Source organism: Diabrotica undecimpunctata, chromosome 8, assembly GCF_040954645.1.
Source record: "Diabrotica undecimpunctata isolate CICGRU chromosome 8, icDiaUnde3, whole genome shotgun sequence".
Taxonomy (NCBI): Eukaryota; Metazoa; Arthropoda; class Insecta; order Coleoptera; family Chrysomelidae; genus Diabrotica; species Diabrotica undecimpunctata.
The window spans coordinates 8453471-8525559 of NC_092810.1; the positions used below are offsets into that span (position 1 = coordinate 8453471).

Consider the following 72089-nt stretch of genomic DNA (forward strand, 5'->3'; position numbering starts at 1 on the left):
AGTGTTTAAGCAAACGAGTACAAGTTGTGATGCTCCAAAAATAGATATTTCTAATAATGTTAATTGTAAAATTTCAGTGGTTTCTAATCCTTAATGTGTTTGAATTTTTAAATTTTATTGAATAAAAAAAAGTTTAAACATTTTATCTACTCTTGCTGGTAAAGAGTCACTTTATCTACCCTTGCGGTTAAAGTGATACTTTATGTACTCAAAACAGTTGTTATTGCTACACTTTAACATTAGCTATGGAAAAAAGAATATTCATTTCTAAAAGAGCATCATAACCTGACAACTTCTGTTAAAATGTATAGGGTCAAGTGGTGCAAAAACGAGACGATTTTTAAATCTTTTAATTTTTTGTAACCAAAGACCCGATTTTAAGGCTTTGTCATATTGCTCTGTATAGAGAAAGCCGTGTAGTATGTTTATAATAAAGAGCGTAATTTTTTAAAAACGGTCTCTCATTTTTAACCAATATTGAGTCTAAATATGAGACAGTGAGAGGTTAAAAATAAGACATTGCATTTTCTGCGCTTTTAGTTATTTTATATGAGTGTGCAAATAATGAGCCATTGGGGAATAAAAACGATACACATGCAAAGGTTTTAAGCGTTTACTAAATCAAAAAGTTTTAAATTGTAAGAATATTCTTAGAGAAAACTCACATAACTAAATACAAACATATGTTGCTATTATACTAAAAAGAAAACAATTTAAAAAACAAGTTAAATAAACCATACCTAATTCAAAAACGAGGTAAAAAAGATTTTTATTAGGATTTAAAGAACTAAAGTAAAAAAAATTATTATTCAAGGTACTTTGTACTACATATTATTGAACAACGCCCTTTTCAAAGTCGATAGGAAACCAATATTGCTGAGAGAACGACAGGTCGTACTTTCTATTTCTGGCAGGGGCAGTTTCGTTTCTATGTCACTTTTGTCGATGAAGTACTTTTCCTCAATGGCTGGAAAAATATATTTAAATACTTTGCGCCTCAGATATTTCACTTCTACATCGCTCTTAAAAATTTTAAGAATTTGTGCCACAGATGTAGTAAACTTGCATCTTCTTAGTATTAAATTAAGTTAGGATAAAATAATTTTCCCTAAGTTCATATGCTTCCGTAATTTAAAGGTTTGTTTCCATTTTCTGAAGGCTCGTCATCATAGTCATCTTCAATAATATCTTCTAGAGTCAAATTCTCTACATCGCTTTCATCTTGGTAAACTTGCTGTTCGTCAATGCTGCTTTTACTGTCACTTTTAACTACTGTTTTATTCGCCTTTTGTTTCTTTCGTGATTTTGTAGATTTCTCACCTTTACTTTTCTTATTTTGTTCTTTCTCCTGTATTTCCTTTAAATACTCTTCTGCTGTTAGGACTTTTGCCATAGAGACTATCTTTTTTCTTCTTGCTGTTATGTTTGGGGTTCTTCGAATTTTCTCCAGTAGTAATTATTCAAAGGAGCAAGATGGCTTGGGTGAAGCAGTGTTAGATTGATCTGAAACAGACTCAATAAACTGTTCGGTCTGCGGCAGTGGAGTTTCTTCATCGCAATCTTCAAAAATATCAAGAGGATTTTTAAACACCCCATGTTCTTTATATCTAAGTAGCTTTGCGGGATCTAATCGTTCTGCTATATATCTGCTCTTATCCCATGGAAATATCCCAACCTTTTCAAAAAAAGATATTTCTGCAGATTAACCTTCATTCCAAATGCTACAAATCAAATTGCTAAATTCGCTTTTAGATAGTTTTTTCTGATTAAGTCTTTGCCAGTTAATCAAAGCCTCATTCCATTTCAATTTCAATGGGCCAAAGCAACATCTGTCAAGCGGTTGCAGCAAGTCAGTTGTATGAGCAGTGAGTTTCAATAAAGTTATATTTTCTTGCACAATTCTATTCTATAGCCAATTCTATCGTCGATTTATCCAAATGAGTAACATGTCCATCCAGTATGATAAGAAGTGGACGTTCATGAACCAGTGCACAAAACTTTTTTAACCACTCTTGAAAAATCTGACAAGTCATTCATCCCTTTTCAGAGGCTGCGTAGCATGTATTCGGTAAATCGGCCTTACTTTAAAAACATATTTTTATTACTAACTAAAACTACTACTTAACAAAGGGTTGACATCTTACCTTTCCAACTGCTCCATAAATTGTGTTCTTGGAAAATTATTAGAGGAGACAACAAAGTACTACTTCCTGAAATGCAGGCCATTACGGTGGTATTTTTCTTTCCTGATCTCTCTATGTTCGGGTGAACTTTCTGACCAATACCCTCAACGCCTTTTATTCTGGTCGGATCGGAAGAAAAACTGGTCTAGTCTAAATTCCAGATATGACCGGGCTTGTCTTGCAATTTCAAATCAGAAATGCAAGTATTCAGGCGACCGTAAAAGCCAAAGATGATGAATGGATCACTTGTAGTTGACCTTCTACATCTTTCTAGTTGCTCAAGCTTTTTTTGACTTAGTGTATTACGCTTGCAAAAATTTTTAAACCACTCTTTGCCAGGCTTTCCTTCCTTAAACTGGGTAGTAAGGTTTTTTTCTTGTACATAGGTTTGAACTATTGCTTGTATCTCCTGTTTAGTGAGAGCAAACCCCCATTTTGCCATAATTTTTATCTTATCACTTAAGTTTTTTTCAATTTCTTTGGTTAGAGAAGTTTTTCTTCCCTGTTTACCAAGTACATCTTCTCGAAAGAGCAGATTTGTCAATTTTAAACTGTGTACCTGCACTTCTAAGAGATAAAGTACCATCCTCTATTAGCTTTAGGGCTGTTTTCATGTCCTTTTTGTCGTAGGGGCGCTTTTTGGGAACGTAAACCTTAGGCATTATTCTTAAAGGTATAAAAACTCTGTCTTGTTTTTCAACTGGTACGTGTCTCGTTTTTAAACTTGGTGGTGTCTCGTTTTTGCACCTGTTATTTACGACGTGCTAGCTTCCAACGAGTGAAGATAGACTAAACTCGTAATGGAATATCATAGCCGCCTGTGCTATTTTAGAAATTCAATACTTGCCGAGTCTTTAGAATCTCGTCCAGCAGCTCAACAGGAAAAGTTCGTATATACAATTTAAAAGTTTTTTTTAAGCAAAATGCACAGTCAGATGCGATAGTTTTTTCTCATGTTTGTGTTTACGTTTATTTATTATTCATTACATATTTCAATTGTATATGTGTGGAAGTAATTTGTAACGTATGTTTTATAAGGCTATTGTTTTTTTGCATTAGGAAAAATTTAATGTCTTGTTTTTGACCGAAATTTCGGCTGTTTCATTTTTGCACCACTTAACCCTACGTACATCGCAACAGTTCGTTATTTCTTGTTAGTCCGTCATGTAATCTAAAAAAAGATATTTAAATAACATTAATAATTGGTTTTTCATTTTTAATTTTTCTTTTTATTATTGTATTTATGCCCATAAACAGTTTAAATACTTTTTATTATACTTACGGTAACTATACTTCAAATTTGTCCTACACAACATAATTTATTGTATTTTAAAGTTAGGAAAAACAAACTGGAAACTCCATTAACGTCAAATAACTAAAACTTACGAACATTTTTCACTGTAAAGAAGACATGCTTTCCTAAGATTACTGCTCCCAAATTACGCCATTACGTGTTGAAAATGGATGATAACACATTTTGCGCTGTACACAATCTCCCTAACACACTGCAATTTGGGGCAGATGTTAACACTCAACGATGTGTTGTTTTTGATTGAGGCGTCGCTGATACGGCTCATTTGTTTAGATTTTTTTTTAAATGTGCAAATAAAGAATAAATCCTCAGACATATTAAAGTTAAACGCATTAATATATTAGAGTGTATTAAAAACTAAATGTAATATTTTTCCAAGGTTATTTTTGTATAACATATTAAGATTGAAAAAAAATTTTGATAAAGAATTACGGACTGCAAAATAAGTACTTCTTTATTCTTTAGGACCTAAGTTATTCCTTTATAGACCAGACAAAGTAGATTATTTCCATGACACTGACCCGGCCAGGCAAACAACAGTTGTTTTGAGTAGTATGGGCTTTTGTTATAAGGACCTATGTGTTTCCTGCATTGCTAAAGTTGCGTGCCCTCCAAGTGTAAAAACCTGGCAGGACCCTGGGCTACCCATCTCTCGACATACGCCCGTAGTGAAACCTCTGCCCCTACGAGTCCGACACCAAAGTGAAGGTGCACGCCACGCATACCAAAAACGCCCCGTGGGGTTAATACGACGCGTTTACTATACACGTCCCGTGGGGCTCCACCTTCCCCATAGTACCTGTGTTGTGAGTACCTTGCCTACCCGTTATTCCCACACCACGGGCGGATAGGTTCGGCAGGCGGAGGAATTTCCACCTCAAGCGTTGACAGGTCGCCTCCGAGGATCTCTCCTCTACCACTCTTGGATCTCCCGGTGGGTGCACCTACACCACGCCTGACCGAGGTCAAGAGAGGTATGTACGGGCCCAGCTCGTTCAACCTCACCGGGATCTTTTGGAATAAGAGTAGAGTGGTCCCACGAGAGTCTCGTCTCGAATACTAGGAATGTAGACCGGTGACCGTGTCGCCGAAGCGACCGTGTGCGTTTCTACCAACCCGACACCTCAAACGACGGCTCTCCACCTCCCGATTCCTACCCATTAGTCGCCTCTTACGACAGGCAGGGCTTTCTGACCCCGGCCGTATTCTTATCTCCGCGAGCCGGACGGAGATGTGTTTCCTGCAGTTTTTTGAACTTATATAGTTATTAACAAATTAATGTTAAAAAAGGTGTATGTTTGCTTTTTTCGTCTGTCAGCAGCAAGCGAAGCATTTATAAACAAAAATCATTGTTCTAATGATGCTTTTGGGACATTGGCGAAATCCCATCGAGTATCTGCCGTTTTCTGTACTCGGAACTCTACAGGAATCAACCAACGGTCCTCAGCTACTTGTATGAATAAATATTATTACTCACCAACATGCAAAGCAAGCACGGTGTTTAAATGTCTAAATTCCAACCACTGTAAACCAACCCTACTCAAAGTGCGTCAAAAAGATAACCTCAAAATCGCCACATATAATGTTAGATCACTCTCTACCGAGGAAAGATTCGAAGAAATAGAGAAAGAGTTCTCAAAAGTGAATTGGGATATAGTGGGTATAAGTGAAGTTAGAAAAAAGGGAGAAGGTTTTATCACACTCTCATTAGGAGAGTGGTACTACAAAGGAGAAGATCGATCGTGGAAGGCGTCGGTTTATTCACAAAAGAATTGCCAATAGAATTTTGTTACTAAACCAAATCTTAACAAGGGTGGTCTACTTAAACATCAAAATAAGCCCAATATATATCCTAAAAATTATTAGTATAGGTTTATTTTCTAACTCAGAGGACGGGATCGGTAAATACACATCAGAGGTTGAATTTCTGGTGGAGTCGTCACGATTAGGTCTTGCTCGAAAAACATGTAGGTGTTTACGAATTAAGCAAACATTTTCTAAAATATATAAAGAGGGATGAGTTAAAATCTTGTGATTTTTGAAGTAGATTCTGCAATGTGTTATTCTACTGAGGCCAAAAAGATACCGTATTGCTCTTTTTTGTTATTTACAAATAATATCAGATTGGGCAGCTGTACTAAAACCCCAAAGAGGAAGGCCAGATCCAAGACGAGAGTTGAACAAAAAAAATATGTTATTTTGGTAGATGCTAAATTGATTTCCTTCGGAACAGATCTTATTGCGTAGCAGGCTGAGGCTAGTTTCTTACTTAACAAGTCGATATAAAGGGATCATTTATGGTTGCTGTCTATAAAAATACGAAGAAATTTTACAGAATCAACGATACTGATCTGTCTGTTATTAAGTAGCAAGGATTGAAGAGCTCCTTAATGGGATAATGCTACTGTCTTATCCACGTTAAAAACGAGTAAATTAGGGTCGAACCAGGTTTTTATTTTAAGTAGATCAGAAATTAGAGTTGCATGAACAGTTGCAATATTAGAGTTCCTTCAGTTAATAATGGTATCATCAGCAAAAAGAAAAATGTTTCCATCAATTTTTAAGTTAGTGATGTCATTTATATAGATAAGGAAAAGTAGAGAAACCAAATAATAAAACTTGTGGTACTCCACATACAATGCTTTTGTGACTAGAGTTAGTATCATTTGCTCTAACTAGTTGTTTCCTATTCCTCAAGTAAGATTGGAAAAAGTTCAAAGAAATACCTCGAATTCCGTAGAAATTTAGTTTTTTTATCATAATGTCGTGATTTACATAATCAAAAGCTTTGACATAGTCACAAAAACAGTGTAGGTGTAAAGATTTTTGTTCAGTACTTGATAGACCTTATGTAGTACAGAAAACATAGCATCAATGGTACATTTTCAAGCTACTACTTTTAGCCACTGGCCTACTGCAGGCCATCCATACGAAGAAGTCCAAATATTCTACGATCAAATATCCTGTACAATCAAGAAAAATCCTTGCCACTTCCCAATATAAAGTAGGGATTTTAATGCCAGAATAGACACTAAGGAAATAGAAATAGACCTCTGAAATAATATTGAGAAATATTGGAAGTGAGGGCAGAAATGAAATAGTCAAACAACTGTTAACATTCCGTTTGGAAAAAGTATCTATCAAATAAACAGTTTCTTTAAAAAGAAAAAACACAGAAAATAGATATGGGAAAGCACTAATGGAAACACAAGGAACGAAATTGACTATTTCTGAACAAATCAATAAGAAATATTTAAAGACGTAAATGTGAACCAGTAAACCAGTTTCGTACCAGCAGTGATCAACGGTTATTAGCGTATCGACTGAAAAAGAAAGACTCTCAAAATTATAAATAAAACACAACCAAGGGAATATTTTTCTCCTCTGGTTATGTGACCCAAATACTCTAGTTTTCTCCTTTTTATGCTGTTCATAATTTCTAACTCCTTATTTAGACGTCGTAGTACCTCAACATTGGTAATCCTTTGAACTCACTGAATTTTTAATATTCTTCTGTAACACCACATTTCGAACGCTTCTATTTTTCTTATGTGTTGTTTCTTCAATGTCCAAGCTTCCATTTCGTATAGTAAGATAGAACATATGTTACATCTTAGAGCCCTCAATCTGAGATGCAACTGAAGGTCTCTGTTGGTAAGCATTGTCTTCATTTTCACAAATGCTTGCCTTGCAGTTTCAATTCGGACTTTGATTTCTCTGCTTTGGTCATTTTTGTCATCAACCCAGGTTCTCAGATATTTGTATGTCTCTACTTTTTCTATTTGGGTTTGCTCTATCATTAATCTTTCATTTCCATGTTGCGTTTTTGAGACAATCATAAATTTAGTTTTTCTCTTATTTATTTTTAGTCCGTATCTAATGCAATAATCGTTAATTCTATTTACCAATTCTTGTAGCGATTCCAGGGTGTCTGCCATTATAACGGTGTCATCAGCGAATCTTATGTTATTTACTATTCTTCCGTTTACATAGATTCCATCACCCAGATCCGCTATCGCTTCCTGGAATATGGCTTCACTGTACACGTTAAACAGTAATGGTGACAGAACACAGCCCTGTCTTACTCCTCTCTTTATATCTATATTTTCGGACTTTTGTTCTTCTATCTTTATATTGGCCTTTTGATTCCAATACAGATTGATAATGATTCATAAGTCTCGTCTGTCTATATCTTTGTTTCTCAGTACTTCTATTAGATTTTCATGTCGGACCCTGTCGAATGCCTTCTCGAAGTCGATGAAACAGGAATAAATATCTAGGTTCATATCTAAGCATCTTTGAGAGAGGATATTAAAAGCAAACAATGCCTCTCTCGTTCCCAGTCCCTTGCGGAACCCAAACTGAGTATCATCCATATCATCTTCTAGTTTTCCATATAATCTTCCATGAATCAGCTTTAGAAATATTTTTTTATAGACAAGACAATTTTTTTTATTTTTATAGACAACAGACAGTATTTGTTAATTATTTATAATAATGTATCTAATACTTAAAAAGATAGATTTTTTTTTTATAATTATAGCTTGAATATTCGTTTTTATCGTTATGCCATTTTATCGACTAAAATATTTCCATTATTTAAATGAGATTCATTAGATTATGACTATTATATCGTATAAATATTTTACGTTTATGGTTCTATTCAAATCAATAGTAAAATCTCTTTAAATGCATTTTGAAATCATTTATATAAAACTCATATTTATATTCTCCATCAAGTCCCAATCGGATACTTTGACCCACTTTTGTTGATTGTTTCTAATTATTTTTTTAAAACAACTCTCATTTGTATGTAGAAGCTGAAATTGTGTGGCTTGAGTTTTCTCCATGACATTATAATTGTTGAAGACATAACATAATGACGGTATTAGATTTTTGTTTTGATACAGGGCAGCGACAACCGCTGATACGTATTTCGACCTCTTTAGGTCTCGTCAGAACGGTATAGAGATAGAACGGTCAGAGCAGTGGTTATACCCTTCTGACGAGACCTAAAGAGGTCGAAATACGTATCAGCGGTTGTCGCTGCCCTGTATCAAAGCAAAAAATCTAACACCGTCATTATGTTTTATTACTTACTTCGTTTGGAGTACAAGAAACTGAATTTACTACGAATTTTGACCAGGATGAACGGCATGTGGAATGCAATTTTAGATTCCCTTGCCGATTAATTTATCCAGCTGTTTGTTTCGCAAATTTTAGGAAACACAGTGGTAAAAATTTAAATTTGGTTTCGCTAAGCAGAAATCGTTTGATTTCTCTTTTTGTTTTTTTTTTTTAATTGTTGAAGACTTTACAGACTCTCACGCAGATGTGATTTATAGTGAATGACTTCCTAAACTTTTTTAGTCAAATCGTTCTTTAGTTTTTGTGTGAAGTAACTTTGTTCTGTAGTTTCTCTTTATAGATGCAATAAAGCCTTGGTCTTTCCGTCAGCAGACTTAAGCATACACGTTTCAGGACGTGAGGGGACGTTACCAATTAACAACACAGCTTTTTGCGGCAAATTCTTTGCTTTTCAAGGTTTGTCCAATCCCTTATGTTTTTAAGCCATGAGTATTTCTTTCTTCCGATGCCCCGTTTTCCTTCTATCTGCCCTTCCATTATAAGCTTTAAGAACTGGTACTTGGAATTTCAAAATATATGACCCAGATAAGCAGTTTTTCTTCTTTTTATTATTGGCAGAAATTCTCGTTCTCTGCCCATTCGATTAAATACTTCGACATTTGTTGTGTGATCTGTTCAGGGAATTTTAAGTAGTCTTATAAATACCCACATTTCAAAGGCCTCCAATCTGTTCATCACATTGGTCTTTATGGTCCAGGTTTCTACACCATATAGCAGTATGGAGTAAGGAGTATGGAGCAGACGTGCGAGAACCGAGCGAAGACACTGCCTAGGAGCTGCAGCGATCGGGCTAAAGCCAGACTTTTCAGGCTCACCGTGAATGTAAGCACGGTTAAGCGGAGACACGGCGCCTACAGCGGCCGAAGCCAGATAAGAGGCAAAAGCCTACGCTGAAACGAGGTTAAACTGGGGAGATTTGTTGTTTTAATCAAGCGTTCACAGAGGCCAAAATTAAGGCGTAGGAAAGCGAAGAAGCATACGGGCTTTTAGCCTGTCGGGATACTCCCTGTGCCACCGTTTGGGATGACACTGTGGGATATAGTTTTTTAGAATTCTATATCTGGCAGACACGGCCCTAAGGTCAGGGAGGTGAGAATAGCAAGTGGATACCGCTTTAGTGTTGCCTAGAGCGTGAACAACCGCGAACGAGGTCACTGGGTGGTACCCAGAAACCGTGCTGGCAACGGGCCAGACTTACAACAAAAAAGCCTTCTTCCAAATTAAGGCACTAGTCCCAAAAACATGGATCGCTTACGATCCCCAACTGACCGAAAGGCATCCCCTAGCCCCTATGGTGGTAGTGAGAAAAAATTCCACTGCAGCATTGCCACGCGCTGCCCCCCATAGACGACGGAAACGGCAATTACGAGATATTTAAGGAGCTGCCAATGGACGACGATATCACCAATGATGGGGACTTCAAACGCCTCAAAAACAAGAAAAAAAGGACGAAAGACCGAGCGGAGGGAAACTGCCAAATAGAACCGACGACACCCCAAAAAGACAAACGAGTAAAGGCTAAGACAAAGGAGTAGCGAGGACGAAAATTCTGAACTACAAGCCCTAACAACGTTGCTCAAGGAGAAGAACGCCGAAATAGCATCTCTACGAAAAAAGATTGAAGAACTGCAAGACACAATGGTTGCCTCACAGAGGTCTATCATTGAACATATGGATAAAAATTTCAATCAATTGAACCCAAAGAAATCTGAAGATAACCTGGAAAACCAGGCACAAAAGAAGAAAAACGAAGATGACCTGGAAAAACAGGCCGAGAAAAAGAAAGCAGAGGATAACCTGAAAACTCAGGAAAACAAGAAAACAAAAGCCACGGGTGCAATCCCCAACAAGTCTCAACCAAAAGAGAAAATAAAAGCCACGGGAACAATTCCAAAAAAACCATAAGCAGAAGACAAACCAAAATCAAGAAAAGAAGATTTCCCCCCACTCACTCCCCCTAAACAGCGACAGGAAGGTGATGCGCAGGTCTACCCACGCGGTAATTGAATGTTTAAACTGGTAATTTAAATAACCTATTTTATAACAATTTCATAATAATAAATATTTTTGTAACCAAATGTTTTATATATGTCCCCGTTTATATCCAAATGAATTTATAAAACAATTTTTAAAATGTTAAAAAAATATTTAAAAAATAATAATATATTCTTGTAATATCGATGTGATCGTAGAGATATATAATTTTATGCAATTAACGAGTTAAAAATAAAAATAATGCTTAGAAACAGTTTTTTCAAGTTTTGAGTATTGAAGAAAACAAAAAGACAAAAATTGAAGGGTGCGACCAAAAATGCGCGGAAATTCGATCATTTAGCTACTAGATTTTAAAGTTATGAGCCAATAAAGTGGGAAAATATTAGTTATATATATATATATTAGAATTTGCTAACAATGATGATTCATAGCCCGTAAGAAAATAGATGGAAAAGCATACATCTAACTATTTCATTTTGAGGTAACGTAAAAAAGTGCGAAAAGGATAAAAAATGTGGTATTTTCGAATTTTATCTTTATGAAAGACTTAAATAGGGACTTTTACAAAAGAAGGTGATAATGTGGAAGAAAAAATGTTGAATTATCAACTTAGTTTTGAGGTTATGTGCAAATAAATGAGTAAAAAAACGGTTTTTTTTTTTATTTTTCGATGCTTTCCGCTTAGAAATTGAAAATTCTGCCTTGACCTTTTAAAAGAACGAAAAAAAATACATAAAAAATTACTATTTAAAAGTTATTCAAAAATTATAAACATAACCTAAGAAATTATTAAAAACTTCAATAATTTTTTCTGAGCTCAATTTTCAGTATAAAAATTTTATAAAAATCAGGCTATTTTGTATTCAAAATATAGATCTTCATAAATTTTTTCAGATTTTTTAAAGCAAAATTGCGTCCAGAAAAAAACAAAGTCGAAAAAAGCTTCCTTTTTAGATTTAAGAGGTTCTATGGGCTCGGGGAAGCTAAAAATTTGCATGAAGTCATGGTTTTATATGCTTTATTAAAAACATTAGTCGTGGTGCTAATCGGTGTAGGGACACTTTTGACCATCTTATCCCGCTATAGCCTTTAGTGCTATAGCATGATATAGTGCTATAGATTTCCATAAACTTGTGATTTATTACTCCATCTCGATTGCAAAGAGATTATAATGCATGGAGTATCCTTAATAAGATTTTTTTTCACTAATCTTCTATTTATTTTAGTATTATTAATACTTCGCTTGTTAAAATTTATTCTTAAGATAACATTTGTGCTAAAAAGCCGCAAATTCCATAAAAAAACCTCACTAAAGACTTTTCCAATATAATGTCCTATAAAATATGTAACATTTTATCCCATAAACAAAACAAAACGTATAATTGATGTGTAAAGGTAGAAATCAGCAAAGTTTATCCATTTTTCGTTTCCGTGTTTCTCCAAAACCCATTGGCATTGCCACACGAGCCTAACACCAAACGTGACCTTACGATGTTACGTAATCAATAACTCACCTTCTCTCTTCTGCTATCCTGTTACTACCGGAAATGCCCCGACCCTAGCCAAGGTATTCGCCCTTCGGCCTGACTCACGGAAGACCGTAGATGATTTTGTTTTGTGCGCGAAAGTAAGGCGCAGATTCCTTACAACTTACAAGTAAAAATACAACTCCAAATAAATATATATGTTTTAAAGATGTAGTATAGTTAGAATGTGTAGAATTCGTTAAAAAACATCAGAATATTTTTATGAAAAGGATTTTAATTTGCTGAGTTTCACTAAGTATAAAAAATAAGTATAATATTTGATGACTATTTTAAGTATAACAATTAAAAATAAATTCCGTAAAGAATATTAAATGTATTGATTATACAGAATTGGTTAAAAAATACTGGTAGAAAGTTTTTTTAAATAATATCGAAGTATGTAAATTCATTAATCCATTATATTTAGATTATATCGTCAGCTGTATCCAATAGTGGCACAACACAAAAACTGGTAATTTTTCAAAACAGGGCTTTAAAGTTTGTGTACCAATAATTGTGTCTTATTTGTTTTACTATATGGATTGGGATTAAAAAAATGGTGTATTTGGGAGAACGTTAGCTAGCCTTTAATGAATTGTAACACAGACTTTTAAATTCAACCCTTATTTTGGGTTGTGCCACTATTGCACATCAACATTTTATCTTTCAAGACTAATTAAGGCAAAGACAAAATTGGCATTTTTCTTTTGTTATTCCTATTGACTAAACTAAAGGTTCAATAAATAATACTACAAGTTACTTGAATAAGAAAATGTGTTTCTTAATAACTATAAAAAAACAAAATAAAAAAAGTATATTTTGATAATAATAGGAAAAGTTATGATTAACAATTCTTTAAATGTCGGTGATCAGCGTGATTTCTACAGTTGTTGGTGAAACACTCTTGTCCTTATAAAGACTAGTAAGGTCTTTTTTCTATTTTTCAGTTATTGGCAGGCTACCAGTGTAAGCTTTTTTTAGTTCTATATTATTCATACTTTCTAAACCTTTTTTTGTTTTTTTTTTCTTAGTGGTATCAACTGATCTGTACTCCTGTTGTTCAAATAAAGTTTTAACATAGTAGTGAGCACCTTGGATCTTCATTGAAAATTGTCGCTTTTTCAGGTCAAAAAAATTAATATGACATAATTTTTGTACTTTGCATGGTTGTTTGCACGAGCAGTTTTGTTCAGCATAGCTTAATGAGTAGGTAGATATATAGGCCCTCCTTTTAAAGCTTTAGTGATATTTCTGTCTATTAAAGAAAGGCAGCTGTCATCCTTATTTTGAGTATGATCGACAACTAAATAGCGATGAGGTATAAAAAAAACTGAAATGAGTTACAGTGTACTGATACATTGAAATTAGGTATTTGTTTTTTCCTTGACCACCACAATTGTCTGAGTAAAATCTGAATTTCAAATCGTCAGAGTCGGTTTTTATAGATGTTTGTTCTAAATACATCAGCAGGCACGAACCAATTTCCATAGCACCCTTACTGCCTTCTCGTTCGTGCGAAATATAGTTGTGTACATTTCCCAGTCCCTTTTCTGAAGTTCACATATAGAGAAATGATATGTTAACAGCTTAGGTTAATAATATTTAGTGGAAAGTTTGTAAGTTACATTCTTTTTGTCAAGTATTTTTAGCTCCAGGCTTAAGTTTTTCTACTTATGATGGTTATTATAAGCGTCTTCTAGGGCTATTTTTTCTTCACTGTCCGAATTTCAGTAGCTTTTGCGTTGTGGCTGTATCAGGTCTTGTTTCTGAGGCATATGTCAATATTGGTCTTGCACTAACTTTATAAATTTTTGACTTCATCTCAATGTTAATGTGTCTGTTTCGCCGTATAGTGTTATTAAGGCATCTTGTCAGTCTATTTGCTTTTTGTACTTGATCTCTGACTTCTTTATCTAGTTCTCCATAGCTAGACAGTGTAATTCCAAGGTATATATACCTGGGATATTAGATTGCTTAAAGAAAATCTAGGACGAGTAAAAGAATTTAAATACCTTAGCTCAGAAAAAAACGAAAATTGGGACACTAAATCGAAAAATTGTCACAGAATACAGGCTAGTTGGTTTAACTAAGAGCGAATGTGGGGGGTACTTTGTGATGTAAAAAGTCGACGAAGGACTGAAATGAAAAATGCACAAACAAGAGTATGGTGAGTTCTGAGTCGGTATACGACGGTAAAGTGTGGCATGTAAAGCAGATTCAGAAAAAGAAGATGAAGATAGCTGAAATAAAAATGTTACGGTAGATGTTGGACCGTCCCGCTTTTAAGTCTGCCTATTCTTCAGATTTCTGCTACATTTTTTATGGTTGGTTAAGAATATACAGAGTTTCCAGTGTTCGGGCACTTTTGATCTGGTAATACAGATTTGAAGCAATTAATCGAGAAGATGGGATAAAAAAAGAGACATATACATATAATTAAACATAAAAGGTTAAGATACTGGAGAGGGAAGTAAGAAAGAGAGAGGTAATAATCCATGGAATACAACATTTATAAAATAAAGATAAAACAACTGCGGTTTGTTTGTAGTCTTTCTCTATTGAGCGTTTTCTCGTATTTCGGTCGTCTGTTACAATTTTTCTTTTTAATTTTAAATATAGACTTGGAATTGCAAACAAGGAAAAGGTTCTAAAATTACTTTTTGTGACATGTTTAAGGTAAATATTATATTATGGAAGTCACTACTGATTGTAATGAGAATGACGGTTTACATTTATTTTAATGTTTCGATTTTCTAGTCGAAAATCGTTTTCAAAAAAAATTTGAGATAAAGAATATACATTAGAAGGCAGATAAAATAATTTATAGAAAATATTTAGATGGAAATATTTAGGTAGAACATGGTTTTTTATTTACTGCTCTGAACTAATTGATTTCACAAAATTTGCTAGCTAACATTACATAAAAACTACATTATTAAAAAGTCGCACCATAATATATATTTTAATGTAAATAAAAGTTTATATACAGACGTATATTGTGATGCTACATAGAGAAAATCCAATTAATTTGAACCTGTCAACGAGATATAATAATTTTCACTTTATTGTCAATTTAGTGACCACACACAACCTGATTTACATATACTGGACAATTAACCAGATTACTAGAATAACTACAAGTGCTAGCGGTAAATCCGTTCGAACAGGCTAAAACTGTTATGACATTGTTGAACATGGGCCAATTTAAAATAATTTGTATAACCAGAGTATAATCAGCTATAAACCGCTTTGGGCGAAAAGATTATCAAGATTAGAAAACTAAGATTACAGTGGAATTTATAGTATTACATGATGTATTTAAATAAAGTAAAATGCTGAAATAATACTAAAGACTAGCTTTGGTCTATTTTTATGTAGAAAACTAGAAAAATAGGTACTCTTAAACAAACCAGATTGTACCTATGTAAAAAATAGTTAGTAGTTTTAGAAAAAGAAGGCAAAATGAAATGTATTTAATACAAACTGGTCTTAAATTTCTATTTCTTACTTAAATCCTATTAAAACACTTATATTTCTTTTACAAAAGAGTGAAATTACGCCATTCTAGTAACTTTTAATGTTCAGCTATACAGCAAACTCCTTATGCATGGATTCTGATATAATCTAGCGTTTTTTAGTGAATTATAAGTGTGCAAAATATTGCGGAATTGCCAGTTCATTTCTCGCAGCTTTTTGTTATTGTGTTTGTAAATTGAGGCTTGTGTTAGAAAATGTGTTTGAAAAAAAAGTGAAAATTAGCAGATCCACTATAACCTTGTTTAAGAATATGTTTCTGTTTGAATAAATGGAAGTATGTTAGATATGTTAGGTATTTATTTGATAAATTTGATCAAAATTTTTGGATAAACACCTGTATTCAATTTTTTAATGTGGGTTGGTCCATTTTTCATTTAAAATATTTTTAATTAGCGAATGCGTTATCCCACAAAACAATACACTCGATATTACGTCAAAGATTTTATTACCACATAATGTGTATAAAAACATCAGAAGTTAGAATGCCTACTCTTAGTCGTCAAATGTGGCAATTACTTCACCTCCGGCAGCTTGAGCTGAAGATCTTAGGTTTTTATGGTTTATAAGAGGTATCAATTCCATTAACTAAATAAGGTCTTTTTCTAGCTTCATTAATGGTATTACCTTTTGGATACAGAAGAGGCAATTACATTGTATTCTTGGAAACAGATGTCCTTTTATTAAGATCCACTGCTTCAAAATAAACATCTTCATTGTTCGAATACCTATATTGAAGAGCATTGGGAAAGTTTTTTCTAAACCTTAATCATTGAATTTTAAGCCACTCTACCTTGGTTTTTGATTAGGAATTTTTTCTGTTGGTTATATTACTTTCAAGCGATTTCGCAGAAAAATTACATATTTTTTGACGTGACAACGTCTTAAATTAGGTTGTGACTCGGAGCCATTTAAGAAAAAGTGTAACGCCCGCTCACGTCTGTTACAGTGAGTCACCGAACGAGAGAGAGGCCCGCCGGACCGGCGAATGCCTTGCGTCTCTCTCCCACTCAAACATGATCGGTCCGCTGCGCGCGCAGCACTAGAGAATTAGGCGCGTTGAATCGCTAAAGTTGAAAATCGTTGAAAGTATCGTCAGCTGTGTCTGTAGTGAAAATGTGGAGTGCTTACAGTGTCCTATTTTAGGGGGAACCACCAGTATCAGATATAATTTTAGGAAATTACCTAGGGACCTATATTCTTTTATAATATTGCTATGGATTTATCCATTTAATATTGAGCAATGATTGTAAACATTCTTTATAGTTTAAACTTCAATGAAAATTATTAACTGTGTCTAAAGACATATATGATATGAGGTATTTTACCCAAGAGTATTAAGTATAATGAATATACATAAAAACATAATTTTGTTTTCTTAGGATTTAACATTTTGTCAGCACATTATCTCAAATTCACACTTAAATCAATATGTTTTTACTATTAGGTCTGTTGAATGTTTGTTCTTTACACAAAATTTAGTCTATACTTCATATTTATTATAGGCGGTAAAATATACATTACAATTCAGTTGTTTATAAACCACTTTCAAAGCATAAAGAACCTTTTAAGCTTTGTTTATATTATTTTGTGTATATTAATTGAGTTAATTGGAGTAGCCCACTTTGATACAAAAATACAGTCAATTTATGGATATTTCAAGGTGACAATCTAAAAAAAGCTGATTTCCTCCCATGCATTTTATTAGAAACACTTGAAATTAAAAAAAAAATTAAAAATCATAAGATGTAAGACCTTAATCGTGAGATCGTGAGATTTGTCTTCAATTCGTGAGTAGATTCGTCATTTACAACAACTACAACAATAAAGGTAAATAATTGTACACTAATATTTCATTATCGTAAACTATGATTGATTGATTAATTGTTAGATTGACACAAAAGTTGAGAAACTGAGTTTATAGCGGCAATTCCTTGTTCCTATTGTGCAATTTAATAATATTCATATCAATAAATATTCTACCGAGAAAAAGACGTTGTCACGTAAAATCTTCGCCTGTAAAACCGACTTTACAGGCAACCGATTTTTTTTTTAGATTTAAAATTTTAAAATAAAAAATGGGAGAGTTAGAATGATAAATATGTGCTGTAATGGTTAATTTTGTCATTATTAATATTAGACTAAAACTCATAAATTTAAAAATCTCATAACAGCATCTACCAGGCTTGTAAAAATAGATTTTTTGTCAGAGTTGCTTAGCGATTCTCGATGCCAATATTCACTTCGCTTATTTGTAGTGATAATCCGCTTCCTTTCGAGTTCTACGAGATCGCACCATTCTTTGATGCATTCCACGGACATGTTTGGAATAACATATAGCTGTTTCCAGAGGCGGATCAAATGACCTGGAAAAACGTATTAAATATGTCGGTGGTAAGATTTTTCGTTTTACGTTGCATAAATTTCAAAGGTCCTGTATTCAGTAGTTGTTTGATTCGGTGGTTTTGATAAAAAGTGTTTTCTAAAGGTGAAATTTAACCCTCCAGTACACGCGCGGATTACATACGTAATCCATTGAATTTTATAATATTGCTATTCGAACTATACTGTATATAAAGTTGCCTATCTCCTTATACCTTCAGGGCATAGTATAAGGAACTGTTTTAGTATGCGAATGTCGCTAAAAATTATATTTTGTATTCGGCGGTTAAGGTAAGTTTTCTGCGTGAAAAAGAGTAACAAATATTTATTTTTTATTTTTGTTTTAGTTGTCAGCAATGTCCAGACCAAAAAAATAAGATTCAGCGACTCTAAGTTTGAAAAATGCTCATGGAATGGAATAATGAAATAGAGAACGAACAGGAGCCAAATATAGATGTTATAGTGACGACGACAGCTGCTCAGATGACTCTAATGTTGAGCAATATGTATCTGATGATGTTCTAGAACAATAATAAATAATAAAAATAATTTCAAAATACTATCTTAGCAAAGACAAAAAAAGTGGAGTAAGATGTATCTTGCGTCTACTTTAAGAACTCGGACGACAAATATTAAAGTTTTGAAGTTACGAGGACCGATAAGACAAGCTGGAAACGCAAAAACTCAGGTTGAGTGCTTCAAACGAATGCTAGATGATAATATCTTCTTCTTCATGTACCATGTCTTTTCAGAACGTTGGTTACGATTATAGCTATCTTAATTTTATTCACTGCCACTCTAAATAGCATGCTTGTACCAACACCATACCAATCTCGCAAGTTCTTTAACGTTCTAGTATTGTGTAGAAAGCCTCATGGCGATTTAGATCGTTTTTATTCACAGTCCAGGACTCGACATTATAAAGTAAGACCGAGAACACGTAGCAGCGAAGTAGGCGGATCCTCAATGCCAATTTTAGGTCTCTGTTACATAACACCCTGGACATCCTTCTAAAAGCCGCTCTAGCCTGCTCTATCCTATATCTAATTTCGCCGTGACTTTCTGCGTTACAATTTAATTGCTGTCCAAGGTAAACGATTTTATCAACTTGCTCAAGTTTGGTATTATTTACATACATAGACGGTTTTATATGCTGTTGTTTACTTATTACGAGTATTTTGGTTTTCCGTATGTTCAGATCCAGACCTGCCTCCCTACAACTCTTAACGACACTATCAAGTAGTGTTTGCAGATCTTCTTGACTAGAAGCTAGGAATACCGTATTATCCGCATATCGCAAATTACTGATGTTTTCGCCATTCACAAGTATTCCTTTTTGTTTTTCAGAAAGTGCTTTTCTGAAAATTCTTTCGAAGTAAACGTTGAAAGGCAGGGGTGACAAGATGCATCCCAGCCGTACTCCTCTTTTAATATTAAGAGCCCGTGATTCCACACCATCTACTAAAACTAATGTTGTTTGATTCCAATATAAATTTGCAATATATTCGAACATCTCTGCCGTCCAAGCCAATGTCTTTTAGAGCTAAGCCAAAAATGTTTTATCTGGGACGTATAGTAAGGAGAAGTAGATATAAAATATTACAACTGATCCTTAAAGACAAAATAGAGGGTCGCAGAGGTGTAGGAAGACAACAAGGTTGTCTTGTTCTTGGTTAAAAAACATTCGTGAATTGACTCAGATATCAAATGCAGGACAATTATTCCATATTGCAGAAGATCGAGAAGCCTTCGCAATGGTGATCGCCAAAGTCGGATAATTCTGATATGGCACGCGAAGAAGAAGACTATCGATGAACAGCTCGTATAATTCAGGGGGGAGGAAATGATAATTTAAAGTTTATATAAGTAGTAAGTAAAAATAAAAATTTTCCATGGGTAATGCTTCTTTATATAATGGAAAAGTCCAAACAACAAATAATGAGTCAGTGCCAGCTTTATACGTTCGAAAATTATCAGAATTAATACATGGAACCAACCGAACTATAGCAGTAGATAACTGGTTTACCTCAGCTAACAACGAGGATGGCAGAAAAATGGCGGTATTCCCAAAAATGTTGTATTTTTCTAACACATTTTTACAAAGTTGCTTATCATAATTGACTTCTAAGATTGTAACTTTTTTTGTTGTTTCGAAATCAGTATGACCAAAACAAAATAGAACTTTGCTTCAACGAAAAAATACATCTGTAGTTGCACTTTTGCTGTCACTTAATTTGCTGATTTTTCTTTCCATAACTTTTTTGGATGTTAGGCATTGTATTTTGATACTGTACAAACTACTGTTCCATCTGGAGAAGCTTCCATGATGAGATATACGAATATACCATTTAACTTTAATCCACATTTATTTAATTCTGTGCCATTTAAAATTTCTCATCATCATCATCTTTGGCTAGGCAATTCTCTGTGGATCTTGGCCTGCTCTAAGATTCGTCGCCATTCTGTTCGGTTTCTGGCAACATGTTGCCATCCTCTGATTTTTAATATCCGTAAGTCGGTTTCAACTCCATCTAACCACCTAATTCGCGGTCGGCCTTTGCTTCTTCTTCCTACAGGTGTTCCCGTGGTTACCTTTTTAGCAATCGTATTTTCTGGCATTCGTATTATGTGTCAAGTCGCTGTGTTTTAATGAACGTTATGACATCTGGTTCATCAAAGAGCTGATACAATTCAAAATTATATCTTCTGCGCCACTGCCCTTGGTCGTTTATAGCTCCAAATATTTTGCGGAGTATTTTACGCTCAAATATTTAAAATTTCTACTTCCTTTAAAATCTGACTTTCTAAGGATCTACACTTTATCTATTTTTCAAGAACATCTAATTACTATTTTAATGAGAATAAGCCACAATTAAAGGTTAAAATAAGTTTATTTACGTTTCAATTTTCACTTCGGAAATTTTTCTCAAAATACAAACATGTTTGAAATTGAAACGCCTGTTCAATTTTTCACATCCGAAAAAACATGTCATTTTTCACTGTATTACATCCTATCATTCTTTACCTCAATTAGAAAATCATTACCCTACTCCAACCCTTTCTACTCCCACTTAAATCCCACCCCCTTAGAAAAATAGACAGTTTGAAAATAGCAAACGGAAAGGACTCTCTCTATTTGCTGTTGATTATGGCTACCCACAGACTTCCTATCTCTTTCCTGTTGACTATCGTTAACAACAGACGTATATTCTCTCGCCAGCTGAGTTTCGCTAGCAGCAGGCGTACCCTCTCTTGGCTGTTGACTATCGCTAGCGACAGACGTCCTCTCTCTTGCCTGTTGACCATCGCTAGCAACAGACGTATTATCTCTACTGTTGACTGTCGCTAGCAACAGACATTCTTTCTTTCCACCTTATAGTTATGCGAAAAATAATACTGCGAATCCTCTTTCAAGTCGTATACAGACGTAAATGTGCTCTCAGTGTTAGTACCTCAAGACACGTGTTGAAAAACGGGTACAGACAGCTTCCTCGTGCAAAGAACAACCACAAGTGAAAACCTGTAAATACTGAGCGAGTGTGTGCAGTAGCAGTATTGGTAAGACTTTTTATAAACTTCATTTGCTATTATCTGTATAACCCTTTACTACTTATCCTAATTTATTTGAACCAGCCCTATGTAATACAGTCCCCATGCACTGAAATTATATTCATAATTTCACATAAATATACACCCCTTTTTGTACAACGCCAATAAACTTACTTTAATCTTTAATTGTGGCTTATTCCCATTAAAATAGTAATTACTTTAAAATGCCACAAGAAAATAGCTTCAGAACAATATTAAAGACATCTACACCATGGTACCGAATGGTCCCCTTCAAGTCATCCAACTTGATTGTTTGTGGATCAACGAAAGCAATTAACTGATTTACAATTTAGTTTTACAAACAACAAAAATATTTTTCTCTATATATTCCGAGATACAGTTTTCTCGTGCTTTCAAATGCAGCGAACAAATCTAAAAATAGAGTTTTGCCTTTTACGCTCAAAAGAAAAAGTAAAATTCCCAAAAGTAACGAATAACATATATGTTACTGAAAAGATTAATTGCCTGCTGAACGCTTAATAAATTATTTATGGATATTTTACTGCCATGATAATAAAAGTTCTACAACCCAGCGAATAGAAAGGCGAAACCTTTTTATCGATTGGCCACCCTGAGTTATTACCTACAGGAAGTATGTAACGGCTATAAGCTAAGAAAGGAAAGAAGACGATTTTATTGGATGTGATTGGTCACAGATGGAGAGTTTGTATTAAACAATTTACACAATAGAACTATTAGCGGTAGCTAATAGTCCTGATATTAGACTATTTATAGTTTGTATTGTAAATGGTTCTTAAAAAACTAAGTATAAAAGCGATAAAATAGGTCGTTAATACTTGTATAGTAGACCAGTCTGGTTAAAAAATGGTCGAAAAATTTTTCGCAGATATGTGAACCTTTTAAGACATAGGTGGGGGTTACTAGATGACGAATAGATGAAAAAGTACTCGTATTTTTACTATGCGTTTTTTTTTAACAATAATTTATGATTTGATTTTTTGTCTTACAAGTTTTTTCACTTATATTTTACATAAACAATATTTATATCATCTTTTTATATCAAGAATATCTTTATTTTCCCGTTTTTTAAATTAAAATTAATAAATTATTTACGGAGATATTTGCAAAAAAGCAGTTTTTTTGCACTAATTTATAAATTTTATTAATTTTTTAATTAACAAAATAAAATGTTATTAATAGATTTGAACATCGAGGAATTACCGTCTTTTAAATTTGTGCGAAATTTTCCTCCGATATGTCAAATAGTTTAAAAGTTATTTAATTTATTTATCTCTGAGTCTAAATATTTGAACTATTGAACTTGCTCTATTAATGATGCTAGAGACACTTGACAAATTTCATAGGGTTCTTTAAAACTTTGGGGATAGCTGGTAAAAAACTCGCGTTTAAAAAAAACCTTCTAGGAAAACCAATAGGATCGAAGTTAGGGACTATTTAAAAAAAAACATATCTTTATTGTTTATATAACCATTAAGAAATAAAATTTGCACAAATTTTTAATGAAAATCTTAACCTTATATTGAAACTTATAGCTATAAAATTCATCAAATTTTTCGAAACTTACAGCCCTTCGATACGAAGGTACTTTCGAAAGATCGACATAGGAAAGTGGAGGGAATAAAGGTTTTAGCTCCGTTTGTTTTTAAAATAGGAACTTCAAATTAAACACGTAGAAAAAAATTTACATTATCTCGGCCTCTATTGCAGCTAGTAGGCTCTTTTTTTTTAACCTGGGGTAGCTCGTCGAAATATGAATAACTACATAGTTTTCCCTGGCCGAGAAATATGGAAAACCTCGGAAAAATTGAGTCCGTTTGAAATTTACCGTAAAAACTTACTTTTTTTTTTTAAATTTGGTGGAATAGTCTGTTGCAGTATTAATAATGATGACATAATTTTCACTCCCCCGGACGATCTACCCCAGATTAAAAAAAAAGAGGCTTCTAGCTGCAATGGAAGCCGAGCTAATGTAAATTTTTCCGACGTGTTTCAATTTAAAGTTCCGATCCTAAAAAAAAAAAACGGAACTGAAACAGTTATCTCTTCCACTTTCCTATGTCGATCTTTTTTGAAGTACCTTCGCTTCGAAGGGCTGTAAGTTTCTAAAAATTGGATGAATTTTATAGCTATAGGTTTCAATATAAAGTTTAGATTTTCATTTGAAATTTGTGCAAATTTTGCTTCTTAATGTTTATAAACAATGGAGATATGATTTGATAAAAAATAGTCCCTAACTTCATTTCTATTTGTCATAGAAGTTTTTTTTAAATGTGAGTTCATTTACCAGCTACCCAATGGTTGTACGTAAGTCTTTAGCTTGAAAAATATAGAAGTTATTACAATTGTTTATAAGTAAAAAACATACACCTTTTTCAAACGTTTATTTTGTAAATAATTTCGATAAAAACGCAATATGCATTTCACTTCGGAGATAGTTTAAGCCTTAAAGAATTCTATGAAATTTGCTAAATGTGTCTAGCATCATTAATAGAGCAAGTTCAATAGTTTAAATATTTAGCCTCAGGGATAAATAAATTAAATAACTATTAAACTATTTGACCGATCGGGGGAAAATTTCGCACAAATTTAAAAGACGGTAATTCCTCGAAGTTTAAATGTATATATTAATAACATTTTATGTTGTTAATAAAAAAAATTTATAAAATTGATAAATTAGTGCAAAAAAACTAATTGTTTGCAAATATCTCCTTAAGTTATTTATCAATTTTAATTAAAATAACGGGAAAATAAAGATATTCTTGATATAAAAAAATGTTATAAATATTGTTTATGTAAAATATAAGGATAAAAATTTTTACAGATACCGTCTGTGGGAGTCCACGACTCAACTCCGTACAACAGTATAGGAAAGATATAACACCGTAGTAATCTGATTTTTATGGATACTGATAAATCGTAGCATTTAAATTGCTTAGCCATTTTTTAAAATGTAAATCTTGCTTTCTCTATTCTAGATTTTATTTCTAGGCAATGGTCCCAATTTTAACGTTCGTACCAAGCTAGGTGTACGTTTTAACTCTTTCTATTGGTTGACCATTCACACTGATTCTTTTAGTTTGTTGTTTCTTCTTAAAGATCATCATACATTTTGTTTTCTTAATGATCAATGAAAGTCCATACCTCTGAATCACTTCTGTAATTTTATTCATTAACTCCTAAATGTCAAATCACATTATATTTATTTTTGTTTGTTATTTTAGGGCACCAAATTAAAACTCCGTTTCAATTTGGCCGACAGAACAATCTTGTTATAGTTGGGTGAAGTATCAACCTCTATAAAGAAATATATATGAAATTACTGTAATCAAGCCTTTGTTTGCCGAATATCTATATTATGTTCGGCAAACAAATTATACATTTATCTCCCTTTGCGACTTAAATCTACAACTTCTTTCCTTAAGTTTGGTAAATTACCAAAAGCCTATCTATCTTAAAGACCGTATTATTTAGTGGAAAAGTTTCTTAACGACTAACTAAGAAATTACAGTACGTTTAGGTACAAGCAACTAAAGTCATCATCATCATCATTGGTGCTACAGCCCTATAAAAGAGCCTCGACCTTCCCAACTCTATTGCGCCAGTCAGCCTATCCATTGCCAACTGTTGCCAGTTTGCTGCGCCTATTTTTCTACCATCCTCATCTACACCATCCCTCCATCTGAGTTTTGGCCTACCCCTACTTCTACTTCTCACAGGTTGTGACATAAGGATTCTTCTAGGTGGGTTGTTCTGCTGTGATCTTGTCAGATGTTCTGCCCATCTTAGTCTTCCTATTTTTATAAGAGACACTACGTCTTTACCACCAAATATATGTTTATATCTATGATATATCTCGTAGTTGTACCTCTTTCTCCAAACACTATTTTCACAGATGCCACCGAATATTCTTCTCAGGATCCTTCGTTCAAATATAAGCAGGAGGTTTTCATCTGCCTTGGAAATGGTCCATGTCTCCGATCCATATGTCAACACTGGTTGTATAAGGGTTTGGTATATGGTTATTTTTGTTTTTTGACTTAAGTTTCTGCTTTTCATATGTCTACTCAGTTCAAAATAGCATTTGTTTGCTAGGATTATTCTTCGCTTGATTTCTTCCGTCATGACCTTCTCCTTGGTGATCAGGGATCACAGCCTAAGTATGTGAATTTGTCCACCACTTCAAAGGTAGAGTTATCAACTGTGAATTGGTGGCCGATGTTTCTGGCTCTATTATCCATTATTATGCCATTATCTTAGTTTTCTCCTCATTTACTTGAAGGCCCATATTTTTTGAGGTATTTGACAAGGTAGTATACATTTCTTCTAGCTTGCGTGTTGTGCGGGCAACTAGGTTAACTTCATCTACATATGCAAAAATTTGGGATGATTAGTGACGCTGACCGCCCAACTATGCCCGCTAGTTCGTAAATTGCATATTCATCATGCAATCTGCAATTTAGTTAAATTTTGCAATGAATTGTATATGTAATTTTCTTTTATTTTGTTATATTGACGATTCATGTAATTTTAGTAAATTTTAAGTGTTACCGTTATTTTTTTTGACTTTTGTAAGCTTTCTCCATAAAATTGTACCATTTTCAGTGACAATAAAGCATATTTCTATAAAGGTTTATTGTTTTATTTCAACAAGAAGAATGTTCAATTGCAAAAAAGTTAAAAAAAACAGGACCCTGCAGTGGTACGATCATGTAGGATCGTACAAGATGCAAAACGTACATAGGAAATGCTATGATAGATAGGTCTCAGAAAAAGTGACTGGGAGAATAAAGTGCTGTAAAGGACAAAAACGGCGAACTCGTAATGGAAAAAAGCCCAAGAAGAAGAGAAAACTTGTAAGATCAATATACACAAATAAAACGATAAGCTTTCTCTATTTTATTAACTAGGTATATCCTCCTGAGACCTGATGTCCACTTAAATGGACATTTACGTTTTATATATTTTTTTGGAAAGAACTAAATTTACAGCGCCGAGTCCCACGGTCCATCGTAGTGTATATACAAGTGACCCTGACAACAGCGCGCCGTATTACTGTGACCACATTATAACTTAGTTAACCTGTTAATCTCAAGTGACAAAAATGGCGGGCAGTTATAGAAAAACAATTGATGGTAAGTAGCTAATTTTATTAGATTATTAACCTAAATGTTGCTTAGTCTAATAACTTAGGATATTATAAATGCATTCATGCGATGTAGTTGTCTTATCAAACCATTTTTAAATTGTTTTTTATCTAAAACGGGGATGTCCTTTTTTATGGACGTCAGGTCCTTAGGCATACATAAAATATTATATTAGACTTTTTTGTTTCAGCTGTGTTTGGTAATAAAAAATATTTAAGACCCGAAGTTGACATTGAAAGACTTCTTGAATGCCTGGAAAATTCAGATATAGACGTTTCAGATTCTGAAAACTCTGATGACGGCTTTGATCCAAATGAGGAATCGTATCAGCCTCAGCAATCAGATTCGGCCCAACATACAGATGATGAACAAGATACAGAAATGCCACCCGAAGATGAATTAGATAACGTGCCACTCAGTGAACGAAAAAAAAAAGGAGAACCGAAATACATGGAAAAAAATGGGTGTTTTTGTCCCTCAGCATATAGACTTTACTGGAATTGTCGATACAGTCTACGAGAGGCAAAATTGGAAAGTTGAAAACTATGTCGGTATGTATTTTGATGATTCAGATTTTGAGAATATTTGTAATTGTACAAATATTAAATTTTTGCAAGAAAACGGAAAACCTTTGAACGTTACTCTAACGGAGGTGAAAAAATTTTTTGGAATATCTATTCTAATGTCCTGTCTGAATTATCCACAAATTAGAATGTTTTGGGCTAAGACAACAAAAGTCAACAGCATTGCACAAGCCATGACTCGTGATAGATATTTTCAAATCAGGAGCAACTTAAAAGTAGTTATTGACGCTGATGTGCCTCAAGATCAAAGAAATGCTGACAAATTATTTAAGATCCGGCCTTTAGTTGACAGAATACGAAGAGGTTGCTTGACACTTCCAAGATACAATGAGGTTGCTGTGGACGAACAAATGATACCTTTTACGGGCGTGTGTAACATGAAACAATTTGTTCGAGGTAAACCTAACCCAGAAGGATTAAAAAATTTTGTCTGTGCCACTCCCAAAGGATTAATATTAGACTTCGATATTTATCAAGGGAAAAATACATTTCTGCAGAATGATGATGATGTTAAGAAGTTAGGTGTTGTTCCATCCGCAGTTATTAAGTTATCTACAACGTTATTAGAAGGAACACATGTGTTCATCGATAGATATTTCACCACCTTACCTTTACTTGAGTACATGTTAAACAAAAATCTTTTTTTAACTGGTACAATAATGAGATCCAGAATACCCAAAGCAGTTCATGTAACATCGGATAAGGTGATGACTCGATTGGGTCGTGGTTCATCTGAGCAGGATGTAAGAGCTGATGGAAAAATTAACATAGTCCAATGGTATGATATGAAATCAGTTATGCTAGCGTCAACTGCATTGCAAATAGAACCTTTAGATGAATGTAAGCGGTGGTCAAAAAAGGACTCGAGGTACCTAGACCAAACATTGTTAAAAAGTATAATGAATGCATGGGGGGAATAGATTTAATTGACAGGAAGATAAGTTATTATAGAATGGGAGCTAGAAGTAAAAAATGGACAGTCAAAACCATTTTTCACTTATTTGATCTTGCGATTGCCAATTCTTGGATTCTATACAGAGATGACCATAAGCAACTTGGTGATGCTAATAAAACCGTTATGAAGTTCCTGGAATTTAAAATAGCTGTTTCCGAGTTGCTCCTTAAAGACAACATTTCTGAAAATTCTGATTTTGGGAACACTTCAACATTAATAACTAGAAACAGTTCCAATCCTAGACCATCACTTCAAACTTCTACTAAAAGAAAGATACAACACATTCCTGCAATGGCATCCGAGTTAAAAAATTCTGTTAGATGCAAGCTTCCAGGTTGCAAGGGTAAAACAAAAGTTTGTTGTGAATCATGTGACATATTTTTATGTTTAACGGGAAATAACAATTGCTTTAAACAGTTTCATTTATAATAATTTTGTATTGATGCGATCCTGATGTCCTTTTGAATGGACATAATTTTTTTCATATTTAACAACAAAATAAAAATTTAGAAAAATTTACATGTGTTTTTATAATCAACATCATACGAATTTTACTATTTAATCAAAAAAAAAAACAAAAAGAATCAGCTCAGGTCTCAGGAGGATATATAAAATTGAATCCCGATAAACTACAGATGCACATTGTTCCTTTGATTATAGCCGTAAATTTTATTTATAGTTTATACGCTTATATATTACAAACTACATCTAAGACAAATCCTCGTAATTGTGCATATCAATCTCTTTGATCTCATTCACGTTGCATTGGAATCGTATAATCGTATTTCATCATTGACCTAATAGCACACATATCAACACTGTGTTCTTGATTTTTTTATTAAATACCGCCACCACTAATCCTACGAAAAGCTTCCCCAACGTCTCCGAACAACCACCGACGAAAACCGCCCCGACGCATGTCGTCCTGCGCCTCGTCCAACTCTCGGCGCAACGGCAGTGCAGAAAAATTGCTCTGTAGTTGTTCCTGCAAAACACATAATTGTGTACAGACCGCGAAACACACTGTGTACAGACTGCTTGCTTTCGTTTGTTAGTGCTAATTTGTGACAATTTCATGGTGTCTATGGTGATTGGATGCTACTAGTGCTTACGGTAAGCCTTGCAATTGAATACTGTGCTGTAAATTAGGAGTAGATGACGGGAACAGGTATCGCAGCGATCGAAGTGGTTGTTTTCGTGATAGTGACTAGGTTGGCGGTAGACTGGCTGTCAAATTGGAAAGAAGATTATGTAAAAATATATAACTTTAGTATATTTATTATTTACCAAGACAATTTTTAAAATATTCTGGTTGTTTTGGATCAGTAAATTTCAGATTTTGAAAATTCAAAGACTCTTAAGTAATAATTGTCAATTTTTTATTATGCTATGATTAAAAACTACATTTCAATAGGATTAAAATGTGGGACATGTATGTTGTATTAATAGTAAACACAATCTATAATATAAGTGTAGTAGACCTTTAGTAGTAAGTATAATAATGTAGATTTCTCAGTGATTCCATATTCCTATTTCTTACTTAAAAATATTATAACCAAAAAAACCTTTTGATGCCTCTAAAAGATACTTATACCTTATATTCTCCTAGTTATCATCTTATTTATGTGACTAGTTCTTTTTGGCTTTAGGATGAGTCTATATAGCCCTCGTTCTAAAGCTCTAGCTTTTGCTTTTAGGTTATCTCAGCCTAATAGACCTATTTGTTATGATTAGAACAAACATTTGTTTCAACAATTTTTTTGGTGGAAATTAATCATAATAACCATTTTGTTATTGGGACAATGGTAATTTTTTTAAGTAAGTACTGAGTAGACCTCGGTAGGATAGGTATATAAACAAAAGGAAAGACATTTAAGGTTACAAGCCTAATCTAGTTATTCTACAATTTAATTTTAGACTGAAATATAAAAACCTCTTCTTGGGGTACCTGTCCGTTTCGAGCATTGGCGATCATTCTGGCTATGATGACTTTGTTGGTTGCTATACGGAATAGCTTTGTTGAGGTCTTTCTATACCATGCTCTAAGCCAGGATATTCTTCTTCGTTCTACGGCCCTTTTTCCTTCAATTTTACCTTGCAAAATGCATTGGAGTAGCTCATATCTGGTTTAATTTCTCATTATATGTCCCAAGTAGTGCAGCTTACGGCCCTTTGCGATGTTGACCAAATCCGCGTTGTGTTCATCCTTCGCAGTACTTCTTCATTGGTAACTTTGTCTGTCCATGGTATCTTTAGGATCCTTCTGTATAACCATAGCTCAAAAGCCTGAAGTTTTGATAGAGTTTTCGCCTTCAATTTCCACGTTTCTACTCCGTACAAAAGCACTGAGAATACGTAACATTTAGGGAGCCTTATTTTTGTTTCTAGGATGAGGTCATGGCTCTTGAACACAGAGCTAATAGTCAAGAATGCACTTTTTGCCTTTTCGATGCGACATTTAATCTCTTGGGTATTGTCCCACGACTCACTGATTATAGTTCCCAAGTAATTGTACTGTGAGACACGTTCAATTCTCATTTGGTTCACATACAGAAATGCTCCAGTTATGTTTTCTTTGCTGATGGTCATTAGCTTGGTTTTGCTAGTGTTTTTATCCAGTCCATATGTTCTTTTTGTTTTCGTTATCTTGTTCATTACGATTTACAGTCCTTCTATGGTATTGGAAAACACTATTGTATCATCTGCATATCGCAGGTTATTGAGCTTGACTCCATTTATTGAGATGCCTTCATCAATATCTTTTAGAGCCTCTTAAAAAATGTGCTCCGAGTACAGATTGAATATCATATAATCAATATAAAAACACAAAACCAAAATCTAAAACATGTTGATCAATTAGTGCTAAAAGATTTATAATATTGTGGGGACCGTAAACATTTATACTTCTTAGATTTTTTCTAAGGTTGCCTGACTGCTGTATATACCTGCTACAATTAAAAATATGTTATCCAAATATCGGGTTTCGAATATCGGGTTTTGGCAATGTGTAACTTGTGCATTTTGTCAAATAGAAATATTTGTATTGTTTAGACCATTTTTAATGTAAATTATCTTTGGCTATATTTACTCTATTCTTCTTTTTCATGTGCCAACTCCTCTAAGAAGGTTGGCAATCATCATGGCAATTCGCAGTTTCAATACCGCTGCTCTAAAGAGGTCAGCAGAAGTGCAATTAAACCAAGCTCTTAAATTGTTTAACCAGGAGATGCGTCTTCTTCGGCGACTCCTTCTACCCTGTATTCTTCCTTGCATTATTAATTGCAGAAAGTTATAACGCTCGCCCCTCATGACAGGTCTCAGATATTGCTGATTTTCTAACTTTAATTGTATTTAAAACCTCTTTATCTTTTCCCATTCTTCTCAACACCTCGACATTCGTGACTCGATCCACCCAACTTATTCTTAATATCCTTCTGTAGGCCCATAACTCGAAGGCTTATAATCTGTCCGAAACATCTTTCTTCAATGTCCAAGCCTCCAACCTATAAAATAATACGGAGAACACGTAGCATATCAGAAGTCTTATCTTTAAAGAAATTGAAATGTCCCTGCTGCAAGTACTTTTTTCAGTTTGTTGAAAGAGTTTCTTGCCTGTTCTATTCTTGCCTTAATCTCTGCTGTGTACTCATTATTTTCGTTAATTATTGTACCCAGATATTTATATTTTTCAACTTTTTTAATTTGTTCTCCATATATTGTTATGTTTTCTTGACGCTGTTGGGCTTTTGTAATTACCATAAATTGTGTCTCCATTGTGTTTAGGGACAGTAAAGGTTTTCTTCACTGACTTCTGCCACTCTTTCAACCATTTTTTGTAAATCCTCAAGACATACCGCTAATAAAATAGTGTCGTCGGCAAACCGTATATTATTGATTGGTCGGCCATTTACTTTTATTTCCATAGCTAGTTCTTCCAGTGCTTCCTGGATTATTTCCTCTGAATAAAAATTGAACAAAGTAGGAGACAGAGCAAAATCCTGCCTGACGCCCCTCTCAATCTGTATTTGATTTGAAAAGACGTTGTTCTCTTTTACCACAGCGGTCTGATTATAATAGATAGAGTTAATGATCCTGATGTCTCTCATATCTAGGTTTTTCTTTTCAAGTAATTCGATAAGACGGTTATGTCTGACCTTATCGAAGGCTTTGTTGTAATCCAAGAAACACATATATACTGGCTGATTAACATCCATGCACCTTTGCACAAGTAAATTCACAGCGAACAGGGCTTCCCTCGTTCCCAGTGCATTTCTAAATCCAAATTATGTGTCACTTATGTCCTGCTCAAGTTTGTTGTGTATTTGTTGTGACATGTAATTTTTTTAAATATTTTGAGCGTATGACTCATTAAACTTATTATCCGGTGGTCTTGGCATTCTTTTGCATTTGGTTTTTTTGGTAGTGTTATGAATGTTGACATCAGCCAATCTCTGAGAATGATTCCTGTACTGTATATTGTATTGAATAAGTCGACCAATATTTCAATTTGCTGTTCTTCTATTAACCGTATTATGTCTACAGGTATTTCATCAGGACCTGTTGCCTTGTTGTTCTTTGTTCGTTTTATCGCCTCTAATATCTCATCTTGTGTTATGTCTGGGCCGTTGTCGAACTTTTCCTGCTTTGGTACTATCTCAGTCCGTTCATCTTTAAATAGCTCTTGAATATATTCCTGCCATCTTTGAAGCCTTTCACCGACGTCTATAATTTTCTTGCCGTTTTTATCCAGCAGTATGTTTGATTTTTTCTTAATATTAGTGCCTGTTATTTCACTAAGTTTGAAGTTATACTTCTATACGCACGGTCGGCGTTGGAAATTTGCATGAGAGTGAATCTGTGAAACCATTACATATGTAAGATAATGAGTAAGAGAGAGACAGAAGATATATTTTCTCTCTCTTCCTCTCTCGAGAATAAAAATGTTCCTTTTGTATATATATTTAATATTATATATATAATATTGTATATATATATATATATATATATATATATATATTATTATATATAATATAATATATATATATATATATATATATATATATATATATATTATATATAATATAATATGAATTAATATTATAATTTATGTGATATGTTTTGTATTATTTAAAATTAAACGTTTATAATTATTGTAGGCTTTTGTATTTCAAAATAATTACTGTTTTACTGAGAACTGTCAATTTTGAAATCAGTTAGTGTCATGTCTAATTGGCAAATCCTTTACGTGTTTGGTTCATACGCTGGTGGTTGTGAGTTCGAATCCCAAATATGAATTTCCTTTTTTATTTTTGAAATATTTAAAAATCTCACGTTAATCTTATTAAATATATGTAATATACGCAAAAAACATAAATTTTAAAATAAAATGAAAATTTACATCAATCCGAGTTGTTGGGTTTTTATTTTTATCTTCGTAAAGTAAGTTATGTATATTGGCAGTTTTAAATACTTATGAATATTACATTTTAATTTATATTGTATTATTATATTGAATTATGTTGCAGTGTATTTATTGTAATGTAATTTTTATATTAATAACAAAATAAACAATGAATTTTACTGCAGAGTATGGGTAAAATTTTTTTTTGCATTCAACTCCTTTTATACATATATAAAAATAAAAATATATATTTTCATTAAAATATTGATACAATACTTCATTTACTACACTCCTATTACAGGTCAAATGTTTATATACAGCAAACGATGCACCATATACCTATATAACTAGTTCTTTTTCTCTTTCTGCTCTTTCTTACCTATAGCATTACATATGTAATGATTGTGCAGATTGACTCCTATATAAATTTTTAACGGCGAACGCGTGTATAGAAGTATAACTTCTACCGGCAGTCCCACTGGACTGCCACACCCGTTTTTATTGTTTTTCTGTGTAACATTATTGAGTTGTAATAGATTTGACTTTTAAAGTTGGTTTAATATTAAATACTCAATTGGAAACATCTTAAACTCTTTTAAACGCCAGTTTTATGTGAGTGTCCGATTAGTTTTGCACCCCAGGCTTATTAAAATATATAGGAAACGAAATATTATTTTTTTATAAATAATTTTATACTTGCACTGTGTGATTTTTACTGGACACACATTTTTTTCTAGACCCTTTTTGAATGCTCCGCCTCTGATGCCGGAAAATTTATTGTAGTGAATAGAATTTTGAAAGTCGATATGAGCAAAGTCCTAATGGATTTTAAATGAAAAGATGATTGATTAAAAGGAAATTGTTTTATTTTGGTTTTGTATGGATATATACACGTCCCTATTTAGTTCATATTCTAAATAATAAAGCCGCTATTTGCTCATTGATTTTTTTAACGAGTTTGTAATTGCTAGTATCACATATATAAGCCCATAATTATACAGGGTGGTCGGATAAAAACGAAACAGGCATTATCACGAACTGCGACAACGTTTTTGAAAAACCATAGGCACCTCGATTTTGGATTAAAGTGGGATATAGTTTTCCTATATTTTCGATTATAATACCCCACCCTAACCCAGGGCAAGAATCTCTTTAATTTTTTATTGGCAAAGTGTGTCAAATAAGATAAAGTTTGAAAGACCTTGCAATTTCTTATACATTAGTCTTTAAATTTTATAATTCGATTAAATACTTTATATTATTTACTTACAAGAAAATACATTTTAAAAATAAATTGTATTTATCTACTTAATTAGTTGATTAAGTACGACAGTGCTTTAGATTTTTGTGTCCTTTTTAGCACATTTTTTTTCTTTTTTTATCATATTTATCACACTATCAAACTATTATACAAATATACAAAGAACGTGAAATTATTACAGGATTCTCTTGTGAATATACTTATTTTTTTTACTAAAGACACAGAAGTGTACTTACATTAAAATCTGGTCAGTAAGACCAATTATCAATTTGTTTCTAACTTAAATTACTAATGAAATCTTAAAATTAGGTGTCTACTTACTAGTATCTTTCCTATTATTTCTAATAATTAGCATTAAATTTAGCATGCATACTCGCACAACACTTTACTCTGCTTTTCACTCACTCATTATACCAGTTCAAAAGGCTTTGTTCTTTTGAGCCTTCTTTCTAGGTTCGTATTGTCGAGGAGCTGGATAGCCTCGACGTTTACATGATGATGGAGTCGTTGTTCATGGCTCCCTGCAAATTTCTTGATTATCTGATTGACGTCTTCCATCTTGAGATCCCGGTGAAGGTCGTTGTACCTAACGTACCAAGGCGCATCTACGATGTTCCTCAGTACTTTATTCTGGAATATCTGGATTACTTTGATGTTACTGGGCTTGGCACAGCCCCGTAACTGATTCTAGCAATAATAATATACCTCAGGAAATGTTAAAGCACAAGGAAACTATAGAATTCTATTATCATTATAAACTATATCAATGATTCTTTAAACATCGCCATAACTCTTCAAGAATTGGAATTTGCTATTTCTGATTTAAAAAAACAACTCGGCTGGACCAGATGACATACCGCCAATATTTATAAAAGACTTACCATTTACAGCTAAACTAGTTTTACTAGATTTATTTAATATTTGTTTTCTAAAACATAAATTTCCTGATCTTTGGCCCCAGGCAGTAATAATTCCCATCATCAAGCCAAATAAACCTAAAGACAAGCCCAGTTCTTACCGCCCCATCTCGCTTACCTGTAGTATAATAAAATCTTGTAACATTTTTTTAAATAACCGATCAATAGAAATAAGGATAAATGGGCTTAAAAGTTCAACAGAAACATTAGATAATGGAGTCCTTCAATGATCCATAATAAGTCCAACATTATTCTTAATTGCTATGAATAGTGTTATTCATGAAATTAGAGCACCTATTAAAGCCAGCATTTATGTAGACGACATCGTCGTTTATACTAAATCAAACATTATAGAATCGGCAACTAAAATTTTACAAAATTTTTAACAAGGCTTGAAAATTGGACGTTAAAAACTGGGTTTAATTTCTCTACAGGAAAAACACAATACAAAATTTTTAATAAAAACAGATCTCGGTATTCAACTGACCAACTTGCTGACTTACTAAATTACAAAAGTTTTCAGGGACTTTCGGCGCTCGATAATAATGTAATTTTCCATTTTGCGTTTAAATTTTTCAAAAATATTTATTAGTTTTCTCAGGATTCGGAAGAAAAATAAATGCATTTAAAAAGCTTTGGCCCGAAATTTTGCACCTATGCTCTTAAAAAGCTTAACAGTATTAAATATACAGCTTTGGGATGGGCACTTGGTACATTTAGAACTAGTCCCATTATAAGTCTACAAGTTCTAGCTAAAGAGCTACCTCTAAATAGAAGGCGATAACAATTATCACTTAACTTCATTGCCAAAATTTCAGTTCAAAAACAACATCCCCTTTTTTTTCAAATTTTCCACCCTGCATCCTCCCTTTTAAAAAGACTACAAACTGTATGCCTCTAAGAGAAAGAATAAAAGTCATAAATTTAAAAAAATTTAACATGGATCAACTTAATCTACTGCTATATACAAATGCAATCTCTCCTCCATGGACAACACGCCTACTGAGCATTAACGTAACATGAAAGTAGCTCAAATCAAATACAAACTTCTCGATAATTAAACATCTTACTACTCTAAACTACTTACTATTCTGATGAAGAAAACTCCCACAGCATACACTTACCTACAACTTGTAGTATACTTACAGACGAGACCACAGCTATATTAAAAGCCTTAACTTTTTTCAAAATGAGGAGCACGATGAAATGCGTCATCATTACAGATTCACTTAATACGTTATTGAAATTAAAGCAAATTTATACAACAAATCCCATTATACAAGCAATAAAAAATGAATTAAAAATACTTCATTTCATGGGAAAGGACACAGCTTTCATTTGGGTACCATGGCACACTGGAATCGGGGGAAATGAAAAGGCAGATCAACGAGTAACTACAAGCCGTATCAACTTAGAATATACTACATAAATTACAAAATATCCTTATAGTGACATGAAACATCTAATTAAAGTTCATTGCAATAACATTTGGCAAAATTACTGGAAAAATTCAGCAACCAAATTAAACCCAATATGCCCAAAGGTGAACAGCTCTTTGAATAACCCCACAAGTAGACGAGATCAAGTAATTATAAACCGTTTAAGAATTGATTATACTGCTGTCACAAATAAAATCTTAAATCAGTAAAGATCCACCACCAATTTGCAACAACTGCTCCGCTTCATTGACTGTGAAACTCATTCTGCTTGACTGCCCATGTTTCCACAATCAAAGAAGAATGCATGTGATTTCAGACGACCTTAAATCCATCCTAACAGATAAAAATTTAAATGTAGTTAATTCTTTAAGAGATATAAAATTGTATTTTAATATTTAATGTACATAATCATATTAAAACTATTCTGTTAGTCTTACCACAAAAGTTTTAACGAACAAAATCAATAAACTAACAACTTTATCACATGAACAACAAGGATTCAGATCTGGAAGATCCTGCGTAGACACCGTATTTCTACTAAGACAAATCACAGAAATGGCCATCGAGTACAATAAACCAGTATATCTATGTTTTATAGACCTGACAAAGGCTTTCGATTGCATCCAAGTTGAAGACGTCTTACACCTACTGTATAAAAAAAACATACCAATCAATATTATATAAACCATCAAAAGTATCTACTTCCATAATCGAATACAGGAAGAAATAAATAGAAAACTTACATAGTGTCTTCTTCTTCTTCTATCCAATCTCCTATCGGAGGTTGGATATCATAACGGCTATGGTCACTTTGTTGGCTGCTGCTCTGAAAAGTTGTAGTAAACTACAGTTAAACTATTCTCTAAGGTTCCTCAGCCAGGATATGCGTCTTCTTCCTATGCTTCTTCTTCCTTGGATCCTTTCTTGCATAATAATTTTCAGCAGCTCATATTTTTCTCCTCTGGTTATGTGACCCAAATACTCTAGTTTTCTTCTTTTTATGCTCTTCATAATGTCTAACTCCTTATTTAGACTACATGGTATATACCAGTACAAAGTTGAGTCAGACAGGGTGACTCGTTAAGCCCACTTCTCTTTATTATAAGAATGGACGAAATAATACAAGTAGTAAACCAAATAAACCAAATCTATGACATCTTAATACCCTCTACGGTGTAAAATTGAAATTGATGGGAAAATAATAAAGCAGGAAGAGAGGTTTAGATATCTGGAAATAGATATAACTAGTTACGGAGATGTTGAAGAAGAAGTATGACAACAAAGCTTAAAAGCAAGCAATGCGGCGGGAACTCTTAATGACACAATCTGGAAGAACAAACACCTAAGACAAGACACAAAAACAAAAATCTATAAAGCAGCAATTAGACTTATATTAACATACACGGCGGAGACAAGACCTAACACATTTAAAACGAGACGACAACTAGAAACAACAGAGATGAAAATACTCCGACGAATATCAGGAAAAAGTCTATTGGATAGGGAAAGAAGCGAAAACATAAGAAGAGCATGCAGTATAAAAGACATAAATAGATGGGTGACAAAACGGAAACAGGAGTGGAACGAACACATTAATAGAATAACAGAATAGGATAGTACGAATAGTACACAATAAGTCACCAAATGGACGAAGAAGTATTGGCAGACCAAGAAAAAAATGGTGCGATAATTTAAACAATTTAGGAGGCTAATATTGAAGAAGAAGCAGGCTTTAAAGCCTACACACAAGAAGAAAGAAGACGAAAAAGAAGTGTTTGTCATCCCACTAATAACTCCACGTGGTTGATGTGGAATAAGTGCTTTTAAATAAAAAAAAGCATTAATTTGTAGTATTTGATAATTTCTTACCATTGTTTATTCCATTTTGTAAGGGTAGATATTCCAAATGAAACTGATAAAGAAATAAAAACTACAAATATTAAAAGACATAAATAAAACGTGGAATTGAATAAAAAGCTGGATATTTGTAGCGGAAAAAAGTGCAGGCCGCGTAAAATCCAAAAGAAGAAACATTAGATGTAAGAGGTAACCTTAGAATTAGTGGAAAAAAGAAGAGTTATACTACAACGTACCGCAAAAACAGGAAACCACATTCAAGAAATAGCGGAAATTAACAGAAAAGAATAAAACGTATATGCATCAGAGATAAAATTAATAAACTTACATCAAGTAACGGTCAAATCTATTAGTTATTTATATTTTTTCTGTTTTAAGCAGGCGTGTATAAAGACCATCAATCGAATTAGATATAACCAGCTGGAAATATGAAACGTAGCGGGGTTTGAAGTGGTAAGCCGTTTCATTTACTTAGGTTCTGTTATCACAAAAAATGGTGGATGCGCAGAAGAAAAAGAAGTAGATGCCTTACAATGGTTAGATCAGTAACGGTCAAACTTACTAAAATCTGAAAAGATACGGACATAACCAGGAACACGAAACTGCGCCTAGTACGGACGCTTATCTTTTCTGTCGTTACCTATGCGTCAGAAACTTGGACCATTAAAAAGTCCGACTCACGACGTATAATGGCCTTTGAAATGTGGGTATATCGTAAAATGATGCGCATACTCTGGACAGTACATCGCACGAATGTCTCAATATTGACAGAGCTCGACATCAATACTAGGCTTACCACAATCATCAACCAAAATATATTGAGGTACTTTGGACACATTACCAGACGAATGAAAGGCATGGAGAGGTTGGTGGTTGAAGGCAAGATATATGGTAAAAGAACCCGAGGAAGATGGTCAGACCAAATAAAGTGCGCTACCGGTTACTCTCTGTCTGAGGCAGCACACCGCGCCCAGAAGAGAGAAGAATGGATAGCATCCATTCGTCAACTACCATAAGGTCACCACATCCTTACGAAGGATAAAGGATAGAGGAGGAGGGTATAAAGACCGTCTTGCCATAAAACTGTCCTATCATTCATTTCCAAATCGAGTATAATATAATTTTAGTTTTATTCATGAATGTAAGTTTACAAAGTGACGCGTTATATTTGTAAAGTTTATTATATATATTTTTTATATTTTATATATTTTAAACATGTCATATTATAATGTGGTAAAAACAACTTCCATTTTGTAGTAGCACGCCACCAATCAATATTGTATTGAATAACAGCCTTCTCTTTGCTTTGGTGATTATATTACCAGATTATTATTTTGGCCATAAAGAAGATTAAATGTACTTCAGTATTGATATTCAATCCAGATAATACTATTCTACAAATAGCAGCAATTAATTGAATTACTAGTACATTATAATTATCATTGATATTTGTATTTATATACAGCGCGCGTTAAATTTCCATAACCTATTAATAAATTTGTATTAATATATATATATATATATATATATATATATATATATATATATATATATATATATATATATATATATATATATATATATATATATATATATATATATATATATATATATATTGTTATGATATGTAAAATCGAGAAAAATAATGGGTTGATTAAAATATTTCAAAGTTCAAAAACATTAAAATATTTCAGATAAGTAGGATAATAAACAACAAACATTTCGAAGAAGGAAAGTTATTAAATTCTTGGATTTCCTGTACTAAACAAAATGTAAGCTTTGCATAAATTATTTCTTTGTTATACTTGAGTGACCCGCATAAGTTTAAGTGAAAGCCACAGACAATTGAACGGGGTTTTTCAAAATACATTAATGCAGTGATTAAAGACAATAGAAGGGATTATAGAAAGAGGTTTTTGTTAGTTTTTAAGAATTATAGAAAAATATTATTTGTAAATAAGTTTTAGGAAATTTTATAATTATAGGTAAAAATTTGTTTGTTATCGAAATGAAAAAATGGGGGAATTGTGACGAGTTTTGATTGGCGGAGATTGAAAAAGGTGGGATAGGTATGTAGGAATGAAAGTTTAGCTAGATTTAGGAGAGAGAAAAGATAATCAGTTGGTTTTCCAAGTCTGTAAGACGAACAGTGATTGTTCTCTGGCGGTTCCCGAAATGTAGCAAGCAGTAGTGTTGAATGTTAGTGAGTTTTTGTGGAGTTAGTGTATCTGACAGAAGCTGAAGCAACAAAATATTGTAAGTCATATTTTCTTACTTATATTCCAAGAGTCACTGTTCAGGCCAACGAGAGATTCAGTTTATCGTAAAGAGAAGATATTCCAAGAGTAATTTTTCACTCGGGCCAACGAGAGATTCAGTTTATCGAGAGGAGAAAGGCTATCATAATTTGAATGATTTGTGCTGTTGAAGGAGATCATTAAGGACGATATACTTGCAACAATCTGTTGTAAGATTGCTGATTACATAGGGAGCGGTTGAGAGGAGATAATATAGTCTACAAGGAACAAGGATTTGGACCACTCATCATCAGAGAGAGATATTTTTGTTTTCTGCAGTTTTTTTCTTTTATTGATAACACAATTTTTACACTTAATTTAGAAAGGATATAGATATTTTGATTAGGCGAGTTAAAATAGTTTGGGATTTTGAGATTTCAATTAATATTGTTTGTACCATTAATTTTGATTGTTCACGTACGTAGAACAAAATTTTGAGAATCATTATATGAGATTTGTTTATTGAAAACTTTTGAGTGTGAATTATTTCATTATTTTTATTTCAATATATAGTGTTAGATCATATGTGTTTTTTATTATTCCGGCATTCTTTGGACCTTACCTTTCACATGTAATAGCATAGATATTGAAGCACGAATTTAACCCTGAGATAAAAGAATTAAGAATTGTGATAGAGTCATAATCATATCATTTAAATAATTTTAATTAATTAATCAAAAAATTAATTAGCTAATTATTGCTTGGCGCACCAAGACTTTAAATATCACAATAACATATATATATATATATATATATATATATATATATATATATATATATATATATATATATATATATATATATATATATTGAATAGAATAGGGGATATTATGCATCCCTGTCGAACTCCAGATTTTAATTTGAAATTTTTCGAAACCAGATTATTAACTTTTACATTATTTACATATAGTTTTTGTAATAAATAAATGATTAGATGTTTAAATGATTAGATTTTAGATTAGATGTTCTGGCGTACCCATTTCTCTAAGTATATGCCACATTTTATCCCATTTTACGACATCAAAGTCCTTGGACAAAGTCAACAAAGTAGTCAACAAAGCATAAATATATTTCTATGTTAAACTCTCGAGATTTATCGATAATTTGACGAATATTAAGAATATTTTATGTTCTCTTGTTCCTCTACCTGAGACGAATCCGCATTGTTCTTGGGGAATTTGTGGTAAGAAAATTGATTTGAGTCTTTCATTGATGATGGTTAGAAGTTCTTTGCTGGCGTGTGATATCAATGCTACTTTACGGTAATTACTGCAATCTATCGGTAAACCTTTTTTAAATATGGAAATAAAAGTGAATTTACCCCAGTTATTTGGCCACTTTCTGGTATTCCAGATCTCATTGCAAATTCTAAGCATTACTTTCGTGACTAATTTTCCCATTTCTTTAAGTGTTTTAGCAGTTATTCCATCTTCTCCTTCTGCTTTTCTGAATTTTAGCTTTTTAATTGCCGCCTCAATTTCTGATTTTAATATTTGAGGTTCTTTTTCATAACTTCTTTTTTCTGTATTATTGTCTGGGTCGTTGTCAGAGAATAGTATTTCGCAATATTGTTTCCACACCTCTGCGATACCGTCTGGGTTTGTTACGGTATTTCCACTATTATTAATATATAGTATTATTATATGTTTTTAATATAAATATTTTTGTACCTTCTGTACAAGTGTTTTATAGTTGTATTTATGGTTCATATCTCTATTTATTTTTGTTTAGATATTGATGTGCCGTTTCTAAGTTTTCGTTTTTCTTCTACAGGATTGAGAGTCTTTTCAGTCATCCAATGTTTTTTCCTAGCTGTTTTGTCTTTGGGATTAGTATTGTTGATGGCTTCACTGATCCATTTCTTAGTGTATTCCTACATTTTGTCAGGGTCTCAGATAGTCATTAGTATGTCAGCTTCTGCTAATGCTTCTCTAAAATTTTCTGGGTGTTTTGGAAATAATTTTTGTCTTTTATTTGTGATTGTTTTACTGTGTAACTTAATGTGAAATTCTGCTTGTAACATTTTGTGGTCAGAACTACAGTCTGCAGCTGATTTTGTCTTCACGTTGATTATCAAGCTCCTCCATTGTTTAGTGACAAGAAAATAATCTATTTGATTTTTGTATCGTCCTCCAAGCGAAGATTGATAATATCCGCGGATGTTTAAACATTGTGTTTACTATACTAAGATCCATATCGATGGCAAATTGAAGGAGCCGTTCACCTCGATTATTTCACTCACCTAAGACATGCTCACCTTTCGTTCCTTTCAAATGGTTATCTATTTTAGTTTTTCCCATTTTGCATTTTAATCTCTATTATCATTATTGGTTCTTTTTTGGAAATGTTGGAGATGGTTTCATGTATCAGGTAGTATGTTTCTTCTACTGTATCTTCTGCTGCTTCGGAGGTTAGCATATATCCCTGTATAATATGTATTTTGGCTGGTTTATCGTTTAGAGTTATTTTGATTATTCGATCATTTACTGGAAGGTATTCGTGTACATATTTTGCCCAACGTTTTTGAATTAATATTGCTACGCCATTTTGTCCTGATTTGTTAGCTCCTAACATAAAAACTTTGTAGTGAGTGGCCTCCCAATGTCCTTGGCCTCCACAGTGTGTCTCAGATATTCCACAGATATCTATCTTCTCCTTGATTATTTCATTTTCTAATATATACAATTTACCTGGCTGTAGCAGTCCCCTAACATTCCACGTTACGATGCGGTGTTTTTTACGTAATGTTAATTTTGATCTTCCAGTATCCCATTTCGCAGATATTACCTGGTCATCCACAATCATCTGTCCGGTTGCCCATCTCATACCAATTGGGCCGGAATCGATGTGGCGCCGGTTGCTAGCTGGATTGCAAAGCACAGAATTTTCTGGCTTAGTCGTCATTTCATAAAGCTCTCTGGGAAAAGAGAGGGAAGAAGGGTGGTTTCCCGTTGCCTGCCTGATCGCAGTTTCACAGCCGGTTGAACTAAGATGTAGTTGCTGCCTGTAAGTAATTTACACTAGTCCTGTATGGATCATACAGCCTTAGTGCAATAATGACATAGCTGCTGCTCTATGTCATGCCCTTAGTTGATCTGCGGGTACTTATTTGGTTGGACCTTATTCGCACCTGTCCTGCATAGCTACAGGAACGTTGTGCGGACTGCTGCATTTCCACTACAGTTTTGTAAAGTGCCAATATATTTGATTACAAAGGAGTTTTCTTCCCGTATCTCTGCTGAAGGCACGTCTGTATTATCCGTTCATAAATTGTTGAGCGCACGAAATGTGCCTCAAACTCATAAAACGGTCGTAAACCATAGGCGTTCCTGAGGTGTTTATTCATTAAATAATAATATAATATTTTTTAATACTGTATATATATATATATATATATATATATATATATATATATATATAATATTAATAATATTTTAATACTAATATATTTAGCAAAAAAACAATTAAAACTTTCACGGCTAATGTTATGTAATTATAATATATTAATAAAAATAAGAATTTAACCATTAACAATTTTGTAAATAAGAATACCTTATCTCTTTGGATATTTCAATACTAATCTTCGCGTTTAATCACTTTACTAGAAAACCTGGAATTCATATCCGAAGGTCCTATTCGTTGCAAGATAATTTGGATGGAATTCCCCAGATTTTTAATAATATAATGGGTATGCTTTGGCCACGTGCCTCGTTTGTTCAGTTTATATTCGAAACTTAACTTAAAAGGGTGAAGTTATTACGAACGAAAACAATTTTTTTGTTTAGTACGTTTTTGATCGCATGTAATTTACGACTCGTCGGTGTGTCCGCGTCTACGGCAGTAATTAGCGTCTCGAATATTTCTTTTGCGAATTATATGCAGTGCGTGAGTGATTTTTTATTCCATATACCTACGAACATATACGTACCTTTCGCTCGTGCTCGTTTTGTTGGATTGTTTGTAATGGCTTCATCATCAACATCATCAAGTTTTACACCGGTACTCTTGCGTACAGTCAGTAAGTCTGTCTATTCACCAAGAGAGAATACTATTGTCCTGAATATTCACGATGCTCTGGTTTCTCAGAATCCCACAAACACTGTTCGCAACATAGTCGAAAGTTGTGCCAACATAACTGGCGTAGGAGAGTCAACTATATATATATATATATATATATATATATATATATATATATATATATATATATATATATATATATATATATATATATATATATAGTTTGAGTTTAGTTCTTGAACCTTAATATATATTTTTTTAGTGGATTTTCTTGGGCTTAGGTTCATAAAAAAATTTGATTTGGTACTAAGGCATTTTCATATATTTATTCGACGTTTCGGCAGGAAATCCATGCCTTTTTCAAGAAGTAATATTGACAAGCATGTAAAAATTTGTTACTAAAAAGTAGACGTCACAATTAAAATAATATTAAAAACATAGGACATACCCACTAAGTCACTACATGTAAAAAAAAAAAAAAAAAATGAAAAAAAAAAATTTTTTTTTTTACATGTAGTGACTTAGTGGGTATGTCCTATGTTTTTAATATTATTTTAATTGTGACGTCTACTTTTTAGTAACAAATTTTTACATGCTTGTCAATATTACTTCTTGAAAAAGGCATGGATTTCCTGCCGAAACGTCGAATAAATATATGAAAATGCCTTAGTACCAAATCAAATTTTTTTATGAACCTAAGCCCAAGAAAATCCACTAAAAAAAAAATATATATATATATATATATATATATATATATATATATATATATATATATATATAGGTTCCTATCAGAAAGAAAAAAACACGGTATAGCTAACCCAAGCACAAACGAACACTTAAAGAGAGGGAAAAAGCCTATTGAAATTGATGAATTTGCCAAAAATGGTATTCGAAGGAAAATTCATGGATTTTTTTTTCAAAAAAGAAATACCAAACCTAAACAAAATTTTACAAGAAGTTAGAGACGACCCGGATTTGCCTCATATCGGACGAACTAAATTGTAGCAAGTTTTAAAAGAACTAAATTTCCGGTGGGAGAAATCAGACCGAAAATCACGTTTGATTGACCGGGAGGAGATAATATGTTGGAGAAGAAATTATCTAAGATCCATACGAAAATTCCGGGCTGAAGGAAGGCCCATCTTCTACCAGGATGAAACGTGGGTAAACTCAGGTCATACTCTAAACAAAATTTGGTCAGATAAAAGTATATTAAGCTCCAGGCAAGCCTTTATGGAAGTTTGGTCTACTGGTATCTCCTCACCTTCTGGTAAAAGCAGTAGATTAATAATTTCTCACATTGGCAGTGAAAAAGGATTTGTTAAGCATGGTTTGTTGGAATTTCAGTCCAAAAGCACAAAAGACTATCACGAGGAGATGACAGCTGATGTTTTCGAAGAGTATTTTGAGCAGATGATTGAACACATACCACCAAATTCAATTATAGTATTAGATAATGCACCTTATCATTCACGACTAGCAGAAAGACTTCCAACGACTGCGTGGAAGAAACAGGATATTCTTGACTGGCTGCGGTATAAGATAATGCACCTTATCATTCACGACTAGCAGAAAGACTTCCAACGACTGCGTGGAAGAAACAGGATATTCTTGACTGGCTGCGGTATTAGATAATGCACCTTATCATTCACGACTAGCAGAAAGACTTCCAACGACTGCGTGGAAGAAACAGGATATTCTTGACTGGCTGCGGAATAAGTATCTGCCTTACGAAGATGGAATGGTAAAAGCAGAACTTCTAAAAATTGCCCGGCAACACAAATCTAAGTTCAAGGAATACGTAGTTGACAAAATGGCGGAAAGGCGAAACATTACAGTCCTTAGACTTCCACCCTACCACTGCGAAATAAATCCAATTGAACTCATTTGGGCACAAATGAAAAGTTATGTGGCTAGAAAAAATACGTTATATAAAATACAAGCTGTACGTGAATTGTTATACGAGTCTTTACAACATATTACAGAACAAAACTGGAAAGATGCAGTAAGGCATGTAATAGAAGAAGAACAAAAAATGTGGGATCTTGATAACATAACATCTTGATAACATAGAGACACAACCGCTAATTATTAACCCTAAAGATGACTCGGATTCCGAAGTTGATCCTATTTATTTTGAATTTGAATAGTTTTCTAATCGTAATTATATAAGGTAAGTAATAATAGTTGTAATCGTAAGGTATTAAAGGGGAAAGGCGCAAAATGTCGCCTGTCAAAATGTTCAATGTGTTTTAAATGTATCCATTTTTTTTTTCAAATCCTGAGAAAACTAAGCAGCATTTTTGAAAAATTTAAAGGCAGAATGAAATATTTTTTAGAATAAATAAAAAGTTTCTTTTGCATGCAATATTTTCAATTAAAAATTATACTATATTTTCTTTTTTATTTTCACCCCTGTTACATAAGATATTAAAATAAACATTTTAGAAGTTTTCAGGGACTTTCTGCCCTGAGTAATAATGTAATCTTTCATTCTGCGTTTAAATTTTTCAAAAATATTTATTAGTTTTCTCCGGATTCGAAAATAATGGATACATTTAAAACCCATTGGAAATTTTGCCAGGCGACATTTGGCGCCATTTTCCTTAATTAAATAAATGTATCTTCTACAAATGGCAAGAAACTTTTTATTTTTGAATAAAATAAATAAGTTTTATTAAAAAATACAATTTACATAAGTACAATTTAAAAAATATATTTATTTAGTTCAAATAAATGTTTCAATCATATACTCTACGACACTGGTCGTCCATCTCTAACCATTCATGTACCCCCGTAATAGGATTATAAGGTATTGTATTCCTTCAGATATAAGGTGGGTTAGTCGAAAACGTCTTAAACCGTCAGTTTTAGGTTGGTTTTTACTATTATATCGTATTACCTATCCTCTCTGTATTTCAGTTTTTTAATTGGGGTTAAACTTGTAGTGAGCTATCAACAAATTGTGAACCGACTGTAGCTGTAGTCAAAGTTATGAATTGTCTGCGTCCTTTCCCGAAAATTTTTAATGAATTTAAATCTTCTTACGACAGATCTACTGGACCATATAGATGGGTTGTATACATTGTCTAGACTTTCTAAAGGGAAGGACACTTTATAAGATGATTGCGTATCAGTTCTATTCCATTCCTCACAATCAAAATATATTTCAGGCGCCGTTTCTTTTAAAAAATCCTTCAAAACATTTAAATTCATTACGGCACTGACACGTGAAACGTGCAGATGTCCCCGTCGAGCGAAGGTATTAAAATAAGAAGAAATTTTACTACCGAAAATCAGTTTGTTGTATTTATTTATTTTATTTTGTGTCGTGGAATTCCTTTCGGAATCTCCTACCGGTTTTATATTTGAACCAATATTTTATTTAGTAGGTTTTTGTTCAGGTTCACTAGCCAACACAAGTTTTTGCTCGTTTATTTTATATTTACTTTTTCTAGAATTTGTATTAGTTGTTGATGTTTTAATAGAATCTGATATTTTACTGGTAGATGGCGATACATGTTGCAAAATTGAAATAGAATTTTGTAGTTTTAACAATAATATTAAAGTCTTCTTGTTCTTGAGTTCTTTTTTCAAGTTGATAAGAAAGTCTACTTAGGATTTTAAGTTCTTTATTAATAGCGTCATAATCTTTCCCAAGCCTTCCACAAGCACAAGATAAATTTTCACTTGTGTCATGAAATTTGTCTTCTTTATCACTGTCTATTAAGTTTAGACGTAGCTTTATCACTAAGTATATCACTGTCACTGGTAACTTAAAATTAACTAAAATGTCCACAAGTTTGTTCTTTTTCAACCTTTTTAATTCCGTCGTTATGATGACTGTTAACTACTAGCCGTCATTTTTTAATGATTTGTTAATCAAGGGAGTAACCAATATTCCCTAGATTCTCATTGAACAATAATGGACCAGGAAAAAGCAAATAGTCACTCATCTGGACACAATGGAACCCAATCTAGATTATCAAAAATTAGTCGATCAAATCGAGATGGACCAGTACGAACAAAGTAAATTTCAGTGAACGAATATACGTGCTGCAACGAGAAAAAGGTTTAAGTATCTGTTGAGGAAAAGTTTCTTTAACCTATACACAAAAAAGTTTTTAGGTTTCATTTGAAAAAGTTTATAAGGGTAAATAACCCTTTTGACTGTTATCTACCCCGTACGAGTAATTTTGCAGATTTAGTTGTTCTTAGGCAATACGTTTTAGATATAATAAGAGGACACTGTAGTCTGTTAGAATTAATCAAATAAATTTTTAGAATTTTGATCATTCCTGTTGCTAATCTTTTTGTTTTAAGTTTTTTTATAATTAAAAAAGTTCATAATAAAATCTATCTTTCCTTCTCTGTATCGCGCCAAGGACCTAAAGATTTTAATTTAGAAAATTAGCAGTGTTTCGATAAACGTTAAATTTTCTCAAGAATGCCTGTTTTTTCAATAACCTGCTATCTTATATTGAGTAAAAACCAGGAAAATAACTTGAAAAATATTTCCCGATGGCCATTATCGAAATAAGTATCGAATTCCCTAAATATTAAGGTCGTATTTTGTATTCCGTGAAGAATTTAGCTCGCAGAACATGGCTAACTCTATTGCTTTTTGATAGTCTTTCGAAGCGATCGCGTTTTCGACAAAATATAAAATACAAGTAACTTTGTTACAATACGTAATCGATCAATGAAAAATAAAATTGAATGAGCGGAAAAAGGCAAAAGACTGGTTAATGACGCAAGTAACACGTACATATGGTTTTGTCGGTTAAGAATACATAATGCTCTTTGTTCGTTGGGTAATTTTCTTTTCTCGTAATAAGTTTGACAAACCATAAGCGTCCAAATGATTTTTTTTCTTTAATTTTTGTATTATAAAAGTGTGTTTATCGTGTTTTAATAACTATTAGTATTATAGAAAGCTAAAATTAAAAAAAAACGGGTGTGGCAGTCCAGTGGGACTGCCGGTAGAGCTTACACTTCTATACACGCATTCGCCGTTACAAATTTATTTGGGAGTCAATCTGTACAATCATTACATATGTAATTCTATAGGTAAGACATATCAGAAAGAAATGAAGGATTGAATCAATATTTTGATGAAAATGTATATTTTTATTTTCATATATGTATGAAAGGAGTTGAATGCAATTTTTTTACACATACTCTGCAGTAAAATTCATTGTTTATTTTGTTATTAATATAAACATAAAATACACTACAACTGCAATTCAATATAATAATACAATACAAATTAAAATGCAATATTCATAAGTATTTAAAAATGACAATAATATACATAACTTTTCTACTTACGCATAGGTATGTTTAATTTACCATGTAATAATATTAATAAAAAAGTCCTCCCCGACTGGGAATCGAACCCCGGTCTCTCGCGTGACAGACGGGGATACTGACTACTATACTACCGAGGACATGACACAAACGCATTTCAAAATTGACAGTTCTGGGTCATACACTGATTTATTGAGATTATTATTTTGAAATACAAAAGACTAATATAATTATGTAAGAGAAGAATAATAGAAAAAAGAATAATAATATATCTTCTGTCTCTCTCTTACTCATTATCTTACATATGTAATGATTTCACAGATTCACTCCCATACAAATTTCCAACGCGGAGCGCGCGTATAGAAGTATAACTTCAAAAATATTTTTATATTAGTTTTTGAATAAAGAGTCGCCCTCAGATTAGGACACCCTGCACTGGTATGCATAAAAATACTTTACAAATTTACACATTGAGTGAAATTAAATTGTTTAAGATTTATTCTGACATTTAGTAAAACCACAACCAATGCTCGTTCAAACCTCCGAACAGAAAACATTTCAGCAATTAGCGATAATTAATATTTAACATTAGCTTAGTAGTTTGGAAAAATTAAGGAATTTTTTTGTTTCAAATATAGAATTTTGTTTATATCTGAAATTTAAACAAAGGTGCAGTGTAACAGTGTTACTTTTCTGAACTAAAAAGTGTAAGTTTGATTTTCCTATTTCATCTATAAAAAATCAAGGGTAAACAACTATTTCGCCCATTTGGCGTTCGGCAACCTTTAGGAATTGCAGATGATCTTGTTGTCTATATCAAAGGAAATAACACCCAATCAATAACAAACGTTTTGCAGTGTTTTCTAAACCAATTAGAACAATGGTCTCTAACGACCGGATTTAAATTTTCAGTAACAAAAACATCAGGTACACTCTTCTCCAAAAAGGTTTCATCAATGCACCCTACATTAAAATTATACAACACTATGTTCCCATTTAAACCAACGGCAAATTTCTTAGGTATGTGGTTTGATCAACAACTTACTTGGTAAGAACATATAAAACAAACAATTTTAACATGTCATAAAAGACTGAATCTAATAAAAACATTGGCAAACCGAAACTGGGGATCAGATCAGGAAACTCTGTTGAGAATATATAAAACACTAATTAGATCTAAATTAGATTATGGATCAATTGCATATGCATCTGCTTCAAAAACACTACTTAAAAAACTTGACAGCATACACAACGCTAGTATCAGAATTGCACTGGGAGCCTTCCGGACAACTCCTTCTGAAAGCATACTGAGCGAAGCCAGCGAACCACCTCTAAATTACCGAAGAATATACTTAGCTCTAGCGCATGCTACATCTATAGCCTCTAATATAAAAAACCCCTCTCCTGTGATACTTTTAATAACAAATATATTAATTATTACAATAATAAGCCCCGTGCCCCCAAACCTTATTATGAGAGAATCTGATTATATAGCTCCAGACTAAACATTCAATTCCCAACAGTATTTCAAACGAATACCAATAACTATTTACCTTGGACTATCGAACAGATCAATGTCATTACAGCGTTAAGTATATATAATAAACTTGAAACTAGTCCTATTATTTTTAAAGTTAAACTAAATTCAATCCTAGATCAACAATACAATAAGTGGATTAAAATTTATACAGATGCATCCAAAGGTGAACTTGGCGTTGAAGTAGCAGTGGTAACCCCAAATGACACTTTTCAATTTAAACTTCCTCTAAATTCCAGCATCTATACTGCAGAACTATTCGGTTTGCTCAAAGCCATCAAGCAAGTAAATATTAAAAACATCCCTTGTTGTCTAGTCCTTTCTGACTCTCTCAGCGCAGTCAAAGCTATGCAAAATGTATACCCTAAACACCCCATTGAGAAAATTATCAGGGCCGAATTAATGAAATTTTAAGAAAATTTCAGAAGAGTCCACTTCCTATGGATACCATCTCATATAGGCATAGAAGGGAATGAAGAAGCAGATACTAGTGCGCGTAACGCTATCACCAGTGACGCATCAGAAACAGAGTGTCGAAGTATCGCAGGCGATCTAAAAGTTTATTTCAAAAATAAAGTGTTAAGTGCGTGGAATCGGGAGTGAAATGACTCTAGTTCGAAACTCAGAACCATCAAAAGTGATATTTGTTCATGGAAGTCCACAGCCAGAAGTAGAAGATGCCAAACTATCATTACACGTCTACGACTTGGACACTGTAGGTATACTCATGCCTATCTCTTCTCAAATAGTGAACCTCCAAAATGCGAAACATGCAATACAGTAGACAGTATAAAGCACTTCTTGATAGACTGTCCCAAATATGTAAATCAAAGACAGTCTTACAATTTGCCAAATAACCTGAGAGCACTCCTCAACAAAAGTTTAGTTCCGAACAATTTATTAGGTTACTTAAAATGTATAAATATGTTACACAAAATTTAACTTAATTAATTGTTACAAATGCTCAATTGTTCACAAATTGTAATTAATTGTTACAATGATTGATTGTTACAAATGTTAAATTTAATATTATTACAAATGTTACAGGAATGTCGCTAATAACTTTTGGGTGGATGCGACTTTGTTTCTTTAAATAAAAAAAAACCTCTAAGAATATATTTTCGTGATATTTGTTTTACGATTTGTACAAATCTATCGTATAAATCAGAGCACGGTTGTAGCTGAGAAACTTCTTGATCATATGGGATAGCACTGATAACTGTAATAATGTTCTCTCACTGACCAACTATTTGCCAACGCTTTTTGACTAATTTGATTGTTTGTAGGAACAGACCTTTTATAAAGGATTCTTGAACAAAATTTTTTTAAAACTAATAAATTGTTCTTTAACGTTTATCTGTAAATTTAAAATCTCTAATTTCTTTTTTCTTTTTCAGCTTGTTCTTACAATCACTTAAGTGCACTCACACCCCTGGTTTTTCCAAAGAAACATATCGAGTTCTTCTACCAACTGTTTTCGTCATGCGTTATTTAGTGATAAGTGTTGCGTTGGCTAAAATTTCAGATCCAAAGTTTTACAGTTCGTAGTCTGTTATAAGCTCAAATATGTATTATCCAACTCTACTCATCGTATTTTATTTATGTTTAGCGGACGGTTTTCTACTAGACGGCTCGGCCAACTCATTTTCTCAGTTCAGAAAATGGGGTGGCGGCACCAACGGCAGCTTAGAGTTCGAATTTAAGACAGATCAACCAAATGGCTTGCTACTTTACACTGACGATGGAGGTACTTATGACTTCTTCGAAATCAAGCTAGTAGAGGGAGCGTTGCGCCTGAGGTACAACTTGGGAGGTGGTGCTCAGATCATAACTGTAGGTAGAGACCTAAACGATGGTCACTGGCATAAAGTCCATGTTCAGAGACATGAAGATAGGACAATACTAACTGTAGATGGGGTATCCCAAATGAGGACCTCGCGAGGAAAAGAGTTCAACTTCGGGCGGTTTACTACTAATTCGGACGTGTTCGTGGGAGGTATGCCGACGTGGTACAATACGAAGTTAACGTTACTCGCGCTACCAAGTGTAATTTTCGAACCCCGGTTTGTCGGAGCGGTTAGAAATCTCATTTATCCAGACACTGAAGGCGGCACTCCAAGACGGCAGGAAACCAGGCCTAAGGATCACAGGGTAAGCTCTAATAGACAGTTAACATTGCTCAAACAAATCACAGTTACTAATATTTATACATCTACTTACTAATGATAATATTTGCCTTCTCAAATTTTAAGCTAAATATTCGAAACTTAATATAATATAGAAATAACAAAAACCAAGTTACAGTAGATCCGCTGGATCGTTGGACAATATCATCATTTTTTATATAGGAAATAAACCAAAACATGTAAGCCACACTTACGTCGTTTTTATAAAAAAATATAAAATGGCTAATGTTACGATAAACGTTTTTCTACTTCTTTTTTATTTCATTTATTGCATTTTGAAAATTTGATTACCTTGATTTTCCAGGGGTTAAAAATCTAGAGGAAGTGCGCCATATATGGAATACCGTTTTGTAATTGGTTTGTAATTTCTTTGTTTCTTAAAATATTGTGTGATTCTTTATTCATAAATACACATTAATGTTTTATACAGTGTGTAAAAGCCAAATGGAATAAATTCATTATTTAGGTTACTGTACATATTTATAAAAAATCCCAAAACACATCAAATTTAAATTATAACTTGACATTCTTTAACGTGAAAATGCAACCCCTACTTTCAACCCCATTAGAATGACAGGAACAACCCCCAATGTTTAAAATAGGAAGTATAGGCTTGTGATATATCGTTTGAAAGGTCTTTTCATTCTCCATTCAAAAATGTTGTCGCTTTCAAGTTTATTAAGATTAATTAAGATAAAATAAATTAAAATCATGTGGTTACAGGAATTCGCTACAATAAAATCAAAAACTAAAATGTAATGCAAAACGTAATAAAGTGTAGAACACGAAAAAGAACTATGAATGTTAATGAAGTAGATGTTCAAAATGTTTATCGCGAACGTCTTGGCAACATCCTAATCTCAAATAAAACTGTCTTCTAACATTATTTAACATAACAGGCGTGATCGACCTAATCGCAAGCGTTATTCGTTATTTTAAGTCATTTAAATCAAAAAGTTTAGTTTTGTACACATGGCTCTTCACATATCCCCATAAAAAGAAATCTAATAATGTAAGATCAGGTGATCGCGCTGGCCATTCAATCGATCCTCGCCTCCCTATCCACCGATTGGGAAATATTGTATCGAGGTACTGCCGGACATTAAGTTGGTAATGTGGTAGTGCTCCATCCTGCTGAAACCATATCGTATTCGCTGGAATTTGAGGGTTTCCTGGATCAGGATATAAATTTGCCAACGTTGGAATGACATCATTTTGAAGTAGTGCCAAATAATTGTTGCCATTCAAGTTGCCCTCAATGAAAAAGGGACCAATGATATTGTTTTCTACAATCCCTGCCCAAACATTAACCTTTTGAGGGTATTGAGTGTGTTCTTCTCTCATCCAGTAAGGATTTTCCGTGGCCCAGTAGCGGCAATTTTGCCGATTAGCATGACCGTTAAGTGAAAAAGTACACTCATCAGAAAACATATCGTCTTCTAATGGGATAATATTGTTATCCAACATGTCCATCATTTGCTCACAGAAAAAAGTTCTCCTAACAAAATCGTCTTCCATGAGCTCCTGAGTAGGTATCATCTTATAGGGATGCAATTTATTTTCTTTTAATATGTTTACTATCGATGTATGGCTAGCATTGAATGTAGTGGATGCCTGTCTACTCGATGTATGTGGATTTTCCTGAAACTCAAGCAACACATCTAATTTGAGTTCATCACTCAGTGCATTGGCAGCTGTTTTTTTATCTGTCTTACATGACCAAACTCGCGAAACTGCTTCTCTATTTTACTTATTGTTCCTTAAGATATAGGTGGTAAATTAGGAAATTTCTCATGAAATAGGCGAGTTACTTCCTGTTGTGTTCGGGTGTTATCTCCATAATCAATCATTTATAAAACTGTTATTTTATGCATTTCCGTTAATCTAACCTTTTTTCAGAATTTAATTGAACGAACTTTTTACTTAAATTAAAATACTGACATAACTTAAATAAAACAATTTACTAATGCGTGTTAAAATAACGTTCCCACGGAAATTTTTTAAAGTTTTTTAATGGTTACCATCTAAAAACCACATTGCTGTGGTTTTTGTTCACTTTCTCATTATCAAGACCTAAACGGGAAATAACTTTTGAGTATATTTTAGCGAATTTCGGTAACCACATGATTTTAATTTATTTTATCTTAATTAATCTTAATAAACTTGAAAGCGACAACATTTTTGGATGCAGAATGAAAAGACCTTCCAAACGATATATCACAAGCCTATACTTCCTATTTTAAAAATTGGAGGTTGTACCTGTCATTCTAAGGGGGTTGAAGGTAGGGGTTGCATTTTCACGATAAAGAATGTTAAGTTATAATTTAAATTTAATGTGTTTTGGGATTTTTTATAAATATGTACAGTAACCTAAATAATGAATTTATTCCATTTGGCTTTTCCACACTGTATATCAGATTTTAATATTAAAAATAGGAAAATATGCACACCAGGATAGTCAAAAAGTGACATGAAAAATGTAAATTTTGCACCTAATATGGAATATGTACTTAATATGGAATATGCTGTGATCCTAATATGGAACACAGTAATATTTATTTAAATAAAAAAAAATAGGATTTAAAATAAAACACTATCTATTTTACGAAATTCTTTATTTTATATTTTAACTTAGATTAGGATTTAGATACTTTCTATCCCTTGACAAAACATATTAATTGTCTTTGTAAATCTCACAAATAAAGATATCAGTTTCACACTCGGAACAATCTATATGGCACCATTCTTTGCAGACAACGCACTGTATCCACTTCTCTCCTGTTCTGTCTTCCAAAAATTTTCCATCGCAATAGAAACAACTAGCACCTTTTTCTTTATGATTGTTTGCTGCAATACCTATCATGTCATCATCATCGGAAGAATCGTCTTTGAAACTTACTGATTCAGATTCTGAAGAGAAATCTTGTAATATTGTCTTCTTCTTCGTCTTACGTAGATGCTGGTAACTACAGGATGGTTGTTGGTTATCTAATAATTCCATTAGTACTTTCCGCTAGAGAAGGGCTGATATCCACTTTTTTAAAATTACCATCATTAAAGTCAGTTTTATACAAAAACTAATATGGAAGATTTTTTTGAAACTTTATTTATTTGATTTGCATCCACGGTACCAAATCGCTTTCTCAATTTTTTTATTTCATTTTCTTGAAGAAAATTTGCCTGTCTTTTGAAGAAATATCCAAAACAAACTTTCTTAAACAAGAAGCTATTTCTTGACCTCCACGTTCTGCTATAGTTTCGATCCATAAAAAACAAAATCCTTCATTGCCAGTATGATCTGTTTTATAAAGAATTAAATTGGACACCCACAGTTGTCCTTTGCAAAACGATACACCATTTCTCAAGAAGGAGGTCGGCAAACCTTTTTGCAAACCATATCAAATGAAACAGTCACATAACTTGGATCTAATTTACTTCTTTCTTTATCTTTCTTCTTATTTTCATAGCGGCTTTGAGCCATTTCCAGATGGTTATTTAAATCTTGTTTTATTGTAATATTTTCGTAAACCTCATTTTCTGTAATGTTTGTTTTATTATAATATGACTTAAGGCAAAGATTTAATCGATCACACTTCGCACATGTATTATTTGCAGGATGATAAAAAGCAAGATTAAATTCTTCATTCTGTACTTAAATTCTTTGATCGAAGCAACTTTCATTTCTTTGCAGTTTTCGGTATAAAGTCTATACATACTAGAAATATTCAAATCGAGGAGAAGATAATACTTAGAAGATTTTTCACGGGAATAGTGCTGGTATACTCTGGAAAACTTTTTATGTGATCGCGAACAGTATCTTTCAACAGTTGAGCAATTTTGGGTTGGTTTTTATGCATTCATACAATCACTCTTCTCTTTTTAATAAATGTCATAGGTATCATAGGTGCTTAAGTACATGCTTTGACGAACTTCTGTTCGATTTCCGGTAGAATCTTTCAAAAAATGTTTCCTAGAAAAAGATTTCCTGCTTTCCATTTTCTCTGGTGCCAGCCTTAACCTATCTTTGAGTTTTTCTTTCACACTTTTCGCTAAAACTTGATCTTGAGACTTTGAGCATTATCAATCTTATGATAACACTTTCCCCTACAGTGGTATGTTGACTGTAATACTTAAGCTTTCTTTACGTACCCCTTTTAGTCTCTCTATTCGTCGCCTCTACGTTTTTGTTTCTGGCTTCCAATCTTGAATACGTTTTACTCGTTCCTTGATTTATTGTTTTCCACTGTAACTGTTAAAATATGCTTATCCTCTTCGCTATCATTTTCATATGGACTATAATTAAGATCTTGATCATCAGAAATGTTCTCTATCTTTTCTGATTTCTAAAAAAAAATAAGAAAACAATGTAAGTAAAAACAAAGTTTTTTAAGCTTTTCAGAATGTTAAAGAAACAAATTAGTATGTTCGAAGCACTTACGTTTAAAGTAAGTTCATGCTTTTTTGCTTTTTCATTTCAAAAAGTACGAAAAATAAATTATGCATTTCGTAAACGTCTACGCAAATTTATTAAGAACATTAACAATAAAATATGATCTGCCACAAACGTTTTATATATACCTTCACACTCGTGTATTGGCCTTTATGTAAGGGCACTTGAGTTGTTTTAAAGGCGACGGGAAAAGTTCAAGGTTCAAAAATACATACTGGTTCAATGACACACTTTAAATTCCATATTTTTCTTTAAGAATTTACCACCAAATGATTTAAATCTTATGATAAAATCATTTAGCATATTTATTGTTTGTAATACGGTTCTAGTGCAACAAATAGTAATCAAGCTTGGTATTTTTTGCCCATTGCTTATACAGCCAGTCAATAAATGACAAGGTTTTGTCTTCTTGTAAAAAAATCATCACATTTATTCTAAAGTCTCTACCCCAACCACAAAAGAAAATGAAGTAAATAGATTAACAACAAGAAGAAAAAAAGTGGTACAGTAAAGGGTACTGTAGACTAGTGCGAAGTTACATACTATGTTTATGTATATTTAAATAAAAAAATATTCATATATACATCTTGACATTTTGTATACCTAACGGCCACGCCCTCGTTAGGTACACAAATGGACTCTTCCACGGTGACTGTCTAAAATATAAAAATGTTTTATTAATTACTCTTTTGTAGTACTTTAATACAATAGTCGAAATGATAATTACAAAAATCCAACATTGTATTTATATGATATTCTGAAAATATAAATATCAATTGATAGTAAATTTAATTAATATATAAATTAAGTAAGATCATTAAAAATAACAAGTTATATCAAAACGAGTGGAACAGTAGGCGGTACTTTAGATTATCGAGGAGATTCATACTGTTCCCTGTATTTTTAAAATTGAAATAATATATTTAAAATTAAATAAAGTAATTTTATTATTTATTTATTAAAGCGAAGCTTACATTTTGGCGTTGTATTACTTATTAGTATTACTCTACAGTAAAATGCTGAGGCGAACGTCACGTAACTAGCGCCACAAGATGGCGCCGTCGCGGGCTGCGTCATAGAATAGCGGTTCTTGACATCGATTCACTACTCCCGACTAGTACGTTTCTTGATTTTGTGGAAGTTATATAGTATATCCGCTAGATGCAAAACTTTGTATTTACTGTATAAGTCAAACTGAGTTATTTGCAAAAAACTGATAAATTTTGCAAAAAACCTTAGACATAATAAATGGCACTATTTTGTGATAGATAAATGCTTTATTAGGTAAAATATAATGATTTTTTTCTTAGAAAAGTTATTGGGTTTGCTAGAAAAGGAAGAAAAATTTGAAAATACCGAGTTTTGCAAGCGAACTATGTAAATACAGATTTATGCAACTAACATTTGCAAATACATGATAATAGTCAACCATTAACGATATTAGTGGTTGTTATATTAGTCTGTTTTCTAAACCTAGTGTGTTAGGAATAAGGAAGGAAGCATGTGGAAGTAAACTTTTAGTGAAGTTTATTTTTATCCAAAGTACAAAAGGTATTACAAATTATAATATGTATATATTTATATTAATTCCTAAACTCTAAGTTCCTCTGGGTCCTCATCATCAATATGATCATTTTCTGCAGCACTCTCGTTATTATTTGCTTGTACGCCAGTATCTATAATTTTATAAAATTTGAGATCCGGCTGGTCTCTCCAATTTTCACCAAAATGGTTTCTAAGGAGAGTGCCTATGGACGATTTATCTCCTTTCAATGAACATCCAATCTGTTGTAACTTTGGTTTCAATAAAGAAATCTTTTTCCCTTTTCGTATTATAGACTTGCTGAACCCTATGTCAGAACGATAAAATATTTCCCCCCTTACCGTAGCCATATAATCTTTGTCCTTAGAAAATATAAATCGTTTCGTTGCATTACATTTAAAATGCCACTGGGAAGGTTTTTTAACAACAACGTCACTCATCTTTCTCAAGTCTGATATCTGCCAGTCTTTACCAAGTCTCAGCACCTTTGAGTGTTTTCCAATTATGTCTTCATATTCTTTTCTGTTTATTACAACGTTCTTCTTTTTTATCTCCCTTTCTATCATACCGAAAATCCTATCTGATGGCAAAAAGGAATGACCAACAACAGGAAACGTAAACTCCACTTCCTTGATGTGACCAGGTGCTTCATAAACCAACCAGTAGATTATCATAGACATCATCGTGCTATTTTTGTTCTGTCCATCACATCCATCTGCAAATAGGTGAACTTTTTCCATTTGATTTTTAAAGTTGAATTTTATGAGAGTATCATGTAGCCATATGCCATGTGTCAGCCACACATATGACGTCAAATTTGCAGAAGAAAGATGGGATTTCGAATTTCCAGCCACGATGGTGAAATTATAAAAATTTATTTGCTGTGAGAAATAAGCCGCCTGGTCGGGAAGCTTTGGCAAAGAAAGATTTTTTTAACAATCAAAAGAAAATATTTGTATGTTATGATTTGATTCATTTTTTAACAAAGAATAAAGGGCTTTAGCTCTTAACGTATGAACTCTCTGCTCTGTTATAACCTTTAACTTTTCTTCTTCTGAATTTTCTTTTCTCAAAATTTCCTTCGCTCTGAGACACGCAGAACAAGCATCTACTAAGGGAGTGCCGAATGATATGTTGTAGTGTTCATTAACGTATGTTCGGAAATATGATAACTTTACGGAATGATGTGGATGACGTTGACAATATATTCTGTAAAGCTTTGTAAAATTCAGATCACATGGTAAATACAATCTAGTCGATCGTCCTCTATTATAATGACTCTCTGCACCGTTCAAACGTCCCATAAATGTTTGGATAGATAATTTTATTGGATCAAATCTACCTTTTGTTGTATCTCCCCCTCTTCTCTCTTTTGGTATTTCACCCCGGATAACAAACGTTCTTACAACACGCTCTATTCTTTCAGAACTTAAATGAGTTATTCCAAGAAATGCTGTCTTGCATACTCTTAAAAGTCCACCCTCTACAGGAACAAAATATTTAATTGAAATTCCATGTAGGTTTGTACCTGATCTCTTGGGCTTTTGACCTTCACAAAATTTCAGCAAAAAAATATCTTGTTTTATTTTGTCAGTTGTTGAATTCAGATTATTATGGAAACGCTGAATGTCTCGCATCTTTAAATCTATACAACAATACACTTTCTTTGTATGGTTACAGGTGGGAAAACCGGGTAAATCCTTAGGTTTATGCCTAAAAATATTGACAATAAGTCCCAAACCTATCTAGTTAATTGTAGACACCTCTTACCTCTTAAGTTTCATTACATTTCGTTTCCATTTTCCTGTTTGTACAACTCCTTTTCTCCCTTTTCCTTTTTCACAAGGTCTAATATGCACATGAAGATCCATAATGTTAATTATTTGCAATAAACTTGGTGTTTTTAGTACTCAAATAACAAACAGTGAAACCGGTAATGGCGAATGATGGAATAATTGACATGTGCACATGAGACGTGTCATGTGACTCAAACAATGTAAGCGATTGGCCAATTGCAATTACACAGTTATGCAACTGGCATAGGCTGACAAATACAGAGTTTTACGTCTGATTCAAGATTTCTAATGCCTTTTTCTTAGTAAATACCTTACTTTGCTGCTGAATTTCTACATCAGCAGATAGCTATAACATGTGACAAATAACTGTCAGCTAAAACTCAATTTTTACAATTTTTGCAAATACAGAGTTTTGCATCTAGCGGACTGATGACAAGATATCAAAACTATTTTTCTTTTCTCTTTATTCACAAAAGTAAAAATGCCTTTAAGTCACGAGTAATTTATTGGAAAAAAATTAAACTTTCAAATTATAATAAGTATTAAAACCTCCTTTTTCGCGCCGCTAAATTCTGCTAAGCGTCCTTGGTAATTAAGAAAAACTTATCTCGGCTTCAAATTAATATTTCCTTTCAAAAATTCAAACAGAGCCTGCCATCCATTAACTCTCAATTAATCAGCTGTTAGTTGTCGGTTCATTTTTCTTTTTTTACCGCTACCCATGTCCTATTTAATGGCTTTCTGACTCTTTTATTTGAATTTAAATTTGTCGTTAACGCCATTTATTTAATGCTTAATAATATTTTAAATGGTCTCGAATTTTACGCGGTCGTTTTCAATTATAAATCGTTCTTTGTACTCTTTTCATATTTATTGCGTCTGCTGAATAATCTAGAATAATTACTAAAGTAAAATAAATCGAGAAAGTCTAGAGGGAGATTGTTCTCTCACAATTTAAACAAAAATTTATGGGTTACCGAGATTATTTACTGGCTCTTTTCAGATTTTTATTTTTTAGATAACGTCCGATTCCAGAAAGCAACTCCAAATAGACCAATCATCATCATTCTGGCTTTACAACCCTATGTGGGTCCTAGTCTCTTCAAGAATTTCCCTCCAGTCATCCCTATCCATTGCCTTTCTCCGCCAAGCACGTATTCCCATATTTCTCAAAGAGACCCATGGAACTAAATTACAGACTTTCTCAAATTATTTAACCAGCAAATGTTCCTCTTCTTATTCTGTCCTGTCCTTTCAGCTAACGTCTTCAATCCTTTCTATCCTGTCATTCTTCATCTCTAAGGTCTCGTCTTTCCATGGCCTCGTCCACTTCATCCCTCCATCGATATCTGCCACTTTTTTTCTTTCCTATTCTGCTATAATCCGAAATCTTTGATATCCACCTTGTAAGATCTGCTCTTCTTATGTCCATACCAAATTAAATTTTTTTAATGTAGAAAAGAATATCCTGTTCTATTGCCATTGTTATTTTTATCTCTCCCCATTTCTAATACGATCCAGTCTTGTTACTCTAATGTTTTTTCTCATGAACTCCATTTCGGTTGCTGTACTTTTGGAGCTGTTTTGTTTTTACTACCCAATTTCACTTTCACTTCAGCAATTTCTGCGCGAGTGCACTAAATCTAAGATTCTTTTCTCTGGCATTACCTTTTATATTCTAGCCAGGCATTCGTACCAGGCTAAATCTAGACCATGCGTGAACATTTGCAACGTCCATTTGCGTGACCTAATAAAGATCCTGTACAAAGTTACTAAGAAATTAAATTTGTCAACACCTCCCATTGACAAATTGTAATTCTTTATTACCTGTGGTCTATTTATTTCTAATATAGGATAGGTCTTGTTTGTTTTGTCCCATGGTTAACACTTGTCTATCGTCCCAATTTCTATATAATTTGATGCCATTATTACAGGTTTGTTATCAAACCACTTTTTTATGATTACCTTTCTATCGTTGCTGATTAATTCTTCTGAAGTACCACGTCGATGGTTATTTTATCAGCAAGGAAGCTAGGGCTACTAAATTTATTTTGCTGTGCAGTACAAACAGCCAAAGATATTTTTTGTTGCAGAATTTGTAACAACCAATAACTAGAAAAATAATTATCAAAATGGACTTTGCAATCATCCTCTGTGATGCGATTACACGGCTTCACAACGACAGCCGCGCCTTGTCCAACAACAGTCATTTTTGTTTAATCAAACTCAGTTTTATTTGCCTTATAAATTATAAAATTGAACATCTACCCATTTTCACCGCAGATTGCAAATATTTTTATAACCCATGGATTTGACCTATTATTTATATATTGCTTCACATTGAGTGATCTTTTGAACCGCACTATTTTTTCATCAATTAACAGATTTGTCTCCAATGGAAGTGACAACCAACGAGCACATATTGTTTCGTACAAAGGACGAACTTTCCAGAACCTGTCCTAATGCTCAACGTTATCCATTGTATCAATACAAAATGTATTGCCTAAAGAAGTGAAATCCATTTAAAGATATACTCTCAGCAATTTTGGGTACTCGTAATGTTGCATCCCAATAAAATTTGAATCTAGGATAATGTAAACTTCCCATAAGTACATGTAAGTATACTAACACAAATTTGCACTTCCTGTACAGTCGTTGAGAAAAATCGTATTTTGTTCTGAACAGCATTAACGTTTGTACACTTTGCCATATGTGCAAACAAATCTCTTGTAAAGTAATTGCAGAAGATAGCATAAGGGCTCTCCTATTCTACAACTGGCGTTACATCTTCCACAAACCACTGGATGGGTAGAGTGAGATATCTGATTTTGGTACGCTATTTGATATAATCCTTAGGGGTGAGATGACTATTTATAAAGCAATTATAAACCTGATGTTACCTTTAGACAATGCCCGAGAAGTGCTTTGTCCTGCAGTGACCACTTTTTCCTCTTTTTCAGCTTTGTAAACGACCGTTCTTGTAATTCGAGTGTTGATATCTAGCGTAGCCATAAAAAAGTATTTGCATACGCGAACTTGCTCATTATTATTTATATGAAAATAGTATGCATTATTATGTTGTCTAGGCCTCTCTGGTTTCATGCATTTTTGAATGAAATCCCTCTGTCTATTTATATTTTCCAGGGCCCAATATTTTTTAAAAATATCTTTCCTGGTATTTTCATCTATTTCATTAGAGTATTTTAGCCGGCATGCATCTCCACAAGCAGGTCTGATACTCCTGGCAACAATAGGTTTTTGTCATTTAGGTCTTGAGGTATATGCTTGGCCAGAGTTTCTTAATTTCTTGGTTTTGTTACTTAACCAGTTTTCTGCCATTGCTACTTGCTTTTTCTCTCTTTTTGTAGGACTGGCAATTTTGGTGTCTGCTGGATGAGTGTTTTCTGGTTGGGTGTCTGCTAGTTGAGTATCTGGTACTTCAGGTCCTAATCCTTGTAAGTTTGCTGCTGGAGTGTCTGCAACTTCAACGTCTGGTACTTGAATGCTTGCTGCTGGAGTATTTACTGCTTGAAAGTCCGCAACTGGAGTGTCAGCTACCTGGCTTACATTGTGTGAATTCGACAAGAAACCATTGCAACCTGGACTATAACTACTGCTTGAGCTAGAACTATCACTTGATGTAGAAGAGGAGGACGAACTAGAGCTACTAGAATCTGATTCATAGTTTGGATCTTTTATGGAATCATCATCATTATCGCTTACGAAGTCCGAGATTTGGAGTTCGTCTTTCCGTTCTGGTAAAAGGTCAACCCGTAATAATGATCTTGTTCTGAAGCTATTTTCTTGTGGCATTTTAAATTAATTACTATTTAAATGGGAATGAGCCACAATTAAAGGTTAAAATACGTTTATTGACGTTTCAATTTCCACTTCGAACGATTTCCGAAACTTTTAATTGTGGCTTATTCCCATTTAAATAGTACGTAATAATAATGTACCAGGTTTATTATTATCGTTATTCGTAGCTATAACATAGTTTGCATTATCATAAGAAACAAGTGCAGCATTTTCCTCTTCTAAAATATGTCTGTTTGAGATTTCTGAAAAAGAAGAAACATTATTATAGCTAAAATAAAAACATTAGGCACGTTATTTAGGCACACTATTTTTTATTATTCAATATCAGATTGTGCCGGTTCTTCAAAACAGTCCTATTCCAAAAATAGTTTAAAAAAATATACTTACATATTCAAAAAAACTGGCTAAACTCAAAATGTAATATTCTTCCGCACCAGGCAAAAGTACTTTCCTCGTTTACAACTTAGAAAAAACTGTCACAACACAAAAAATATCAGTATTTTACTTATTGCAATAATCAGATATACATACTTAATATTTCACACAAAAACTGTTACAATTCTATATTTGATTTTTTTCAGGATTAAGCACTACGTGTATACTGTTATAAAGTCAAAGGTGACACTGTAGCGGAATGCATGCTAAGCTAACCGATAAAAAACAAAAGTGTCACATCGCCATCTCGCGGTAAATAGTTCAAATATAAGAGTGATGCTTTTATGGAAGAATGTACGACTTATGTTAATACTTGTCATACATTGTAGCATGGTCATATCAATATTGGCGATTTTTGAGTTGTGACGCTTTTTTAGCGGAGGTGCGATATAGTACTTTCCCATCAATCTAAGTACTTTCTTCAAATATATACATGTATATATATATATATATATATATATATATATATATATACATAAATTTAAAGTCTACATATAAAGTATTATATTAGCTCCTAAACTATAGAAAAATATGCTGCCTGTGACAATATTTTCATGGTAAATCAGTCTTTTGTATATAAATTTAGTAGGAATTCTGATTTATTTTATATTTTTGCACCTACCGTCTTACAAGTGTAGTATCAAAATTTTAAACGGAACCTTTTAAATTGCAACGAAAGAGTTAAAAATATAACTAAACGAAGATTTATGTAATTTTCCTTCATATACAACGAGGTTTTAAAAAATGTTTAAGTATACCTGATCTGTGATTTACTCATCAGTGAATATTCTTTGACGCCTGGATGCTCAACTTCACATTCTTTTGCATAATTTAAGAAGGAAAAAGGATAATGGCGAATAATATTCCATTTTAATCAACTTTTATGAAAGCAAATTTAAACGAAAGAAAGTATCTTGGATTTTTTTCTTAAAGGTTGGAAATAAATGCGGTTTACGGTAAGTGAAGAGTGTTGCTTTATGCTAATTGGAACTGAGTTATACAAAAAACTAATCATATCAATTCCAGTAAAATAAAAATTAAACTTGTTTTAACAGTACACTATGCAATAAATATATATAGGAAAAAAACCACACAAAACGAATCTCCCCTTTTTCGATGTCGTTTTAAAGTGAAGTGTTTTCAATACCATTAGGAGAGAAGAAATAAACTAAAATTGCTTCCAAGAGGAATAGGTATCGAAGAAGTTAAGGGTAATGGCGATTCAATTGTTTATGGATGCGAGGTGGCGAATAAATGGCCTTTGTAGTTCTAGCTTAATGCCACCACAGGTGCAATTTATTCCTGAAAATTTACTACGGAATATTTTATTGAACACTTAAAACTTAAATTTGATTAGATATTTATTTTTGAATTTAGATTAGATACTTCTATTAAAGTATTCTGCTAACCCAAAAAATATGAAGCTTAACTACTCTCTAGAGGATCCTAGTTTGGAAACGGGTGAAACTGAGTAAATCACTTGCAGGAAATCAGGATTAATAATAATTCAACATAAAAAGTTAAAAAGGTAATAGAAATATTAAGAAATCAATATAACAAAATAAGATTTTTTTTATTTCAAATTAACGTATCTCGACCTCTTTGGTCATTGATACGGGAGCAAAGGTAGTACCTATAGAGTAATAATACAGAGTTTACAATAGTAAAGAATAATAATATTATGTAAATTATATTTTGTTAAACAACTGTGTAGTCTTTAACACGTTCAGCCCCGGGTGGCATCAATATGATGCCTCACTAAATAGTACTCTTGGGACAGTGAGGCATCACTCTAATGCCACACTACAGTTTTGTATTCGGGACACCGTGGCATCAACTGTGTCCCCACATATAAATTACATTGTAAGTTGGGCAGGGTGGTCCAAGGAGCAAAATAATATTTCCTGATCGGATGTGAGACGGTTTTTACGAAAGATATGGAAATTATAAAACTTTATGAAAAAACTAAAAGATTTTATTTAAAATGTGCAAAAATAATTATAATAATATAACACCTTATTATTTTAAAACAGCATTATGTGTTGAGAAAAAACAAGAAATACAATAATGTTTTTTGCATTGGTTGCACAAAAATTTAGAACGAGAACACTTGGTTTGAGCTTCCTTCCGATCCAAATCAATCTTCATTCTGACGTAGCAAACCACACATCTGTTTTTTCTTCTTTCTACAAGCTCATGACTGACATCGGTGTTATCGTTGATATTAGTTTCAATAGCGGACATTTCACTCAGTAGTTCTATAGCGACTTCTGTTTTGAACTCTGTTATAGTCAATTTAGTTTGTGTAATCTGTGTATATACAATATGAACATTTACCAAGGCACTACCAAACAATAATTCTGTGGCTAATTTCTTGTACCATTTATTCCTTTGTCTCAAGCAATGTGACTACGCTTTTTTCCTATCTGAGAGATCAATAAAGGATTTTGAATCATTTTAATCAACAATCATTTTGGGCTCTTTAATTTCTTTGCCTTTGTGTAGACGTTTCAACATTTCATTCCCATGTTTTGTACTAATCATCAAGACATCCCTTTTGTCACACCATTTTAACATTACAACTCCGGAATTACTTTGTAGGGCAATTTTTTCATTTTTTTTTTAGTTTTTTCTTGGCAACCTCGGTACAATTCATTTGTGTTTGTAGTGCAATTTTTTCATTTTTTTTAGTTTTTTTTGACAACCTCGGGACAATTCATTTTTGTGTTTGGCCGAACAGTGCCTACAAGGTGAGTTGTACGGCTGAGCAGAGTATGAGCAAGGGTGACGCTCATATAATAATTATCTGTAAAGATAGTACGACCACTATCTAACAACCCTTCCATAAGTGATAGAACAACACATAAAAAGGCATTTTCACCACCCTGACTATCTTTTCCACAGTCAATTTTGAGGTCATAAGTGTAGTCGTTTTCTAATCAAAGCTTATATAATTTGATACCAGATTTATTTTTTTTTTATTTTTGATATATTGCTTGAATTTCAAGCGACCACGAGTTTGGTTGTGGCGCTGTTTCATTATTGTTGAAGTGAATATTTGAAAGTATTTGATCAAAACGATTTCTATACATTTTGTGTCTTATATTGGTAACAAATAAGTAATTTCGGCTCCAATAGTCGCGTAATCGTGGTGCTTTTAGCAATCCCATCCATATAGTTACCCCAAAGAATATTTCCATTTATTTTCTTGTAGTTGGTATCCAACGTTTACATTTCGATTTGGCTACAATAGGTCGGCCATTTATCTGTTGATCTGCGTATAAATTCGTTTGATCAACTATATAATCGATCAAGTCATCAGTCACAAAAGTCTGCGGAAAATTTTTCAACCTGGAAGTGTCAACTTCGCTCCATAATAAATCTGAACTCTTCCCTTTATCTTCTTCTACGACAACAGCAAATGCAGAAATTACAGTTTCTATTGACTGTTGTATCAGGTCATCCTAAACAGAAATTAGGTATGACTTTCCAGAATGAACATAAAATTTAGTAAAACTTACCTCATTTTCAACGGCCCGTAACGCTATTTTTGGTATACCGGTAGGCCCTGGTACTGCAAGATTGCGTTCTTCCGGTACTTCACTGATGCCATGTAATTTTCTCAGTTTCCTAGGAATTTCTTTGGAAGAATCCGAGGTTTCTGTGTCACTGGGTATATAATCATCTGATGATCCAGAATTTGCATAAGGGTCGTCCACTCCTACGTCTTTATCTGACACAAGCTCTTCGTATAAACTTACAAGTCCTTTCTGTTCTTTTTCGTAGGAATCTATCCAAAAAATTCGTCTAATCTAATATTTTATAGTACACTCATACAATAACCGTACGTAAAGAGCACCGAACAAAGAATGACTCAGAATATAACGTCAAATACTTCTGTCGCTTCATACAAGAATGAACAAGTTTGTGGCATTGCGTAAATGCCACGCTGTGGCATTTACGCAATTATAACGCAAAATTTATAGTTCTCGGAACAGCGAGGCATCAATGTGATGCCTCAAAAATGTTGTGCAATAACTCGATTGTCAAATATTTTTTTTTTTGAAAATGAATCAGAAATGCGGAAAGGCATCCACGACTCCCGTCTGATTTATAAAAAATAAAATGCTGACCAATGGACAAAAAAAAATATAACACCGGGACTGAACGTGTTAAGAAACCTATTATGCTCTTGAGTCAGCTTGAACAGTTCAGAGGTTCTTTTAAACTGTTGGCAATGCGAGTGGCCTGGTAGTGTTGACATTATGTAAGAATGTGCTTGACGGTAGCAGGAATATCGTTGCAGTGGGAGCATAAGTGTTGGTCTGTAGAGGACATACGATGACCGTGTGTCAAACGTGTGTGTTCTATCCTCAATCTTCCTATTGTTATCTTCTCTTCTCTGTTCAGGGATACTAGTGATACATAGCTATTAACATTAGGTTGTACTTCTCTGAGCTTGATGTCGTTGGTGATCCAAAGTTCCTGCCACTTGCCTTGGATATTCCTTTTAAATTTTGACTTATATTTTCTTGGAGCCGTATGTTGTAGATGGATAAGTTGGATGTAGATGCTTCTTTTGCAGCGCTGTCAGCCATCTCACTTCCTTGGATGCCGATATAAGAAGGGATCCATATTATTGTTATTGAAGTTACTTAAGAAGTGTGGAGATGGATCGATTCTGGTATTTTTTGCACTAGGTGATGTTGATTAAAAATATTTTAGACACATTTGAAATCTGTTGTAAAAACGCATGGAATATTGAACATGGGGTTCAATGGAATGATTCAAGTAGAGTCCTAAAAGAAACGGATGGTACAAAGAGAAAAATTAAAGAAGCGGTTCTAATTATGCTTGTTCTTCTTCAGGTTCCTTCTCCTATCGGAGGATGGAAATTATCATTGCTATTTTAGTTTTAATAACTTTAGTTTTAATAACTTTTAGTTTTAACTAATATAATAAACTAATTATGCTAAATGAGACCAATTGTGTCGCAAATTCCTTGGCAGAATGTATTAGGATCTGGTTACCCATACTAAAAGAGGAAGTTATTAAAAGGAAACCAGTATTAGTAAGTCAGTAATCTATAGAGGATACATCTTTTATGTTTTTTAAATAACAAACATATAAAATCAAAATTTGGTGTTTATTGAAAGTAAACTAAATGTACGACCAAATACTTACCATGTCGGGATAGTATTATGAAGTTTTTTTCTGTTTTTTTCATCATAATTAACTATGGAATCACTAGCAGGAGATTTTTACTGTCATCATGGCATGTGTTTGTCTTTTTAAAGACAAACACATGCCATGTTTAGATCCTTCAGAGACCAATTTATTCCAGGTACCTTTACAGTTCCAACTTTTTTATATTCTTTAAGATACTCTTCTTTATCAATAAGAGTAGGTTTCTTCCGTAACAATTTCTCGGCTCTTCCAAAAACCTATCGGCTGGTAAAAAAGAATGGCC

At 33.1% G+C, this 72089-nt stretch overlaps 1 protein-coding gene across 1 annotated transcript; it reads left to right on the forward strand.

Annotated features, from left to right (window-relative positions):
• Positions 1-29377: 29377 nt before the first annotated feature.
• Positions 29378-54613, forward strand: LOC140448693 (neurexin 1-like). The gene is made up of 2 exons (XM_072541802.1): positions 29378-29467; positions 53788-54613. Exon 2 carries the CDS (start codon positions 53957-53959, stop codon positions 54611-54613), a length of 657 nt encoding a protein of 218 aa, XP_072397903.1. The 5' UTR covers positions 29378-29467; positions 53788-53956.
• Positions 54614-72089: the final 17476 nt, after the last annotated feature.

What these genes read in the sequence shown, in the direction of transcription:
- LOC140448693 (XM_072541802.1), top strand. Translation starts at nt 53,957, where the DNA reads ATGTATTATCCAACTCTACTCATCGTATTTTATTTATGTTTAGCGGAC.